The sequence below is a fragment of the Pyrus communis genome, chromosome 17, assembly GCF_041283825.1.
Source record: "Pyrus communis isolate YQ-2024b chromosome 17, ASM4128382v1, whole genome shotgun sequence".
Taxonomy (NCBI): domain Eukaryota; kingdom Viridiplantae; phylum Streptophyta; class Magnoliopsida; order Rosales; family Rosaceae; genus Pyrus; species Pyrus communis.
Window position 1 is genome coordinate 24625521 of NC_142581.1, and position 69451 is coordinate 24694971.

General features: G+C 37.3%; 8 protein-coding genes, 1 long non-coding RNA gene and 2 pseudogenes across 15 annotated transcripts in view; 8 read left to right on the forward strand and 3 right to left on the reverse strand.

The window, feature by feature from the left end:
- Positions 1 to 4239, forward strand: part of LOC137708309 (putative transcription factor GLK1) — a 4282-nt gene extending 43 nt beyond the window's left edge. The window contains exons 1-5 of one of the 5 annotated variants that reach the window (XM_068447359.2): positions 1 to 1108; positions 1607 to 1747; positions 2257 to 2700; positions 3404 to 3529; positions 3758 to 4239. The exon at positions 1 to 1108 is cut by the window's left edge and continues 43 nt beyond it. In XM_068447359.2, coding sequence (XP_068303460.2) covers positions 419 to 1108; positions 1607 to 1747; positions 2257 to 2700; positions 3404 to 3529; positions 3758 to 3907 — 1551 coding nt within the window. In that variant the 5' untranslated portion in view covers positions 1 to 418 and the 3' untranslated portion in view covers positions 3908 to 4239. Of the gene's footprint in view, positions 1109 to 1606; positions 1748 to 2256; positions 2701 to 3147; positions 3331 to 3403; positions 3530 to 3757 lie in introns of those variants that run through there. The other 4 variants (XM_068447360.2, XM_088689547.1, XM_068447362.2 and 1 more) reach the window with 4 other exon arrangements.
- Positions 4240 to 13366: 9127 nt separating this feature from the next.
- LOC148689672 (uncharacterized) lies at positions 13367 to 14345 on the reverse strand (annotated as a pseudogene).
- A 2189-nt stretch (positions 14346 to 16534) lies between these two features.
- LOC137749493 (26S proteasome non-ATPase regulatory subunit 2 homolog A) lies at positions 16535 to 25902 on the forward strand. Its single transcript, XM_068489592.2, has 25 exons — positions 16535 to 16769; positions 17069 to 17169; positions 18079 to 18199; positions 18306 to 18365; positions 18530 to 18597; positions 18789 to 18831; positions 19249 to 19314; positions 20024 to 20062; positions 20160 to 20242; positions 21177 to 21291; positions 21538 to 21612; positions 22036 to 22194; positions 22381 to 22488; positions 22581 to 22685; positions 22781 to 22921; positions 22996 to 23100; positions 23350 to 23571; positions 23788 to 23901; positions 24130 to 24345; positions 24583 to 24642; positions 24727 to 24840; positions 24935 to 25020; positions 25121 to 25229; positions 25323 to 25501; positions 25590 to 25902. Exons 1-25 carry the CDS (start codon positions 16650 to 16652, stop codon positions 25663 to 25665), a joined length of 2685 nt encoding a protein of 894 aa, XP_068345693.2. The 5' UTR covers positions 16535 to 16649; the 3' UTR covers positions 25666 to 25902.
- A 1005-nt stretch (positions 25903 to 26907) lies between these two features.
- LOC137708153 (nuclear cap-binding protein subunit 2) lies at positions 26908 to 31751 on the reverse strand. The gene is made up of 9 exons (XM_068447161.2): positions 31537 to 31751; positions 31166 to 31250; positions 30771 to 30994; positions 29915 to 30053; positions 29804 to 29837; positions 28665 to 28775; positions 27782 to 27835; positions 27554 to 27660; positions 26908 to 27282 (listed from the first exon to the last, which is right to left on the reverse strand). The coding sequence occupies exons 2-9, from the start codon at positions 31181 to 31183 to the stop codon at positions 27211 to 27213; spliced, it is 759 nt and encodes a 252-aa protein (XP_068303262.2). The 5' UTR covers positions 31184 to 31250; positions 31537 to 31751; the 3' UTR covers positions 26908 to 27210.
- Positions 31752 to 33617: 1866 nt separating this feature from the next.
- On the forward strand, positions 33618 to 37263 carry LOC137707526 (pentatricopeptide repeat-containing protein At2g13420, mitochondrial). The gene is made up of 2 exons (XM_068446410.2): positions 33618 to 33891; positions 34743 to 37263. The coding sequence occupies exon 2, from the start codon at positions 34845 to 34847 to the stop codon at positions 36420 to 36422; it is 1578 nt and encodes a 525-aa protein (XP_068302511.2). The 5' UTR covers positions 33618 to 33891; positions 34743 to 34844; the 3' UTR covers positions 36423 to 37263.
- A 466-nt stretch (positions 37264 to 37729) lies between these two features.
- Positions 37730 to 39661, forward strand: LOC137707527 (DNA-directed RNA polymerases II, IV and V subunit 6A). The gene is made up of 5 exons (XM_068446411.2): positions 37730 to 37912; positions 38208 to 38383; positions 38474 to 38525; positions 39209 to 39276; positions 39373 to 39661. Exons 1-5 carry the CDS (start codon positions 37844 to 37846, stop codon positions 39440 to 39442), a joined length of 435 nt encoding a protein of 144 aa, XP_068302512.1. The 5' UTR covers positions 37730 to 37843; the 3' UTR covers positions 39443 to 39661.
- Positions 39662 to 41442: 1781 nt separating this feature from the next.
- On the forward strand, positions 41443 to 44732 carry LOC137708238 (tyrosine aminotransferase). The gene is made up of 7 exons (XM_068447273.2): positions 41443 to 41837; positions 42579 to 42918; positions 43161 to 43379; positions 43514 to 43573; positions 43766 to 43921; positions 44020 to 44113; positions 44329 to 44732. The coding sequence occupies exons 1-7, from the start codon at positions 41554 to 41556 to the stop codon at positions 44445 to 44447; spliced, it is 1272 nt and encodes a 423-aa protein (XP_068303374.2). The 5' UTR covers positions 41443 to 41553; the 3' UTR covers positions 44448 to 44732.
- Positions 44733 to 46935: 2203 nt separating this feature from the next.
- Positions 46936 to 53000, reverse strand: LOC137707865 (putative aminotransferase TAT2). The gene is made up of 7 exons (XM_068446796.2): positions 52448 to 53000; positions 49294 to 49633; positions 48775 to 48993; positions 48422 to 48481; positions 47784 to 47939; positions 47587 to 47680; positions 46936 to 47179 (listed from the first exon to the last, which is right to left on the reverse strand). The coding sequence occupies exons 1-7, from the start codon at positions 52738 to 52740 to the stop codon at positions 47061 to 47063; spliced, it is 1281 nt and encodes a 426-aa protein (XP_068302897.2). The 5' UTR covers positions 52741 to 53000; the 3' UTR covers positions 46936 to 47060.
- A 2258-nt stretch (positions 53001 to 55258) lies between these two features.
- Positions 55259 to 57752, forward strand: LOC137709493 (reticulon-like protein B18; annotated as a pseudogene). The gene is made up of 5 exons (XR_015958195.1): positions 55259 to 56000; positions 56095 to 56245; positions 56348 to 56422; positions 56514 to 57181; positions 57474 to 57752. The product of XR_015958195.1 is annotated as a reticulon-like protein B18 (transcript).
- Positions 57753 to 64808: 7056 nt separating this feature from the next.
- Positions 64809 to 67067, forward strand: LOC148689673 (uncharacterized). Its single transcript, XR_015958826.1, has 2 exons — positions 64809 to 64945; positions 65245 to 67067. It is a non-coding gene; the product is annotated as an uncharacterized LOC148689673 (long non-coding RNA).
- A 1425-nt stretch (positions 67068 to 68492) lies between these two features.
- The window catches only part of LOC137708323 (phospholipid-transporting ATPase 2), a 17846-nt gene continuing 16887 nt past the window's right edge, over positions 68493 to 69451 (forward strand). Inside the window, exons 1-3 of one of the 2 annotated variants that reach the window (XM_088688429.1) lie at positions 68583 to 68786; positions 68938 to 69134; positions 69437 to 69451. The exon at positions 69437 to 69451 is cut by the window's right edge and continues 206 nt beyond it. The gene's annotated coding sequence lies outside the window, so the exon portion shown is untranslated. Of the gene's footprint in view, positions 68787 to 68937; positions 69135 to 69436 lie in introns of both variants that reach the window. The other variant, XM_068447380.2, reaches the window with a different exon arrangement.

The window sequence follows — 69451 nt, forward strand, 5'->3', positions numbered from 1 at the left end:
AACAAATACGTGAAAACAAATTTGAGAGAGAGAGAGAGAGAGAGAGAGAGAGAGAGAGAAAGAGATAGAGATCTCAACACAAATTGTGGTCGATATCCATCCGACCTGTATAGACTCCCACTATCAACAGCAAAAAGCAACAAAAACCCTTGAAGGATCCAACCTCATTATACAACTTTTCTGCCCTCCTCTCATCTCCTCTCCCATCCTCCATTCTTTATACAGTACCTACCGGACGGGAAAAGAGCATAGCTACTCCGATGGAGCAGTACTTACTGGCTAGCTGCTAACCCTAGAGGGCGAGCCGTACGCTTGAAATTATTTTTCAGCAGACTAGCTAATTTATTAGCTACTGGTGCTGTAAATTTTGATATATATATTTTTTTGCATCTGGAAATTAACCAGAAATAATTTCTTGATGCTTCTTTTATCACCTTTGACGGAGGGTCGTCATCATCATCAGCTCAAAGATGAAAAACAGTTAGGTGATGATGGTGACGTGGAGAGTAGTTTTGCTTTTAATGGCGGAAATAACACGGTGCTTGATTTCCCAGAGTTTTCGGGAGGAATGGGAATGGGGAATCTGCTGGATAGCATCGACTTCGATGACCTCTTCATTGGCATCCATGACGGAGACGTCTTGCCGGATTTGGAGATGGACTCGGAAATACTTGACTTTTCAGTTCCAGCACCCGCCGACGATATCAACACAAAAACAACACCACCACCACCATCCAAAGAGGAAGAGGAGGTTGCTGATGATTACTATAATACTACAAAGACTACGACGACGTCGTCCAAAGTGGAAGACCAGGAGGAGGAGGATTTGCATGGACATGGTGAGGTTGCTGCAGCCGCAGTTAGTATAACGAGTACTAATAATAATTCAGGGTTGAATCAGAATTACTCCAGCTCCAGTACTACTACTACTCCGGATAATCGAGGAGATCAAGAAATAGTGAGTAAAAGAGACGATATTAATCAAATTAGGGCAGCTTGTCGTCCCTCCTCCGGATCCACCCGAAGAAAATCAGCTGACCACAAATTAGCAACAAAGTCTTCACCCACAGCCCAATCCAAAAAGTCTCATGGGAAGCGAAAAGTTAAGGTACATACTAATATACAGCTTAGCTTTTATAATTATCAATTAAATTTCTAGGTTTGGCAGTACTAGTATTATACTTTAGTTGGATGAAATATATATATATATATATATGAGAAGCTCGTGCTGTGTAATACGTATAGATAACAACTCTCTCTCTCTCTCTCTCTCTCTCTCTCTCTGGGTCATGTGATATTCACTAACTTCATCAACTGCAAAGAATTCACGGGAATCACGCAGGAGCGGATTGTAATGTGTTCATTTATTTTCAAGTTTGTGAATGGCAATGTTCTAAAAAAGTTAAAGAATGACAATAATTGAGGGTAGAGAGAAGAGAGAGAGTTGTTTTTTCTTTTGTATCTTTTCAATTATTTGGTAACTTTTAAAAAGGTTTTTGCTATTACATGAACTGCACAGGAGGGCTATTACAGTGTAGGGCTATTACATGAACTGCATTGTGGGATCTGAAATTGAAAAGAGTTTTGGTTATTGAATTGTATGTAGGTGGATTGGACACCAGAACTGCACAGGAGGTTCGTGCAAGCAGTAGAGCAACTAGGGGTGGATAAGGCAGTCCCTTCTAGGATTCTAGAGCTTATGGGAGTAGATTGCCTCACTCGCCACAATATTGCTAGCCACCTTCAAGTACAATACTTTCCCTTTAATTATATTTTCCCCACCTATAATTCTATACTACTCTATTCCATCTCTAGCTAATCTCGTTAATTAGCCTTTACATATAACTGTAGATGGTGCTTAATCGTAATGGTGGAAGGCAATCATGCCTATGCACCATGGTGCATATTTGATTCACACTCATCCCTCTCCCCCTAACAACCAACAATTTATCCACTGATGCTATTGTTTATAAAAATAAACGAAGAACATGAAACTAGCTGTATATAGCTTATTCATTTGTCAGCCTGCATTTTAATTTTTTTGGTTGTATTTTTGGTCTCTTATTTAGTTTAGAGAAAAGGATAATTTCCTTCAAGATTGATATTCCAACGAGCGGTATAAAATAGGGTTTTTCTCTAAAGAGAAACAAATCTATTTGGGAATTACAAAGATGTTTGTTTCTTTCACGATTTTGGAATTCGTTTTAGTTACATTTCCAATACATTTAATTTTATAAATTATCATTTAATGTGCAGAAATATCGGTCGCATAGGAAACATTTGCTAGCCCGTGAGGCAGAGGCAGCTAGCTGGACCCAGAGACGGCAAATGTATGGGGCAGCAGCTGCTGCCGGAGGAGGAGCAGGACCAAAGAGTAGAAGGGACGTCATGATGATGAATAACCCTAATTGGCTTAATGCACCCACCATTGGTTTCCCTTCGATAACTAGTACTACACCTCCTCCCATGCACCACGCTCAGCACCACCGCCAGTTGATCAGACCCTTACATGTGTGGGGTCACCCCACCATGGACCAATCCATGATGCACATGTGGCCGCCAAAGCATCATCTTCCCCACCATTTCCCACCTCCAGTACTACCACCTCCACCACCAGCTCCTGCACATGCATGGCCTCCTGGTCCGCCACCTCCTCCAGACGCTTCGTACTGGCACCACCCTCACTCTCACCACCAGCGTGTAAGTTCTCTATGCATTAATCTCTCAATCTCTCTCTCTCTCTCTCTCTCTCTAAACAAATTGGTTTAGTTCTCTATCTCTAGGTCATTTCTTTTTTCAGTTTTTTGCGTCTTTTGTTTATATTTGTTAAAAATAAAGTCTAATTGGTAATTGTATTCAGTTTTCCAAAAACTGAAAGTTGAAAATTAAATGGCAAATTTTGAAACCTTATTACAAAAGTTGCTTTTAGTTTTCAAGAACTAAAAATAGTTGTTAAACAAGTTGATTTTCTTAGTTAGAGTAGCGTGCTTCATCTTCTACACTCACGTTTGAATATATTTCGTAGTTTAGATAAATTTCTATATATCCTATTGTTTTGTACATATAAAAATAAAAAAAGACTTTAACTCAATCAACATTGGGTTCTAAAAAATGAGCACTAAAATGTATTATGACTTGATGGTCTAGGCTCCGGACGCACCAACTCCAGGAGCACATGTTTTCCAAGGCAGCAGTTGGTTGCTCCGACGTTAACTAATCATTCCTTACAGTTTTGGAGTTAGTAGTTTTTGTTGGTACAAATACAATACAGTGAATAAACTTTTTGGAACATTAAGTACGTACCATAGAATAGGTGATACGTTGGATGGCATCTTTTGTGAATGCATGTGATTGTACTTTGTACATTGGCTGAATTACTTTTGTTTGAATTTGTATGATGCAGCAGAGATTTCACACCCCACCTGTCCCGGGCATTCCACCACATGCCATGTACAAAGTTGAACCTGCAGGCATTGCTGCCCCCACTCCACCACAATCTGGCCCTCACCTTCTTCTCGATTTTCATCCAGTAAGTCAGTCAGTCACTCAATTCATAGAATTATTTCTTGGAGAAATATTTCTCGTATGCGTACTCATTGGTGACCATGAATCCTTGGTCACCGGGTGATTAAGAAAACGAGACTCTTATTTATTATTTGCAAATGTAAATTCAAAATCGTTAATGTCGCAAGGTAGTAACTTTAGTTTAGAACTAATTAAGGATGATAATTTAATCTCTTTTGATTATATGTGACAGTCAAAAGAAAGCATAGATGCAGCTATTGGAGATGTTTTATCGAAACCGTGGCTCCCTCTTCCTCTTGGCCTAAGACCTCCCACTACCGATACTGTCATGGTGGAGCTACAACGACAGGGAGTTCAGAAATTTCCACCCTCCTGTGCTTGAACCTGACCAGATTGATACCACATTTTATAATGTTGTATCAATCTTGATGGTGTTTGTCCAAGACAACAGAGGTAGAAAACCCCAAATTTGACGACAAGTCCTTTCATACATAATATTGTGCGCATCGACCTGCTCTGCGAGTTTTTTTTCTCTTTCTTTTCTTTTTGGCCTGTCATTTTTCCAGGTCTTCTTCCTAAGCTAATTGAGTATGAACTGCTTCTTCATTATATGTGTACAAGACACCTTATATTAGCATATATCTGTCGGAATAAAGCGAATGATTTTTGGAGTGGTTGCTCTGAGTAAATAAATTACCAGCTTTTAATGCTAAACACTGTTAATTTGCTTTACTTTCCACAATTATATGGTCACGTTTGGTATGATGAAAGAACAAAATGGTAGAATATCAATGCTTTAAAACTAATACATAAAGCTCTTTCAGCCTAAGAACAAAATGGTATAATTTGAAAGTTGATCTCAATTTCTTACTTGAGTTATCCAATCTAATTCAACCTAAGTATTAAATTAATCTGGCCTATAAAAGGCAATCTAAAAACATTTCAAATTGAAAGTTAAACGGTTCTGCAATTTGCAGCAGGCTTGAGCCTTGCGCAAATGTGGCTTCCATTCCTTGCATTTGATTGTGGGTGCTCCGTACGTTTGCAGTATTTATTCATATCAGTAGCTTTTTCTTTATAAATAACCTAGGGATATATTCCAAGTGGTTAAATGTAACTCAATAAACTCTTCACTATGATAAACACACATTGAATTTTTCTCCCGCCTTACCCAAGATGCCACAGCACCTTGGAATATCTCAAAAAACCAACACAGATTATGCTCCTCAACAAACCAATCCTTTGTTAACAATATCCAAACTATAGGTAGCACGGCACTCGGAAATGCTGTCAACAAGATGAATCGCGCTCTCCATAGGGGAAAATTATTGCAGTCAAGTTTGACCGTGAGGAAGTTGTAAACATCAGAGATGGGGGGTTGAAGTGGGAGTGTCAGCAGCGGAAGTAGACATGATGAGAAGAAAAGTTGTCATTAGAGTTTAGATGGATGATATACCATATAAGAATCTGGGTTTGGTATAATATTGCTCGATCACGATGATTAGAGTTGTGTATGTAGTGATGTATTTGTTCTCGACCACTTGACAGTGTCCTTAACAATTGAACAACAATGATCCAAATGAAATGTTGGCCTCCCTCATAGTAAAAGACTTTTGCAAGTTGAAGACTTGAAGTATTTCTAGCATCTTTTTCTAATGGAATTCCATAGACCCTTGAGGCTGTTAGGATTTCGTTTTATGTTGCAAATAACCTGCAAATAATGTTGTTGTGCCCTAACCCAAAAAAGCACTAGTTAGCTTATTGTCACTTTCAATAATTGGATCTTACCTAACAGTTAGGTACGCATGACATATCACTAAATCTTTAAGAATGTAAGTTTGACATCTTAATTGGATGAGAATCCTTACATCTTAGCCGTTCATTGTAAATCATGAAGTCAATTTTCGTTAGGTATTATTTGTGTTTAATTTTAAATAAAAAATTTAAAATTATTTCTGACTACATGAGGTATGATGAACGGTTAGATGAGGATCCTACAATTTAAATCCGGATTCGACCCAAATCCATCTTTACGAGCAAGTGTTTTCAGCCAGTACAATGAGATTCGAAGATACCTTCAGGAGCACTGCAGTAATTAAGCCTTCAATAAACAGCCTAAACCTATACTTAGCTTAAATCATTCGTTGGCCCTTGTTTTTATTTATTTATTTATTATTATTATTATTTTTTTTTTAGGTGAACACAGAAATTTCATTAACCCCAAGGGACGCATAAAGCATGGCAATCTTGCCCAAAAAAAAAAAAAAGGCAATAGAACAAATATCACCAAAGAGAAGGGTTCCACAAATAACATGATCACGTCATAATTCTAATTTGTATAACGGTTGGTTTAATTACTCCACATACTCGTACTTTCTATATACCTCCACACTTTCCACGTTCAACCTACAGTAACTTTGTGTTCCCTATACCTTGTTATAATGTCAAATAATGGTTCTTTTGTTTAACTCTATTAGAATTTCCATTCATTTTTTGTCCCTTTAAACCCTTTATTTTCGATAGAAGGTCTACAAGAGTTAGCTAAGAGGACCATTGCTCCATATTATAACAAGTTCAAGGAGACATATATTCACAAATTTTTAGTTCAGGAATCAAAAGCTCTAATGAGCTGAATTCAGGAATCATTGGTCAATTGTGCTAAAATTCAGGAACACTTGCTTTGCTCTGTTGTGGTCTATTTTATCTGACAAGGTGAAAAAGGGTCGGCGGCAAGGATAAGATAGAGAAAGAGAGAGAGAGAGAGAGAGAGAGAGAGAGAGAGATGTGTTTGTACAATTGTCTTGGAATGTGTGTTGTTATCCCTCCTACATTGTGCCTTTATTTATAGTAGTAAAAAGAGAAAAGATATTCCTTCATCCCCAAGGGATACAAGATATAATAGGAAATGATAACTAGAATCAAATATAATTTAGGATTTACACAATCACACTTAAACTAGGAATGTGTACAACACTCCCCCTTAAGTGTGTAAATACTCAAGGTAGATTTAGCATAGTTGAGGAAGTCGACTCGTCGGCACTAATTCTAAGGAACAATGCTTATTCTTAATAAGGTAGGAACTTGCATAAATAAGTAAGTTTCACTAAAACACCCTAAGACTATGGCAAAAACCCGAGGAGGGACAAAATCCATAGTCTAAGGAAAAAGCGTGAGAAATGCAAAGTCAATAGAAACGTTCATGGGATATCATCAGGGATATGACCAGCCCAAGGTGGGTGCCTCATTAAAACCTAGTTAGGTAGCGAAAACCCAATAGAAAAAATGCTCCTAATCGTAAGGAAAAAAGTACATTAAGATCAATCAAATATCTACAAGATACTCCCCCTGAGTTTGGCATAATTCCAAAGAGAAATAGCAAAGTTACAACTCAAAAAGTTTATGCATACCAATTCCATAAACAAGCTTCTAAAACATCATCTTCGATAGTGATTTGGTGAAGAGGTTGGCCAGATTGTCTTGTGAACGGATTTACGTGACTTCAATCTTCTGATGCTCTTGTTGTTAATGTGAAAAGAAGAACTTCGGCGCAATGTGCTTGGTGTTGTCTCCTTTGATGTAACCCTTTTTGAGCCGCTCGATGCATGCTGTGTTGTCTTCAAAGATTGTCGTCGGGACATTAACGGTTGGATAAAGATCGCAGAAGCTTCGAATATGGCCTACTACTGCTCTCAATCAAAAGCATTCCCGAGTTGCTTCATGTAAGGTGAGAATTTCAGCATGGTTAGACGAAGTGGCAACTAATGTCTGTTTAGTTGACCTCCAAGAGATTACGGTGCCTCAAACGATAAAGACATAACCCGTTTGAGAATGCTCCTTGTGCAGATCAGACAAGTATCTTGCGTCGGCGTAACCAACAAGGTAAGAATTAGCTCAAGGAGCATAGAATGCAGCACCATTCGAGGATTGTAGAGATAGAACAAGCCCAAATCTGTAGTACCCTTAAGATAACGAAAGATGTTTTTTACACCAATCCAGTGTTTATATGTAAGTGCATTACTGTATCTTGCCAAAAGATTAACAGCTAAAGAGATGTCGGGTTTAGTGCATTAAGCTAAGTATAATAAAGCGCCTATCGCACTTAGATGAGGAACTTCAGGCTCCAAAATCTCTTCATCATCCTCCTTATGACGGAAGAGATCTTATTTTGCATCTAGCAATTGAACGACCATATGAATACTTGAAGGCTTCGCTTTATCCTCATTAAAATGGCGCAACACCTTCTAGGTGTAGTTCGATGGATGTACTAGGATTCCATCCGAACAATACTCTATCTCGAGACTGAGATAGTATTGAGTCTTACCTAGATCTTTCATCTCAAATTCTAACTTCAGGTGCGCCGTAATTCTCGCGAGCCCTTCAAGAGTTCCGATAAAGTTCATGTCATCGACATATACTGCAACAATCGTAAATTCGGAATGTGACTTCTTAATGAACACACAAGGGCATAGTTCATTGTTCACATATCCCTGACTAGTCAAATACTCACTCAAACGATTATATTACATTTTTCTAGATTGTTTCAAACTGTAGAGTGAATGCTTCAGCCTAATTGAGAGTGTGTTCTGGGGTTTAGAAATATTTGAACCAGCCAATGTAACTCCTTTGGAAACTTTCGTATAAATTTCCATATCAAGATCATCATAGAGATACGCGGTTACGTTCATCAGCTGCATATCCAGTTTTTTAGAAACTACCAAACTGATGAGGTAGCGAAAAGTAATCACATCCATAACAGATGAGTAAGTTTCGTCACAGTCAATCTCGGGGCATTGTGAAAAACTTTGTGCAACAAGACGAGCTTTGTAACGCACAATTTCGTTCTTCTCATTACACTTCCAAACGAAAACCCACTTGTAACCAACGGGCTTCACATATGGATGAGTAGGAACTATAGGTCCAAACACCTTATGTTTCGCAAGCAAATCGAGTCTGACTTGGATTGTTTGTTTCTAGTTTGACCAATCAGTTATACGTCAACATTCATCAACGGAACGCGCTTCAATGTCATCGCTCAACATGATCTTAGTAGCTACTGCATATGCTAATGTATCGTCGACAATCATCTTATTTCTACGCCACACATTATCCAAGCTAGCATAATAGACCGAAATCTCATGATTCTTGGGAGGAATATTCGTCTCTTCAAGGACGCTTCCATAATCTAGAATTTCCTCATGAGTTGGATATAATAAGTAAGCGATAATTGGATTCATAGTAGGCTTTTCGGGACCTTGTGTTGTGGGTTTCCTTTTCCAAGGGTGTGAATCCTTTGAACCAAAAGGTCTGCCACGCTTTTGTGTAGGGCAGATGATTGGCTAGCCACTAATGTACATGGATCACTAGAATTGGCGTCCCGGGCCTCTAGGAGGGAAGTTCGTCATACATTTGGTACATCCATCTTTGCAGGCGTATTTGCAGTCGTCTTTGCAGTTGGAATATGTGATCTTGTCACGCGCGCTAGATCGATAAAAGCATCTGGCATGCTTTAAGTTATGCTATGGAGATCTAATATGCGCTATATTTTAGTTTCAGACTGAGTGGTGCGGGGATCTAAATGAGATAAAGTAGGAGTCGTCCACGATAATTGCGTCGTTGTTCAGGAAATTTAACATTTTTATCTCCCCCTAATGACGGGAAGACTGTCTTATAGAAGTGACAATCCATAAAATGAGCGGTAAACAGATTGCCTATCAAAGGTTCTAAGTAACAAATAATCGAAGGAGAATCATATCCGACATAGATTCCCATCATTCGCTAAGGCCTCATTTTTTGTACGTAAGGGCGGTGAAATCGACACATATACCACACAACCAAAAATGCGCAAATGCGATAAGTCGAGTTTGTATCTGATAACCAACTGAAGCGCATTAAATGGTTGTGTCGCAACAGGCCTCACGCAGACCAACTTTGCTACGTGAGATATTGCATGCCCCCAAGCAGCGATCAGGAGCTTGGTACGTATGACCAACGATCAAGCAATCATTTGTAAGCGCTTAATGAAAGACTCTGCCAGGCCGTTCTGGGTGTGAACATGGGGTACATGATGTTCAACTTCAACCCTAACTGACATGCAATAGTCATCAAAATATTTAGATGTGAATTCTCTAGCATTATCTGATCAAATAAATTTGATCGGATAATCAAGGTGGTGAGCCCTGAGCTTGATAACCAAAGCCAACAGTTTAGAAAATGCAGCGTTCCTTGTGGACAACAAGCACACCTGTGACCAACATATGGAAACGTCAACCAAAACCATAAAGTATCTAAATGGTCAACAGAGAGGGTGAATTGGTCCACAAATGTCCCCCTAAATCCGTTGTAGAAAAATGGGATGATTCGAACAAATCTTGTCATAAAACTTAGTAATAAGTTTTCCCATTGAACATGTTTGACATGCGATTCCTTGGATCGAACTTAAGCTTTGGGTTAATGGATGCCTATGTGATGATTTGAGGATACGGCGCATCGCTATTCGTCTAAGATGTCCCAAACGATCATGCCAAAGTGTAATTTCGTGCATGGCCCCACCTGTCATGCTCCGATCCCGACGTACGTCCAAGATCGACACATGACGTCACCCAAATACTCATATATCTTACATACCCTGTCTTAGGAATATGGCAATCACAATTCGAAAATCAAATTCAAATTGCAAAGAAATTTTTCGTTTACCTTATGTCTGCATCTAACCTCCTCGTTAGACTGCCTACGTACCCTCAAAAGGGATCAAGCCATTCGTAGTTTACTTATCACAAAATCAGACGTTTATTCCACTAAGTTCAAGCAAAAAAGCATAGTATTCCTCAATCATTCAATATAACTTGACAACATGTAATTCCTGGACTCAGCAACATAACCAATCCCCATGAAAACATGATATTTCTCCTATCCAACATATAAATCATTATGTCTCATCATGATATCGCAATTCATAATGCACATCAGATTTAAGAGCCGACTAAACACAAAACCATCCTCTAGCCACATTAATTAATTAATTTGATCAAAGTAAAACAATCATTCTCATATCTTCTAAATTCATACCTTATGAAATCATAATCGAATCATAGAAAATCCCGAAGGAGTCACTCAGATGTCCAACATCTTTTCTAACTCAATTCATAAGACTCTTGAAACCATTGACACAAATATATGTATATGTATATATATAACTAAGGCTAGAGTGACACAGTTAGGCCAAGCTTACTTCTCTAAACAATGGGATTTTAGGCCACTCCACGAAATTCAACAACCTCGGGTTCTGGACCACTCAACAGAACCAAACCAAATATGATCGCCCAAAAATGTACCATGTACAACTAATCATCATCACCTTTAGAATGCGTATGGTCCCCCATCGCGGATATACCAAGCAGGACCATAAGCATAAAACTCATTGTGCAGGCAGTGATCACCCATCGCGGATATACCAAGCATGATCACGTCTGAATACATATGGTCCCCCCATCATGGATATACCAAGCAAGACCATCCATGTACCACAACTACGTGGTGCAATCTCATCAATACACATTAAACATAATTATACGCATATATGCTATCGATTCCACATATCAACCAACATCAAGTCAGATGGAGCACAACACAAGGAATTCCCTTAATTACTATTTCTACTAAAATTCAATAAAGTACCTAACTCATCTCCTGACTTCCATCTCCATCTCATGCTAGGTAATAGTGCCAAGTTCAAATAGATATCCAGTTGGCAAGCATATCCAAATAATTATCAAACAATAATTAGCTCCCATAATCGTCATAACATTCATCATAATTATCATTCACATTATTAAAAAGTTAATTAAACACATATATATTACAAACATCATCAATACACAAGCCAAATCATAGTTAATTAGTATAGGTTTACGACTAAATATATAAAATTCACATTTCAGTAGAAATCATAACATAATATCAATTCATATTCACAAATGATACCAATATAAGAAATCAAGGTAATAACCATATCACATATGTTAAAGTTTGGTGACGATCCAACGGTCGGATCGTCGATTCACACTTTTACCAATTAACGTATCATAGAGAATTTAGGTTCCAACCATCAACCTATGTCATACAATTACCAAAACTAAGCTTAAGGCATCTAATTTAGCCTAAGAATGACATCAACGGCCTTTTAGCCATTCGTCGCCGTGTGTGGTTGTCGGCCGCTCCGACTCGCCGGAAAAAATCCAACTATTTCCAAAAATTACCAAAATTTACAGAAATGAAGATCTCAATGAGTAGAGTAAACTCTATACGTGCAACCAATGTCAATTTGGCTAGAAAACACCCTAAAATGACCACGAACCGCTGGAACCCTAAGATGGGTGCTCTTCAATTTGAGTTCCTCGAGGTTCCAACGCCTCTACAATTGCTTGGGTCTTGTTCCTAGGTCCAAGGGGAGTTGATTAAGGGTGGTGGTGAGTGGTGAAACTCGCTGGAATGGCGGAATTGCCGTGAAAACCCTCTGGGCACCCACACGGTTTATACGGTTTTTGGGCTTAAAATTCCTTCGAATTTGTGTGGAGATGGTAGATAGGGGGAAATGGAATAAGTTGCAAGTGGAGAAAGGGTGAGAATGGCCTGAAAAAATGGTGGATATTGGCCGGAATTCGGTCAGGTTGAAGTCGAGTTTGTGGATGCATGAGTTGACGAAATAAAAAGGGGAAAATCCCTCTTTTCTTTTCTTCTTTTTTTGATTGGCTACTGCCTAACCATTTCCTCCCAAAAATATGATTCCTCCCTTCCCTCCTTTAACTAATTGGCCCCTTAATCCAAGTATCTGATTGGCCTCTTACCCACAAAGTGGGAGTTGAAATAACTTAAAACTAGTTTAGTAAAACAACTTCAAATGTCTGTAACTATACCGTTATAACTCGGACTCGTAAACGGCTTTCGCCTATGCGCTCGTGGCTTCGAGCCCTATTCGAAAACGTTACTTGTGACCTCGAAAGGTCGAGTAAATAATAATTTCCAAACTTCACTCTTCGTAACTAGTTTAATTGAAATCTAATTTCAAATAAATCAATATAAATTCTCGAAAAATAATATAAAATCTCAATAATACAAATACGTAGATTATAACAGTGAAATCCGGGAACGAGATTTCATACTAGTAGTAGGGCTGGCCATATAGTGGCATTCTATGAGGCGTATGGTCGTAGTATACAAATCACTCGGGATACGCTCCATCTTCTCTAGAATATGCCTCTGGCCATATTCGTAGGAAGTTATGCACAAAAATTCAACTTCCTTTTCTAGGTGGATTTCAACGTGGTAATTGTTATCTCTAATATCCTTGAAATTTAACAATGTTCTTTCGGAACGTTGGGAATAGAGTGCCTCTGAAATGGTCAAGATTGTACCATTGGACAACATTATACGTGCTTTACCGTATCCTTCTATCAGGTTGGATGAGCCTGAGAGGGTTGTCAGAGGTGTATTCTTAGGTATGAAGTTAGTGAAATAGATGCGTTCACGCAAAACTATATGTGTGGTTGCACTATCTCCCTAACAACTAACTTTCCCACTAGTCATATCTAGAATGAAAAATTAATTTGAAACGGTTACATGCATAAAAGTTTTAAAAACAAATATCAATTCAAAATAATTTCATTTATTCAAGGATGGTAATTGATTAAAACTTAATATCCAAAAAACAAATCACCAACAAATAATCCAAACATAAAAGAAAATTGTTCAAAAATCAACAAAAAACAAATAGGGGTTCGGCCACTAGGTGGAATTCGGCTCCATTGTCTTATTTCAACTAAAAAATAAGTCTATGTCTAAGATTCTAATCTTCCATAGGGGTGGTATGCTCTTGAAAGTCAAAAACCTCCATCTTTGTAGTCTCCGGCTCATTTACTTGCACAAAGTTTGATTCAAACTTCTTACGACGAAAATGATATTCATCTACAACCTTCTTGGGAGCTCGGCAAACATGGGACCAATGGTCCTTTAAACCACAGCGATAACACATATCTGCTCTATGGTTTCAGGTGCTTTGCCCTTATTCTTGAAGTTCGGGGTCTTGGGAGCAAGGTTTGGGCGCTTCGGGGCTTTGTTTCCTCCCTTAGATGGGCCTCGACTCCGTTGACCTTGGTGGGATAGCTTATGGCCGTCCCTACCACGCCTCTTTTGGTGTTTTGGGCATTGGTTAGTGCTATAATGTGCTTCAGGCACAACAGTCGCCCTAGTAGGTCAAGCTTGATGATTCTTCATCAATAACTGGTTTTGCTTTTCAGCGAGAAGTAAAACAGAGATCAAATCCGAGAACTTAGTGAACTTATGAGCTCTATATTGTTGCTGCAAGACAATATTAGAGGTGGAGAAGGTCGAATAAGTCTTCTCCTGGAGATCCTCTTTGGTCAAAGTTTCGTTGCAAAACTTAAGAAGTAATTGGATTCGACAAACTTCAGAATTATATTCATTCACAAACTTAAAGTCTTGGAAGTGTAAATACTGCCCGTCGTGTCTTGCTTTAGGCAAGAATATGTCATTTTGGTGATCAAAACGATCAGCCAAAGTGACCCATAGTGCACGTGGATCTCCTCAGCAAGATACTCAGTTTGCAGAGCGTCATGGACATGTCTTCGGATGAAGATTATAGCAGTGGCTTTTTCAGCTTCGCCAATAGGGTTGTCCGTCTCTTCTTCAAGAGCGGGACATAAGTTCTTGGCAGTGAGGTGGAGCTTCACATCTTAGACCCACTTAAGGTAGTTCCTTCCAGAGACATCCAAATCGGTGAAGTCGAGTTTGTTCAAATTTGACATGTTCCTATCACAAAATAGATGGACAAGGTGTGGTTAGTGTAATGGAGAAAAATCAATCCATTCACATAGGAGTAGAACATACAAGTTCTAATAGATATGTATTGGTTTAATTTTGCATGAAAAACTTAGGGTTTTCATGGGTGATGTTTTTAAGTGAAAACTTCAGGTTTTCAAACAAGACATGTTTGTAAGAAACTTCAGGTTTCAAAATAATTATGAATTTCAGGTTCATATATTCCTGTATGCAAACACAAATATATACATAGAAAAATGCAACAAGAATATGTAAGAATAGAACTTTAGGTCTATAATTATAAAGGAAAACTAACAAAAAGTCCAAAAAAACTTCTCTTTTAATGAAAAGTCCTTTTTAAAGGTATAGTGAATAATACCAGAGAAAGGTATGAATGTGGTTTTTCGTTAAAAGTGAACAATACCATGAGTGTTTTGTTAAACCTCCCTAATTATAATTAAATTTAATTATTTGGACTTAAGGCCAAATTAAAGTGTGGGTGAAAAAAATATAAAACCTAAATTATTTAAAAATATTAAATAATCAAAGCTCGAGGCCTAAAAATATAAGCCATAGCCCATGAGTGGCTTAAGTAGTTATAGTCCGTGTAACCTAGGCCCAAAATTGGGCTAGGGTATCTCAGGTGGGGTTGTAGGCCCACGGGGAGAGGAGAAAAAAGGGGTTTTGGGCGCCGGGGGGGGGGGGGGGGGGGGGCAGAAGACATGCCCTAAAAAAACACGGGCCGTTAAAAGCTAACTCCTAAAAAAAAATGTCCAAAAAAATTTTCATTTTTTTTCCTCACGGGCTGGGGGAAAACATGCATTGGGCCAACACATGGAACCCAAAGGGTTTTTGGGTCATTGCAAGTGAACCAAAAAAAAAAGGCCGAAAAATGGAGCCCAATAGCGCTCGGGTTGGGTCTAAAGACACCCCAGCCGTAGCTGGGTGCGTTCGTCGGGGAAGAAGGCCGGCGCTACCGATTCAGGCGGGCATGCTTTGGGACACCGGTGCTTAAGGCGAGTCTATAGGTCGTGTGAGATCTCAAAGGTGAACAGAGATTTGAAAAAAAAAAATCTCAACATTCGTTGTAAAACCCTAGAAATTCGAAGCGGGTTTATAGAAAAATTCCGATGAATCTCGGTCCAATTCTGGTGTGGGATGACTTCTGGTTGTCGTCGACATGAACAAAACGTTCATGGTGGTGGCTGCAGGCCATCCCGTGGTCAATATGGAAAAGGACACCGTCAATGGTGTCGGGTTTTATAGGTTTGCACCTGGAACTCTCGGCTTTGGCACGGTTCAGCCACAAGCTGCAGGCTTGGGCGAGTGCTCGAGGTCATGGGTTCGAAGAACCTAGGCCGTGGTTTCTGATGTTTTTTTTTTAAAATTTTTTTCAATTCATATATAATTTAATTCAAATCATATTCAATTCAATTATATGCATATGGAAAACAATAATATGTTAATTGAATTCAATTTGGTGCATATACATGTATTTGATGCAATTTAAGGCAAATATCAAATTCACATAATTCAACAATTATGATTATGATGCGTATACAATTTATGTAGAATCTAAAATTTGAAAAACATAAAGTTGGGTCATGCATTATGGTGAATGCTCATGCTAATAGGGTTGCAAAAATATCGAGATAAAAACCATTGTTTTGAAAGAACCTGATTGCGTGATGATATGGATGAACTGGTTTGATGCAGAAAAATTCTTCAACGTCATATTCCTAAGCGCAGCGGTAAGAGCGTGCTGATAACCTGTTATGATCTACTTTATTTGACAAGGTTAAAAAGGGCTGGCGGCAAAGAGAAGAGAGAGAGAGATGTGTTTGTAGAATTGTAGGGGAATGTGTGTTGTTATTCCTCCTACATTGTGCCTTTATTTATAATAGTAAAATGAGAAAAAATATTCCTTCATCCCCAAGGAATACAAGATACAATAGGAAAAGATAACTAGAATAAAATCTAATCTAAGATTTACATAATCACACTTAAACTAGGAATGTTTACAACATTCTCCAATTATATCTTGTTTGATCATGGTCCTATGTTTTAAAATTCTTTTAACTGCAATGATCAAAGTCAAATTTAAAGAATTTGTTAAAAAAAAAAGGTTAAAATACCAGGCCCAATACAGCAGCCCAATAACACGGTACAGTACAGGCCATTTTTCATTTGGTATAAAACAGCTGCAGGGAGAGTGAATGGAGAAAGCAAAAGAAGTGTGAGGTTTTCTTGTTCAAGAGGAAAGCAGAAAGAGGAGAAGCCGAACTTCGACCATGGCACCTCAAGATCCAAACGCCCCGAGTGGCAGCGGCTCCGGCAAGCGCAGTGAGGATTCCGTTAAAGTCCCCGCAACGGATCTCAAGAAGAAAGATGATAAGAAGGATGAGGATTTGGTAAGCAATTCCAGGGGTTAGGGTTTCGTTCACTGCCTGTTTGGTTCTCCAGAAAATTTATCAAGCTGAAGTTCCTGCACCTTATTCATGTCTATTTGTATCAAAAGCTAGAACTGTGGAATATAAAAATCGAGTTTTTTTTTTTTACTGAATCAAGGTCGTGTTTTAATTTCTTTATTCTTAATTAGTTCATGAGTTGCGATGCGTTCGACTGTTGAATTGATTAACAATGATGTTTACGGTTTAGTATTCTATGAAAATTTGCTTCTTTAACTGAGCTGCATTGGATTCTCGTGCAGTCTGAGGAGGATTTGGAGTTGAAGAACCAATTAGAGTTGTACGTCGAGAGGGTTCAGGATACTGATCCTGGTGTGCAGAAAAATGCTCTGGAGAGTATGAGGTAGACCCTTTTTGTCCCCTTAAAAGTCAGTAATTGATAATCAAGCAACATGGTTTGTAGTGTAATTAGCTTATAAAATACCCTTCCCTGTCTATGGCACTATGGGTAATCGGATCCTATGTCGCCTATTTTCTACCTCTCCTGTAATCACTGTCTGTGTGAACTATATTCTATACTTTATTTCAAGTTTCAATTTTTATTGAGCTGTTTTTAAGGGAATAGAAAAATGTGTAGAAATAGAATATTTATGAAATTCTAAGTGAAAGTTACTTGATATTCTCAAAAGGGAGCTGAGTATAAATGTAATATTTTCGTCTACAGTGAACTGAATTTCTTGATGCTTTATCTGCTATCTTTTAAGTTATGGCTACAGGGCCACTGAATGAAAGAAATGCGTCTTTGAGCCCTTTATATTTATGATTATTTGTTTTTATGGTAAAGAAACAAAGCTAAAGAGGGGTTGGCTTTGGGGTATTTCATTTTTCTTCCTCGTGAATCTGCAAAGAGGAATTTGTAGTCAGCAGTATATATTGCACTATAAAGATCCAAAAGGTTTTTTGGTGGGAAATTGTTTTGTCGCTCGAATACTGTTGAATCTAGACTCTCTAGAAAACGTAAATTTATGAAAATCAGAGTGGTTTTCTAACTCTGACCAACACCATTATGGCTGTGATGTGTGTATGATTATTATGTTATAAATGCAATTTACACCTGATATTATAAATGCAATTTACACTTGATAGTCATCTGCAATCTTTGGTCAGTGTAGAAAGTGATTGATTTGTTATGTTCATTTTTTTACTATTACATAGAAGTTACCATGCTTCATACCCGGATTGGAACCAGTAATCTTTTCTTATATAGTTTTATCTCATATGGTGTGGCCTCACACAAAATTTCATCTCATAGGCAGGAAATCCGTACCTCAACTAGCTCCATGACTTCAGTTCCAAAACCATTAAAGTATCTACGCCCACATTATGGAACTCTAAAAGCTTACTATGAAACAATGGCAGAATCAGAGTTGAAGGTATACTCATCTATTTCTCATAGAATATGTATAGTTCATGTATTTGTACCCCGCCAACTTTAATAGTTCACTGTAGTTTAATCAATCTACCTTCTCTTACTCGCAGAAATACCTAGCAGATATATTGTCCGTTTTGGCACTTACCATGTCAGCTGAGGGAGAACGGGTATGCTAGATTATTTTAAAATTTCTGTTCAATTATTCTCCTTGTTGGTTGGTTTAGGTTATTGTATTTATACTAGTATCCTTGTTCATTATAGTTCTGGTTCACCTTCTTTGTGATATTCAAAACTTTTGTATTCATCTTGTGTATATGCCCACCACTTACAGGAAAGCTTGAAGTACAGATTGTTGGGTTCAGAGGGTGATATTGGTTCATGGGGACACGAATATGTCAGGTCAGACTAATCTACTTTAGAACTTTCCACTTGGGAAATTTTATGGTATTATAGTATCACAATTCCCAACCTATTTAGGCTTTTTTGGGGTTTTAAAGGTCCTTAGGAGTAATGTTTGAATGTGTATTCAGAAGTGGCATATATAAAGATAAATTTGCTCACTAATGATTGACTTTCTTGTTTCTAATCAGGAACTTAGCTGGCGAAATTGCTCAGGAGTTTGCTAAGCGACAGGTTTGATATCTATTCTGTGCATATGAAATAGTAAAAATTTTATTTGGAAAGTTATGTTAGGTTGTTCGGAGCATATTTTTTACATTGTTCTTAATCATTTCTTTATTGTTTACTTGTGAAATTGAGATTAGCACACGCTTGATTAATGTAGCTAGGGTCCAGGGATATGGTCATTTGTTTCTGTTGATGTATACGACATGCTGTGGTGTTGGATTGTGTTCAATACCAGTATCCCATGTGGATATTAGCTTCTTAGCCATATCTTATTTTACTTATCTATTCTTGGTATCCTTAAATTTGTTTCTGGGGTGATTTGTCAATAAATAAGCGAGACGAGACTTTTAATGTTTCATGTCATTGTTTATGGTCTCCTTATAAAAATTTATTCTAAATTTTACTTTGTTATACTTGTAACAGAGTGAAGAGGCCTCAATTGAAGAACTAATGGAACTAGTGCAGCAAATTGTTGCTTTTCACATGAAGGTAAGATATTGGGCAGCCCTCTGGGCTTCAGTTTCAAATGATTTTAAGAATTACTCTCTTTCTCACATACTGTGGGATATGTTAGCAGTTGTAAAGTGATTTTGGTTGAGGTTTTCCTACTTGTAATCAGATCCTCTTGAGAGATTTTCTTGTTCTGTTCTTGGTGGATTTCTTATCCACTTCTGTGTATTTCACTTTTCTTTTTTAATAAACTGTTATAGTTTCTTCTCAAAAAACATGAAGGTAAGATTCGTAACATGTTTACGCCTTGAATTTTTTTTCCTTCTAACTAGAGTAGACGATCAAGTTACACAAATACGAGATAATTTAAAAATGCCTCGCTGAAGTTGGGTTGGATGTAAAGCCAAATCAGGCTCCGGTTCATTTGTGTTCTAAGTAGAGTTCTACCTTGTATTATCTTTCCCATTGCAAACAAAAGCTTGGAAATGTATATAAAAACGTTCCAACAAGTACTTAAATGCAGCAATATTTAGTCATTCAGCTTGAAGCCTTCAAGTGGATTATAATACATTGTTCACAAAATTTCAAAAGTTGAACTGCTCTTGTTGATGCACTTCAAGCCATTTAATTCAATTGAATGGGTAAATTTCCATCTGGAAGATAGAAAATCCAAATTTGTAAACAGTAGACAATTTTCAATTGGGAAACTGTTTTGGTTTTGCTTCTAATTATTTGTTCTGCATTGCAGCACAATGCTGAACCTGAAGCTGTCGACCTTTTAATGGAGGTAAAATTTATTAATTAATTCTTCAATATTCTTTTGCCTGTGAAGCTTTTTTGTTCTATCCCTTTCTTCTTGGGCCTGATAGTTTGACCAATGCCAGGTTGAAGACCTTGATCTGTTAATTGAGCATGTTGATAAAACAAATTTTAAGAGGACCTGTCTCTACCTCACCAGTTCAGCAAGGTAAGCAGATGAAGTAAAGAAATTCTATTTGCATGTGACATTCTTTTGGGGTAAAAAGTGGCATAGTTTCTCACTACTCAGAAGTCCGATTTAAGTTGATAGCTGAATTTTTCTTTAAACAAGCTCATAGCATCAGATGTGGAGGAAATATACGGTGTTGTTCCTATATATGCACCTACTACATATGACCATACCTGCCTAAGGACTTAGTTTTTCCAAATTCTTTGATTTTGCTTCTTTGGGGGATGATGTTAGAGCATCTACAAGACTTTTCAATACCAAGTGGACCTGCTTTCCAATTTGGATTGCATTCTAGTTAGTTTAGCGTTTTAGTTATTTTCTTCTTTCTTGTCTGAAATTTATTTTGTATTTAGTTTGGCAGATCGTATTTATTAGGCTTTTTAAGTGTTCGGATCATTTTTGAAGCATTTCACAGGGGTAGGGTTGAATTGTTAGTTAAGCAAACAAGGACTAGGATGCTAGGCTTACTAACCCTAGTATAAATCTCTTTTAGGAGGCTCAGTATGCATTTTACCCAGTTTACCTCAGAAAATTAGATTTAGAGTTTATCTATGCCCTAGAACTGACCTATCGACTTTTGAAATTTGATTCTATTGCTTTTCTCTATTGTTTCAACTTTCCTGTTATTAATTGCCAAAAATTCCATTTCTAGTGGTGCATTACCATAGAACATTTTAAAGGTTTCAGTTGCGGAATTTGGCTGTTAAAAAATAACATGCCATGTTTTTTATCCTTATAGTCACAGAATATTGTGCACCAGATGCTTTTATATACTCGTGAGACTCTTCATTTCATATTTTTGTATATCATATATTAAGTCGCCGCCAGGTGCCATTGTATTATTTGATCTTTTATTCTCCTTGACTCTTCTCCCCAGTTGCTGAGTTTTTTCTGCTTATTTTACGTTTTGCAGATACCTTCCTGGACCAGATGATGTTCTAGTTCTGGATATTGCATACACAATATATATGAAATTTGAAGAATATCCAAATGCACTTCAGATTGCACTGTTCCTTGATAACATGCAGGTTTGTGCTATGCAATAGTTTTGATATTTCTTGAAACATGTATTTATATAGTATTGTTTGAAACATGTATTCATAAATTATAGTTGAGTATGCAACTGTTCATTTTCTTTTGTGTCAGAGAGAGGATTATTTCTCTGTGAAATGAGAACTTTGCAGAATGTATATGTTGCATATGTCATTACCTGTATCTGGTCTTTACATATTTCTAATGAATTGGTACTAACAATCATGATTGTATGTATGCAGAATATAAAGAACGTCTTTACATCATGTGATGATCTGCTTCGTAAAAAGCAATTTTGCTACATCCTTGCTCGACATGTAAGTGTTGAATTTTCGTTATTTTTCATTTCCCTCTTTACATGAAGGAATGCATGCTTATGTTCCTTGTTAAACTATGTTCTAATCTATGTTCTGAGAGTTATTTATATTCTCTTCTCATGATACACTCATGGTGCGATTTTAGCTTGATTCCTTGACAGGGAGAGTGAACTGTGATGGGTTTGTTCTGGGTGGGGTAGTGTATCCTCTTGTTCCTTGTTCTTTCTCTCTCTTTGGCTTGTTATTATAAGATAAGTGGGTGCATGTAGTTAGGTGTCATTGCTTAAGCGATATGAATTAGCCTTGGAAGTATTTTGTGCATTTTTCCTGAAAGGTAACATTGGACAGTAATGTCGTATGGTATATTTTTTATGCTTGTTTACTTAAATATAATATTTTTAATCGCATTTATATTTCATGCAGGGTATTAGTTTTGAGCTTGATGATGAGATGGTTGCGGAGGATGATGACAGGGAAGTATTGCAGGAGATTATCAACAATACCAAGCTAAGTGAAGGTTATCTTACTCTTGCTCGTGATATTGAGGTCATGGAGGCCAAAACTCCAGAGGATATCTACAAGGTTTGAACTTGTGATTATTTGTAATGCTTGATCTACACTGATATGCATGTCTATAATGTTTGTGGGATGTGTAGTGAGAGAAAATAAATGCAGTATAATTATATTTTGTTCATTGCAATTGTGTAATTTATATCATCCTTCTTATCCCTTTTCTGATAATTATATTGTATTGGAATTTTCATTTAGGCACACTTACTTGATGGCCGTGCAAGTGCTGGTGCTAGTGTTGATTCAGCAAGACAGAACTTGGCTGCAACATTTGTTAACGCTTTTGTAAATGCTGGATTTGGTCAGGTAAAATTTTTTACACTTGATGTATCTGTTAAAAAGTTGACGATTTTTGGAGTTGATTGACATGCAGTCTTTGGTACTTCTTTTTGGTGCAGGATAAGTTGATGACAGTCCCATCAGATGCCTCAAGTGGAGGCTCTTCAGGAAACTGGCTTTTCAAGAATAAAGAGCATGGGAAGACCAGTGCTGCAGCAAGTCTGGTATGCATGACTATATTACCTTGCTCATTCTTGCTCATTTTATCATCTTAGTTTTAACTTCATTTTACAATATTCTTTGTTATTCTTCTTGACAGGGTATGATTTTATTGTGGGATGTTGACTCTGGACTCGCCCAAATTGACAAGTACTTCCACAGCAACGATACCCATGTTATTGCTGGTGCATTATTAGGGGTTGGGATTGTTAATTGCGGTATCAAGAATGATTGTGATCCTGTGCGTACCTCTATCTTTTCATCTACGGAATATAACATTTGAAATGTATCTCTGAATCTTAATTCCTTTTACAGGCGCTGGCACTTCTCGGCGAGTACATTGATAGAGAGGATCCATCTATCCGGATTGGTGCTATAATGGGCCTTGGGATTGCATATGCTGGTTCTCAGAATGAGCAGGTAAAGTTTCTTGGCTTTTTCTTGTTGATATATCTGGCAGGCCACAGAAAATTTTCCATTTACAATGGGCCTACTCTATGTATCATTCTTGGCTCAAGAATCACATGAGAAGAGTCGGTCAAACCTTCTTTAATCACTACTGCCCTTGGATGTGCTGATGCAGGAGTTTGTTAGTTTGGTTAGAGTCTGGATTGATCTGTTGTTATACGTTAATTTCCATTTAAAGCTAACTTATCCTTCTTTTTTCAGATACGTGGTAAGCTGACTCCTATACTTAATGATGCAAAAGCCCCCCTTGACGTGGTTGCATTTACTGCAATCTCATTGGGGTTGGTATACGTTGGTTCCTGCAATGAAGAGGTTGCTCAGGCAATCATATTTGCACTAATGGATCGAAGTGACTCCGAGTTGGGGGAGCCCCTTGCTCGGTTGATTCCCCTCAGCCTTGGACTTCTGTTCCTTGGAAAGCAGGTAAAATCCTGCTGAACTTTCTGGAATTCATAGTTTATTCTTTCTACTTTTTACAAAATCATGTGCTTTTCTTTCCTGCATGATTTTTGTTTCGTTTGATGTTTGTTGTGCAGTTTAAGCTTGTTTGTTAATGTCATTGTGCCCAAAGAGGCTCATTACAATGTTGAACTCAATAGTTCACAATTCTAATGGTTTTTGGAAATTACTTTCTCACAGGAAAGTGTGGAGGCCACTGCCGAAGTTTCAAAGACATTTAATGAAAAAATAAGGAAGCATTGTGATATGACTTTGCTTTCTTGTGCTTATGCAGGAACAGGCAATGTTCTTAAGGTAATATTTTAGGGAACTATTATTTGCACTCCAAAAACCTAATTGTGCACTCCTTATAAGAGTATTTTTCTTATTAAATAAAGAAAGTTTGGAGTGCACAGTTAGAATTTTGGAGTGTCAATAACACCTCCTATATTTTAACGCTACTAAAATATCATTTGAATTCTGCCACGTTTATGAAGTTGGGAACTCTTTTCTGATTAAGTTGGAAACTCTTTTCTCATGCAGGTCCAAAACCTTCTCGGCCATTGTTCACAACATCTTGAGAAGAATGAAACTCACCAGGGACCCGCAGTTCTTGGAATTGCTATGATATCAATGGCTGAAGAATTGGGAGTTGAAATGGCGATTCGTTCATTAGAGCATCTTTTACAGTACGGAGAACAAAATATCCGTCGGGCAGTTCCGTTGGCACTTGGTCTTCTTTGCATATCAAATCCAAAGGTATTAATCTGGTTACGTCCATTGTGACAGTTAAAATCCCTATAAAAGTAAAACTTTTACTTCCAATGATAGCTCAGCTGCCCTTGAAATCTAGACCATTCATGTTATGAGAGTTGGAATAGACATGGAACAGTGATTTTTGAAATACTTATCTTGACTAGTGATTTTATGTTGGGAAGTTAAGCTACTTGGGTTATATTTGCCTTTCTTACTGTTCTATTTGGGTGTTTCTGCCAGGTCAATGTTATGGACACATTAAGCAGGCTTAGCCACGATACAGATTCAGAAGTAGCAATGGTAACATATTACAGCATTCAATATCTCCATTGTTGGCATATTTTTCATAGTAAGTGTGTCTAATATTCCATTTGGATTCTTCAGGCTGCAGTGATTTCCTTAGGTTTGCTAGGTGCGGGAACCAACAACGCTAGAATAGCTGGCATGCTTCGCAATCTTTCAAGTTATTACTACAAAGATGCCAGCCTTCTTTTCTGCGTAATACATCTTGAGTCCTATCTTTATGTTCATTCATTTTCCTTTTGAGTTTTCCAGCCTGCAGTTAATATATATCTTCGGCTACCGTCTGCAGGTGCGAATTGCTCAAGGTCTTGTTCATTTAGGAAAGGGTTTGTTAACTCTGAATCCATACCATTCTGATCGCTTCTTGCTATCACCGTGAGTAACCTTGTTTGCAAATACACCCTTGTCATTACTACTGACAGAATGGCTCTCGGTGGCTTAGTCTAACATGTATAAATTATCCTTCTACTTACAGAACGGCACTCGCTGGAATCATTACCGTGCTGCATGCATGTCTTGATATGAAAGCCATCATTCTGGCTAAATATCATTACATTCTCTACTTTATTACTTTGGCAATGCAGGTTGGTGTTTGAACACTTTCTTCTTTATACGTTGCTTTCCCCGGTAATTAGATTTGGTCTTTCTCACTATCGGTAATTGTTTTCTTGTGCTAGCCGAGAATGTTGTTGACTGTGGACGAGAATCTCAAACCACTGTCAGTCCCTGTTCGAGTGGGACAAGCTGTTGATGTGGTTGGCCAGGCTGGTCGTCCCAAAACAATCACGGGTTTCCAGACCCACTCAACACCGGTTCTTCTTGCTGCGGGTGATAGAGCGGAGCTGGCTACCGAAAAGTATGAATTTTTCCCTGTAGTGCTTGTGTTTCACTGACTTGCTGTTTTACCGCTATGACACGCGCTAACAATTGTTCATTTCTTACAGGTATATCCCCCTGTCTCCCATCTTGGAAGGGTTCGTTATTCTGAAAGAGAATCCAGACTACAGAGAAGATAACTAGTTAGTCCGGTTCGCCCAACAAATGTCTCGAGAGTGTAATCTTTTGATGAATGCCATATTTTTCTTGGAAGCATGTTTTTAGCAACTGCATTCAGTGACTGTTGATTGTGTAACATGACTCTGTATTACTGTAGTTTTATTTACTCATATACCCTTCGCTGTATCTGGTGAACTCTTCAAATTTGTGAAATCTCCCTTTGGAAACGATTGATAATCGTGAAGAATTTCACTTTGTTTACTTAGTTTTGGACAAAACATGTTAGTGTGAGGTTGAGCTCAACCGAAGAAAGTTTTGGAACCCAAACACGAGCTACGTTTACTCATTTCGCATTGGGTTTGGTTTGGGTCATTTTTTGGCAACCTAATGAAACCATCCAAGTTGTACATAAATGAGTTAGAGTTGGGTTGACCTTCCAGAGCGGTTATAAGTGACGGACTGTAAATTTTGTTGGAGTTTATCTATGTAGGTTCGAATCCTGCTTCTCCCACTTGTTTGTTAAGAAAAATGGCTCAAGTCAATGTTCGACTACCAGGCTCCACCGGCCACGGCATTGAAGTCCCAATCAGTGGGGGGACCGGGTCATGGGACGGATGCAAAGCTAGACTTTTAAGTTAGAAGACCAAGATTTCATATAAGGAAAACTCGGACGTGGTGGATGAACATCCAGCTTGCACTCTTAATAAGAGGAGGCCATAGCCTCATTTCTCAATGGAAAAACCAGACTAAGATTTGAGCATTAGTTTTGTACAAGTTAATTTCTCTCTTAGCGAAAGTGATTGATTGATGTCCTTGAACATAGAAAGAACATTGTTGAACATTGTCGAACGTAGATAAAGGTTCAGGGCCAAAATGGTAGAGGAAGACCAAGAAGGACTTTGGAAGACTCTAAGGAAAAACTGAGTACTTGAATCTAATGGAAGACGTGACACAAAACCGAGCGCAATAACATTCTAAGATTCATATAGCCGACCCCACTTAGTAAGAAAAGACTGTTGTTCTTCTTGTGTTCACTCTCCGACACACTCCACATCCCAGGATGGATACCCATTCGACGACATACTTTACGTGTTCGCTCGCAACCAAAACCCGCTGATCTACGATTGACTACCTTCTCTGGTAAACTTTCCTCAAAACGGAAGGATCTATCAAGAAAGATCCTTCCGTTTGAGGCTAGATATCGAAAACTAGCAACAGCAGCCAAAGTTACAGGTACATGGAATAATAATCATTTGAGGCTAGATATCGAAACATGCTGTAGCTTTTCGGAATGACTAGTGAAATGTTCAAGTAGAATGCTCATTCTCAATCTCCTTATCTCGAGCGCAAGCAAATCCATGCAAATACTAACATATATGTAGTTGATTACTCTCCTGTGCAGGACTAAGTGCAAAAACTAGGCCTTCAAGAAATGAAATCTACAAAAGATGATCATGTCTTCAAGTTGTCTGGGGCAGAATTAAGTCAACATTCCGATTTGGACACCGTTGAATTCTATCTGCCGTAAAGTGTCAGTCCACTGATCAATCCCCCGGCTGTGGAATCTGATTAAGCTTGCCGCTTCTGCTCATCTTCATCGTCATCAGAGTCACCACTCTCACGAAACCGTGGATTTTTCTCCTGTTGCAGCAAATAAAAAATATATAAATTAAAACGCCCGTCTTTCCTTCTTTATACTTGTTGGTTTCAATAGTGAATGTACAATTGCCCCCGCGTTGCCATTTTAATGAAAGAGAGGAAACAGGAACATCAATGAACATGTGAACTGGAACTCTTTCGGTCATAGAGACGATATTTCATTGCATGGCAAACAGGTTGGCAATTGCAAATACCATATAAATTAAATTAAGAGGATTCAAAACGAATTGGGACATAAGTCGTTAGAAATTACTGGTCTAGATTCCAGATCAGAGCTCTTCTGCGATTCATAATCCGAGTTTCTCTTTGAGTTGTCATATGATTGGCGGTCATCATCTCGGTACCGCTTCCGAGGATAATCTGCTTTGGCAAATAAGTATCAAATTAAATCAGCTGTTCAAAAAAGTTGTCAACAAAAACGGCAGAAACGACTGTACAAATCGAGTACACCAATCATAGAAATATTTTTAATAATTGATACCTCTGCGAGGACGATGAGTACCCCCGTGATTCGGGCCTCCACCATGTCTACCATCTGAACGATTTAAAATTCAAAAGCGTTAAAAGAGGAACTCTATCATGTTTATCAATACACTAGACTAAACTCTACTTTACACCACGATAGCCAACAGTTATGTATCTCAACAGGCTCGCTACTAAAAGTCTGTTGTCCCTTCAGATAATTGCATTCAATCCTGATGCAGTTTTGCATGAATCTACAGGTTCTATTTGCGGTCGTGACACACAGATCAGTAGTTCTTCCACCCACCCCACCCAAATTCCACCTCACTTATGTTTTGCAATATGAATCCAATGTCTATATTTTCCAGCACTAAGTTTTTCTTCGAAACATACTTTTTGCTGGCTATTCAAAATTTCCAAATACGAGACACCAAAATGCTAGAGAAATGAGACATATTTCAATAATTAACTGACTTTTCGATCATGTGTGCACTAGTGAATAGGTAATAATTGAGTGAAATTTGGTATCATTAAAATGGCAATTCCCAGACTATTCTAATCAGTAGCAGTTGGAGACAACCTGTGTGCGTTGCCTATTCCTATAGCTCACAACACAATGAAAAGTTGTTTGACCTATCAAGACATTTCAGCTTATAAAGCTAAGAAATTTCCCGTTAGGTTAGGTCCACTCTCCATCTGCAGAATGCTTGGCTGCACCATTTCAGGTTAGGTTCTTTGCTAAGGATGCAGTTATCAGTACACAGTGCACCTGCAATCAACCTACTCTAAATCCCTAATGTAACTATATAAGCAAAGACAACCGCTCCAGAAAAAGATCCAAATCTCTTGAACTATACATAAAGTTTAAAGCTAGAAATAGATCAAATAGTTAAGTAACTTACACTGAGGTGGCATGGTTTGAGGAAAAGAGCCCAATGATCCAGTTCCATAATCAACAAGTGTTCTTTGAGCTTCCAACTCTTGTTGAACTAACTTACCATATCCACCTCTACGTATAACATATTAAGGAAACAAAAGATAAATGTTTTTTTCATCTCGTATTCAATAATGCAGATTAAATATCCATCACCTGCTTTAATTTTTGAAAATGCTGTACTTTTTAAATAGAAAATTCTTCACAACCAGAAAGTGAACAGAAACACCACAAGTCAAATGCAAAATGGGTGCTCATAGCAACTCAGATACATATGAACCAGAATGATTTCAAATTTAAAAGCATAAATTAATTCTAAGCACATCAAAAGAAAAGAAAAAGAGAAGTGGTTTACTTGGACTGAATGTCAGATAAAATTTAAGCCGCAAAGACCTACACAATTTATATCTTCTTTCTGCAACTCTAACAAAGTGGGATCAATAGATTAAACGGTTACTTGGGTGGCAAATAACAAAATGTAGATAACCTTTTCAAAAAAATAAAAATAAGAAAATAGCTACTAGAGAATACATAAGGAAAAAAGGTATAAACTTAATGTCTATCCGCAAAAGAATTTGCGAAACCAAACAGTAATTACAGTAGATATTGCTGACCTAGAACAGGAGATGGTTTGACCGAGTTAAATAGTTCTAATTTGGAAAAGTTAAGACGACATGAGTCCGTAAATTTACGGCAGCACAGTAGTGCCATAAAGTACCCACTGATGAACTAATATCCATCACATTCATAATCTAAAATTAAGTAGGTACAGGTTCACAGGAAAGCACAACCTACAAGAATTTATCCACCCAGTAAATAGTCTCGAAGTAGAATATACAGCCCTGCACAGTTTTAAGCATATACAATGTGCTCTACCTACCACTCCTACCAATTCTCAAGTTTGTGAAACAGAAACCATGATAGAAAAAGAACTTGAATAGAAATTGAATGCAAAGGGAACCGCGTACATAAGTTTAGCATGGACAATCGACCTAGATTTGCAAGAAAAATAAAAGCTTGGCACCCCAGAGGAACAAGCAACACTATAATTTATAAAGCATACTAAAGAAAGCTTTTCCAGACATTCCAAACTAATCAAAAGGATATCAGGATCATAATCAGTACGATACTCATCGCGCACCTGCAAAACAGAGAAGATAAAATCAAAACAATCAGAATGGTACATTTTTCCCATGACAAGAAAGCAGAGTAATCAACCTGTCCACCACTTCGCCCACGACCCCATTGCCTTCCCTCTTGAAATCCCCAATCAAAATCCACACGAATAGGGCGATCATCAAGAATAGTCCCGCTAATATACTTTACAGCATCCTCAGTATCCTCTCGAGAATAGTATCTGTTAATAAATGCAAATGGATTAAGCATCTAACACTCAGAAAGGGGGAAAAAGTGCCTTTTACTAATTCTCAACTTACAGGACCAAGTTACATGGTACACATATCTTGACAAAGGCCGCTAAGAAATGATAAACTTCTGAAGCATAATAGAATCAATTTAAAGCATAACATATGAAGAGCTTCTCAGTTGTCATGGTAAAACAAAAGATCCAATTTGGGGCAGGTACAATGTGCACTTCGACAAAATATAATGTTTGACACTTGCTAGCCATAGTTTTAGCAACAACAAGAATGGGGGCGGGAGTACTGCCTCCCGTCACCGCAACCTAAGGTAAATGACGCCAATCAGTTAATTCAAAATTGACTCTTAATAACCCCTAAACTTTTTCCTTGCAAGACATATATGTTAGTATTTGCATAACAGAATCAATTTAAAGCATAACATATGAAGAGCTTCTCAGTTCTCATGATAAAACAAAAGATCCAATTTGGGGCAGGTACAATGTGCACTTCGACAAAATATAATGCTTGACACTTGCTAGCCATAGTTTAAGCAACAACAAGAACGGGGGCGGGAGTACCGCCTCTCTTCACCGCAACCTCAGGTAAATGACGCCAATCAGTTAATTCAAAATTGACTCTTAATAACCCCTAAACTTTTTCCTTGCAAGGCATTAACAATATGAAGAAGAAGAAAAAGAGGAATGAAGCCTTACAGGACAAAACAAAAACCACAAGGGGTTTTGGTATTCTTATCCAAGCCCATAATTATCTTCTTAATTTCTCCGGCGCGAGAGAAGAGCTCGTAAACTTGCTCTTCTGTCGTGTAGAAGGACATATTCCCAATGTAAACGGTTGTTGATGCCAAGAGTGCTTGTTCAAACTCCTCTTGTGACCCCGGAAACCTTCTATCCCGGTACTGCGATAGCTTTGATTGGTCCTAACGAAAAAACAAAAACAAGCCAAATGGTGAAAAAGGAGGTAAAGAAAGGAGCGAAACAGCGGGTTTATAACATCCAAGTCCAACCAGAAAGGATAAGCTGGTGTCTTCATCAGTTTTTTACATGATCAAAGCGCCAAATTTAAAGGAGCAATGCTGCAATTTATTTACCTTAAATAACGAAGCCATCGCGGGCTGCAACCGAGGGCAAATCAGGGAAGTAAATTTGAAGAACAATTGCAGAGGTTTATCAAATCTGTAAAATATAAAAATAGAATAAAAACTAATAAATTAGAAATAATCATAAAGTTTTAGGTCGGAGCAGACACAGAGACGGACAAAGTAGTCAAAACTAAAATTGGAGGTAGAAAGAAAGAAAGGAGAATATGAATTACAAAGCTCACTCCAATACAATGCAGACTCAGAAATTCAGAATTACAAAGCTCACTCCAAAATTGCATTAAATACTAGACACAGTAGTGGATTTAAGAACAATCCCAATTCCCAGGTGGAGAGAAAGAGAGAGGAGAGAGAGAGAGTACCCAGGAAGAGGAAGGGGGAGCTTTGGCCTCGCTAGCTCGGGAGAGTTGAGGAGTGAAGACGGAGAAGGACTGGAGGTGGAGGAGGATGAGGAGGAGGAGGAGGAGGACGACGACGACGACGACGACGACGAGGGGTGGCCCGGTTGGGTTTAACTTTACTCCTTTCAACTTTTGATTTAGAGCGTCGGGTGGATTCCCAAGTTCCGGACCGGGTCTGGGTCGGCAGCTTTTGCCTTGGTTCTTTAATTCTTATTTTATTTAATAAATAATATTATTTCTACTAATAGAGAGGGAATGAGTTTAGCATCAAAATAGGTTGGTAATAATATGATTATGTTGACTTTAAAAACTACCTAGCTTACGTGGCACGCATGCCGAGTAACTAATAAGCTAACTACGTCATTCGATTATGTACGGGGCGTGCCAACTTGTCAGCCGAGCTAATGTAGTAACTTATAACACCTCGCTGAAAAGGCTGATGAGATGACCACTACCAACAAGGACTCGAAAATCCTTGTTGATCGAGATTTGGATAAATAACCGGTCGGTCTCGAATGTGCTGTTTATCCAAACTAAAGATGTTGCCGGTTGCTTTCACAGTGTTGTTTATCCAAACTGAAGATGTGTTGACGAAAAAAGAAAATAAAAATCTTAAGGTGTTTGAGAGGTTTGCAGTTTGTGTGTTGAATTGAAGGACTTATAATGCCAATATGCTTCATTGCCTATTGCTTACCGTGAGTATCCCGCATGCAGAAGTAATATTCCTAAGAATATTAGATAATCCCTCTTGTGTAAGCACTCCCACTTTTTTGGGATGTGATAATGCATGAAATCCCATCGATTTGGATAAATATGATAATGCAACTCCAGTGGATATAATGCATGCAATTGCATTAAAACCAATCAACGCCTATTATTTGGAGGCAATCCAAACTAAAGGTCCAATCCAAGTGCCATGCATAATAATAGTGAATTATCATGCTATGACCTAATCCAAACAGATTTGATGTTATCCTGATGCCAGTCGTTACCACGACTCTTCACTTGCAGTTTCTCCTAATGTGGTATATCCCAAGTAGACCCGCATAAAGAGATTAAAGAGAGAAGTCCTCCTTCATTTCAACTTTTCCTCCACGCATGCATTAATCTTTCTGCCAATTAATATCCATTTGCCAACCCAAAAAACATGCATTAGGATAGAATCTCCATATTGCACAATTCTCTTGTAAATGGCATGTTTGGAATTATCCCCTTGCGATTAAAAACTTCAAAAGCTATCTAGACCATGTGCATGTAATTTGATATCAAACTTCGAAAATAAATCCCCACAACCAGTCAAGCCTTATCTTTGATCTTCTAATCCAATAGCATTTCAATCTTTTGAAATCCTTAATTATCTCTGCACTTTATAAATAATTTTCAATAATTCCTCAGATAGCATCATGATGATTAAAATCATAATAATATCTAGACAAATTATTAATCAATCATCTCAATCCTCTTTCAATCCAACGGTTCAAAATTTTACTCATTCTACATACTTGATTGCTCGGGATGATAGTGTAAAATCGGGTCCAAACATATTCAAATTTGCATTTTTTTGTTTCTTTTAAGCTTTTTAATTTTATTTTTAGCATCAAATTGAATAATCAAACGAAAACAACCCTTATAATTAAACAAAAACGTGTGAGAGACTAAAATAAATATGTGTCTATTATTTCACTAATTATATTTTGATTTTTCACTTTTTAAATTTCCGACATTACGTTAAAACACTAGAAATTATAATTTTTGTATTTCTAAATTATTACCATAGTAAGATTTAAAGATTTTTAAACCACGGAACTTGGTGAGATCGTTCAGATATTTCGTATATGTTTTAAGGTGAATTTCCTCTAAATCTATTAAACTTTCACTTCTCCATTTTCAGTTTTCATTTTTTATATTAAAAATAAGGAAAGTGTTATTGGCACTCCAAAAATCTCATTCTACACTCCGTGTATTTTTCTTTTCAAATATAGAAAGTTTGAAATGTAGTATAAGATTTTTGGAGTTCCAATAACAATTCCCAAAAATAATTTCTGGACAAAATTTTCCAAAATTGTTATCAAACGAACTATCCCAAAACGATGTCGTCCGCTACCAAAAAGAAAGAAAAATGGAAAAATTGATGGGCTCTTCCTCCCCTTCCACGTCAAGTGAACTAACCATGGCGGTGCTCCTCAGTCTCTCTGTTTATTTAGAGCTTCGACGGCGGGGGTCGTGGTCGTCATTCTGGGCTTGCTTCCACTGCACTTGCAGAAGCTGACCCAAAGAATTTGAAGAGAACTCGTCACGGTGGAGTAAATTGCAGAGGTAACAGGGAACAAACGACGCCGTTTTGTTGAGTTTGGCTTATCAGTATTTTGGTCTCTTTTTTTCTTGTTAGCTTTGGAATTGATCTATAGTTCTTGCTTAGGTAATTCATGACTTAATTTTAGGTTGGGGATTTTCAGTTTGGGGGTTAGGTTTTAGGGTTAGGGACTTAGGAATTGGGGTTTAATTTGTTTAGGGTGAAATCAAAGTATTGCATTAGGACCTTGCAGAATCTCTTCTCAAAAGAACCGGGAATCTGATTATTTCTAATCCATCCCTTCAATACAAACACTTGTTGTTATGTTCTACCAGTTGCGGCGGCACCAGTTAATTGGGTGGTAATGATTTTTAGGTAGGTTTGTTTGGCAGATGTGGGACACGAGAATGTTAGACCATCATCCCGGTGGTATTATCCGAAGAATCGAACTTTGGTTTGGTGAAAAGCAAACAAATTGCAATGCAGAGAGAGAGAGAGAGAGAGTAATGAGAGAACCTCGTGAAATAAACAGAAACATAAAAGATGGAAAAAATGAACTCAAGACATAATGTTTCTCGAGGTTATTTTTATTTAGGACAATAGGCATCACGTTTGGTTGTTTTTGTTTAGTGCTGTGGCATCTTGAAATTTTGGTGAGTATAGATCACCTTGGTAGCTGAGCATTTAAGTTATGCATTTTATCTTTTACAATCGAAAACGTATGCTATGTCCAACAGTTTAGCATTTTTCATAGGAACTATGTCATGGAGATGGAGCCTCATAAATCATACGTGTTCTTGTATGATTATCGGTATTTTCTTACTGGAAGTGGGAGAAAAATTAATTCGTTGATTTGTTTCTTTTACATTGGCAGGTGTTGCATTTGTAAAAAGTGTACTCAGTTTGCTCAGCTGGTTGATAATTTATTCATAACCCAACTGGTATGAAGGTAGATTTATCGTTGTAAGGACCAAGGATGATTTTTGCGGCCCAAAGTCGCGTCTGCTCATCCTTGCCTTGTTTCCAGTTATTCTCCTCTCTTGTTCGTTTCCCTTCAGTTCAAATCCATCGCTCCTGCTCTTCATTCCTCACCCTTAATGACCCAAATGGCGACACAAAGGACGCTAATGATGCTGAATTGATATCGAAAATCCTTGTCCACCACCATAATCCCTTCCACGCCATGGAGTCCTCTCTCCAACTCCATGGTATTACTCTCTCCTCCCAACTTGTCCACCACACCCTCCTCCGCCTCACCAATAATTCCAAAATTGCTCTTGCCTTCTTCCAGTATGCCAAGTCCCTTCCCAACCCTCCTCTCACCACAGCCTCCTTCAACCTGCTCATCGACATCCTTGCCAAGGTCCGTCAGTATGACGTCGCTTGGCAGCTCATCGTTGAAATGGACAACTTCAACCTCACTCCCACCACTGCCACATTTCTTACCCTCATTCGCCGCTTGATCTCCTCTGGCCTCACCCGCCAAGCCGTTCGGGCCTTTGACGACATCGAGACCTTTGTCCAAACCAAGCCCAGTTGCCAAGATTTTTGCTTTTTGCTTGATACCCTTTGCAAATACGGTCATGTTAAGGTTGCAACTGAAGTTTTTAACAAAAGGAAGCACGAATTTGTCCCTGATGTCAAAATGTACACTGTTTTGATCTATGGGTGGTGTAAGATTGGTCGTTTCGATATGGCAGAGAGATTCTTGAGTGATATGATTGAGCGCGGTATTGAGCCCAATGTCGTTACATATAATGTCTTCTTGAATGGTATTTGTAGGCGTGCGAGTTTGCACCCTCAGGAAAGGTTTGAGAAGACGATAAGGAACGCAGAGAAGGTGTTTGAGGAAATGCGGAAGAGAGGGATAGAGCCCGATGTCACTAGTTTTTCGATTGTGCTTCATGTTTATAGCCGTGCTCATAAGCCCGAGTTGTCGCTTGATAAGCTCAAACTGATGAGGGAGAGAGGGATATTCCCCACAGTGGAAACTTACACTTCGGTTGTAAAGTGTCTTTGCTCGTGCGGGAGACTTGAGGATGCAGAGGAGCTGCTTGGTGAAATGGTGAGAAGTGGGGTTAGTCCATGTGCAGCTACGTATAATTGTTTCTTCAAAGAGTACAGGGGGAGAAAGAACGGGGAAGGTGCTCTGAAGTTGTACAGGAAAATGAAGGAGGATGGTTTGTGTGTGCCCAGTATGCACACCTATAACATATTGGTGGGAATGCTTTTGGAATTGAATCGAATGGAGATTGTGAAAGAAATATGGAATGATATGAAAGAGAGTGGAGTGGGACCGGATTTGGATTCGTATACCATGTTGATTCATGGGTTATGTGCAAAACAGAAGTGGAGGGAGGCTTGTCAGTTCTTTGTAGAGATGATAGAGAAGGGTCTTCTTCCTCAGAAGATTACTTTTGAGACACTCTACAAAGGGTTGATACAATCTGATATGTTGAGAACTTGGCGAAGATTGAAGAAGAAACTCGATGAAGAGTCTATTTCGTTTGGGTCAGAGTTCCAAAAGTATCACCTTAAGCCATTTAGGAGATGATATTCCATCTGCAGGCAACTGTAGGATGCATGCTGTGAGCAATTGCATTTTGTTTTCAAGAGATATTGCTGTGCCTTTGGCAGAGTCACATTCAACCTCAATCGTTTCGTGCCCTTCATTCCAAGCATTGATTAATTCTCTATAATGATGCGGTAAATGAGATGCTTGCAGTTTCTTGTATTTCTACATGGCCTTACAGATTAACTTTCTGGGATCTGCGCAACCCTGTCTGAACCGATCCTGGCAGAGTTTCTTGGCTCGACTACCTCTCAAGATGTGTGGCGGGCTCTCAAGAAAAATGTTCATCCGCAGATTATCACTCGGGCACTCCATCTCAAACTTCAACTTCAAACCATCGACAGGGGCATCTCTAGCATCTGTGATTACCTTGACGATATCAAAACACTTGCATATGCCCTCGCTGCCATTCAGAATCATGTCACGGATTCTGAGCTTGTTCGCTTCACTCTCGCTGATTTGGGTGATGGCTATGAATCTTTTACGAGGTTCATCCCTACATGATCAGTCCTTCCAACGTTTGATCTACTTCACGCACTCTTACTGAACCAAGAATATCAACTTTATCAGCTTCGCTCTCAGGCTCAAACTGCGCCTCCAGGAAATTGCGGTCTTGGATTTCTTCGTTGTGGACCTTGTGGTTGTTCCTGTCCATTTTAGTGCATGCTGAAGAAGGATAGATAACAATGTACTCATACAAACAGAGCTTCTCATTTGAATAAAATGATGAGTTCTTTTGTATGTGAAAAGTTCCTTAACACCGTTTTATTGTTTACTTGATTCCTTTTCATACTTAATCGAAAAAAATGCATCTTAATCCTAATTCGTCCTTTATTTTGTTTTTCTAAACCCTAAAGCCCTAATCCGCCCTAATAACGGTGATCATAATTGGAATTGCCTAATTCGACCTCACAACGGTGATCATAATCGAAAATAACGATGTGAGCATTTCTGCTCGTCAATCGAGGCTCAATCTTATCAACGGCGACGGAATGATTGATGGACGACATTCATAACCAGAACCATTCATTCTCTTTATTATCATCTAAAGATCATACATGCAAAAAATTATTCAATTTAAGATCGTTTAGTCATCCATATGTATAAAACGAACCAAACTTTTGAGTAATATGTGATATCCTCGTAATAAACCATTCATTTTTGTGTGGTTCATATGAATTGTTAAAAAATTTCACGGCGAACCGTCCATTAAATGTTATATTTTTACATCTATCGTCGTTGACCATATAGGTATTTTATTGACGTACTTAAAATTCTGATATAATAAGGTCAAAGTCCCTTCCTCCACTTTTGAAAGACGCCTCCAGCTGCTTCTGCTGCTTCTCCTGCTGCTGCTGCTGCTTCTTCTTTCTCCGGCGGCACATCGAAATCACCAAGTAACCATGGCGGACGAAGATTACAACGATATGGACATCGGGTACGAGGATGAGCCAGTAGAGCCAGAGATTGAGGTAACGATCTTACTTTAATTTTGTCTCTTGCTTCTTTCAATTATATGATGATTGCTGTTAATATCTCTGATTAACAAATTGACTGGATTCATAGTTTGTATTTTATTGAAAAAATTAAAGAAATAAATTTGAAGTTGCGATATAGTAATGCAGTCTAGTGGTATTTAGGGTTTAGGGTCCTAGGTTTTAGTTTTGAATCTTTTGGGTTGTGAATTCGATACCAATTTATTTCCCACTTTTATTGTAAATATGTTGCATAAAAAATAAATTTGAAGAACAATTGGGTAATGGACAGGAAGGCGCAGAGGAGGTAGAGGATGCGGAGAATGCTAACGATGATCTTCCAGGCGATGCCATTGAAGTTGATGACAAAGAAGAAGAAGCACCGGTGGAACGACCGCGCAGAACATCCAAATTTATGACCAAATATGAACGTGCTAGAATATTGGGTACTCGTGCTGTGCAGATCAGGTATATTTCTATTCAGTTTCAATTTTGAATCTTTGTTGTTGATTGATTTGAATTGGAAATTGATTGAGATTGTATGGTTTGGATGAGCAGCATGAATGCCCCTGTGATGGTTGAGTTGCAGGGCGAGACTGACCCACTTGAGGTAACATTTTCCTGCACCTATATTTATGCTCGAATATTGGAATCGATCAATGCCTAGAAAGTAGAACTGTTACCATGTTAACCTGCTGCTTCACTTTGACGCCCACAAAACAAGTGCTTGTGTATTGGATAGAAGTGTTACCATGTTAACCTGCTCTATTACTTGCACAGAACAAGTGCTTGCATATTGGATTTTTGTTCTGCCATTGTTTTCTTCCACGTTCCTTTAAAACAACTCGTTTTTATAAATTAAGAGTTAAAATCAAAGAACGGCCAAACCTTACAGAATCTTATTGTACTATGTGCCATTGTGTGACTGCTGGAAAATGGCCAGAAATGGTGTGTTGTGACTTGTGACTATGTGCATGTTATCTTGATATAGCATCTAATTGCAGTTTACTTTGATGTTGAGTTTTTCTCTTTCTACTTTTGGCTTTCTTTGCTTCTATAGAAAGCTGATCGCCCGTCTTTCTGGATAATATTAGGATACCATCCTCTGTATATCATGTTGAGAATGATTTTCCATAGAACATAAGAAAACATATTAGTTTCTTGAAGCGGCAAAAGAAATTATGTTATCTAATCTGACTTGTGGGAGCTCCAATTGTTTAGTACTGTAATGATACAATACATAGGGTTCCCTTACACTACACTGGTATGACCTCGTATGTTATGATGGTGTAGATTGCTATGAAGGAGCTTCGTGAGCGGAAGGTGCCCTTCACCATTCGCCGCTACCTGCCTGATGGAAGGTGCGGTTTTGATTTTAGTTTATCTTCATTTTAAGCATTGTATTTTTGCTTTCGCATGTGTTTTAGAAACGTTTTAATCGGGTCTGAAATTTTCAGTTACGAAGATTGGGGAGTAGATGAGTTGATTGTGGAAGACTCGTGGAAGAGGCAGGTGGGAGGTGAATGATCATCATCGATGCATGAAAAATGGTCCGATGTTGGTATTTTATCAATAAATTTCCCGTGAAGATCTGCTTCTGTTGACTTGTAACATTTGTAACATTTTACCTATAAACTTACATGCTACGAGACCTTTTCTATCTGTCATTTGTAAATGTTTTGATGTACCGTTGAGGACATAGAAATTTAAGTATGTTTTAAGGAAGTCGAGGACATTCTTCTTTTAGAGATTATCCATGCCAAATCGGCTGAATCGACATCCCGTATCATGAATTAGTAACTACATCAAATCTTCCAAAAATCCCAATTGTTTCGAATTTTTTTTTTTTTATTGGAATGGAATTTTTACGGAATCCCCATGAATAGGATCAAACCTTATCCTATGGTCCGTTCATGAGGTTCCTCTTTCTTATTCTTAAAAAAGCCCCCGAGAGGGTTTAGTTGATCCATGATTTATATTTTGTCTTTCGTTTCCTTTTCATTTCGGAACCACTCTCATTTACGTTAAAATTAACACAGAAATTTGACATGATTTGAGCAAAGTGAAACAAAGGATAGTAGGACTGGACTTGGCAAGATGTCGCGGTTTTGGGTCGGAGCTTATCGAGTCGGCTTGATAATGTTTGGATCCGTTAATTAACCTGGGACAACTAATACCAATTTATCTTCACTCTGTAATTGCTTGTTCTAATCTTTAGGTTTCTTAATTATTGCTTCTTCCTCTCGCTAGTTTTCATTCGTCCAACGCAAACAAATACGACAGTGCAGAATGGGTACATTGCTCCAATGACAAAAAAAAAAAAAAAAAAAAATGATCTGGATTGAAATTACTCAATCTAACAAGTTAGAATAAACCCCTATGGCCACCATAAACACAAAAATAAAGACGCCACTAATGTGAATCTGCCACAAAATAACAATGGACACAATAGATTTTTACAGGCGACCATACCGGTCATTGCTAAAGAAATAGACCACATAAAGTCATTCTAGAGGTGCGAGATCACATCAAGTCTAAGAGAGGGACACCATGCATTTCTTAATCACTCTAATGGATGTCAATTGCAATTGCTCCCGGTTGTTGTTCAATCCCCTTCAAAACAAGAATTTTTTATCATTATTATTTGATCAATCATTTTTATGTAGTTAAGGTGAAGAACTAACTAAATCAAGGATTTTGTGTGTTTTCGAGTATAGGATATTTCAGGCTTTTTAACTCTTAGATCTTAATTTTTGTATTATTAATTAAAAATGTAACAGTTAAAAACACAAAATATTTGGTATTCCCAATTTTCATAAAAAATTTCAAACCAAAATCATTTTTCTTTATTATCAATCAAATCACTTTTCGAAAATTTAAAATTCTATTTTATCGTCAATTCAATCACCATTAATTTTTTTTCATTTTCTTATTGATGAATACATCCAACATGTGCTGTAAGTGGCTTGATCGGATAGGAACAGAAAAATGGACTCAAACGTAGTATGTTTTGTACCTTTGTACCAAGGAGGAATCGCACCATTTGAATGTGTCAAAGGACGCATTAATTATTGAATTCATGTGGCAAGTGCTGGAACGATCGTAGTCAGAATAATTTTAAGAAGTTTTGATCAAAAAAAAAAAAAAAACAATTTTGAGAAGATCGATTTTTTTTTTGATTTTTTTATAAGTAACGTTAGTGAGATAAAATTTACAATTAAATGATATATGATCAATAAGAATGAGCACGTTTATCAACCCTTAAATTATAATTCAATCATCTTCTTCCATATTATATATCTACAAATTTAATCTAGCTAGCATTTCTCTTTTTTATACAACGATAATTTTTGCAGTATAAGATAGTTAAATTGAACAAGTTTTATTTACAAATAAATTAGACCATACTACAATTGACGACGGAAATAGAATAGTTAAAAACATACATCGGCAATTGGTTCTTTAACACAGTGGTAGTCCTTGTATAACGGCGTAGATTCAAATCTCGTCGATAACTAATCTAACGTCTAACCTAATAAAATATATTCTTTAACAAAAAAAAAAAAAAAGAGAAAAAAAAGAAGACATTGAGTATATACCTCAACTTCACAAACCCCCACCAACAATTAACGGTCGAAATGGTGGAGAAAGAGTCGAAGAAGAAGTGGAATTTTGAGGGGAATTTCCATGGAGAGCAAAAAACGGCATCACCACCAGTCACAGTTCGAGGAATCCTGTACATGATAATGCGAAGTCTCAACAAAGATGACGATAGGCCAATCATTCCTCTTGGTCACGGTGACCCCTCTGCCTTCCCATGCTTCCGAACTAGTGCTGCAGCTGAAGACGCCGTCGTTGACGCCCTTCGCTCCGCCCGCTATAACTCTTACTCTCCCACCGTTGGTATTCTACCGGCAAGAAGGTATATACACAAGTCAACTTTGATAACAATTTATTGCTACCCAATTTTTATTTTTTTATTTTTATTAAATTCTAATTCTATGAAGCCTTGTTGTGTCTAGATTAGGCCTGTCAAACTGTTCGTGTTTGCCGTTTTTGTGTTATATCGATATGTCAATATGTCGTGTTGGATTAAGCTCGTCATCTTAAGGATTCTTAATAGATTACCCGATATTGACGATTTGTTAACAAGTTGTATTGTTTTTTGTGGGGTCATACAAGAAATTGTCATACCTAATTCCTAGATCTGTCAAACGAATATTGGGGGTCTCATCGACACTGTTGGCTTAGGCGCTTGGCGGTTGACTACTGTCTTGATTAATCATTGGGTGTTTCAAAATTAATCAAATTTAATCAAATTTAGGCGCTTGTCGGGTTAACAGTTTGAACTTTTTGAGTCCAATAGTTGTTTAATCCTTGTAATTTAATCAAATTTAGTCGCAACATATTTTGTGTTTGAAACCTCAAATCTTAACTTGATTCCCACATGAAGGTTCAAGCCGCACCTGAGGGAGAGTGATACCTTGATATGTATTGTTGATCTCTCTGATTTGGCCTAATTACAAGCCGTTACATAATTTATACGTATTACGTTCTGTCACGTATACATGATGTGTTTATTTATACACTTGTTCAAGTAACATTTCAAATTAATTAGTACTTACTCTCGTTACTAAATTGATGCCGGAAATGCAACGTTCAGGGCAATTGCTGGTTACCTCTCCCATGATCTGCCGTACAACCTATCACCGGACGATGTATATCTTACAGTTGGATGTTCAAATGCGATTGAAGTCATCATAGAAGCTCTTGCACGTCCGGGTGCCAACATTTTGTTTCCGAGGCCAGGCTTCCCTTACTATGATGTTCGGGCGGCCTGTTCCAATCTTGAAGTCCGTCATTATGATCTCCTTCCGGACAAGGGCTGGGAGGTTGATCTCGAAGCTGTTGAAGCACTTTCGGATGAAAATACTGTTGCCATGGTGATCATCAATCCTGGCAATCCTTGTGGAAATGTATACTCACCTCAACACTTGGAGAAGGTTGGTTAACTGCTCTAACACGAACTACTACTTGTTCGGTTTTTCTTGCTAATCTAAGGATTCTAGTCCTAATGTGTGTATGGATCAAGGTAATTCATGCGTGTTATGTTTCGTATACCACATCTCTAGTTATAAGGTTCAGGCTCCCGACAAATACACCAGTGAGACGGTTCATAATGTGGTTTGAAATAAAGATTTTAACTAAAAGATAATTACTAGTTTTGATTTTGGTGGAGTTCTAGATTGCGGAGAAGGCGAGGAAGCTTGGGATTCTGGTAATTGCTGATGAAGTTTATGAGCAGATTACTTTTGGAAGTACCAAGTTTGTGCCAATGGCGGCATTTGCAGCTACTGTGCCTGTTATTACACTTGGTTCTATATCGAAGAGATGGATCGTACCTGGTTGGCGACTTGGTTGGCTTGTCACCTGTGATCCCGCTGCCACTCTTAAAAATTCTGGGGTCTCTCTCTCTCTCTCTCTCTCTCTCTCTGTATATATACGTGTGTGTGTGTGTGTGTGTGTATATATCATAATGTTGGAGTATATATGGCGTAATTAATCAAATCTCTGTTTTTTCTTTGTTCTTGTCCTCAGCTAATTGAGCGCATAACGGAGTGTCTTGAAGTTACAACTGATCCTGCAACCTTCATTCAGGTTTTGTAATCAAGTTGCTTTTTTGCTTGCTTATTTACAGTTTATGAGCCGAATAACCAAAGCTCAAGATGGGATCATTTTTCTAACAAGCGTAGTATCTTGTTAAACCGAGCTCAAACTGTATTGTGCCGGTTTAAGGCGGTAGAGAAACCCTTGGAGACCACTATAAAACGTGAGTTATTATGCATGCAGGCAGCAATTCCTCAAATTCTAGAGAAGACCAAAGAGGAGTTCTATTCAAACATAATTGCGATTTTAAGACGTTGCGCGGACATATGTTTCGATAGACTTCAGGAAATCCCCTGCATTACTTGCCCAAGCAAACCAGAGGGTTCCATGTTTCTAATGGTAAGGGCATTACACATATATGTGCGCGGGAGAGTGAGCGCTTACGCGTGTGTTTTTATGCCTGTGATTCGTAAAAGATGTGAAATTTTGTGATGCAGGTGAAGCTAAACCTCGAATTATTGGATGACATTGGTGATGATATGGAGTTTTGCATTAAACTTGCCGAAGAGGAATCTGTTGTCGTTTTACCTGGTAAGAATCAAAACTCACTAGCATGCATCAAAATCGAACACCGGATTTCAATCTCTCTTACCTGCAACAACACACCAAATCGAAGAATGTCAAAACACATCATTTCAGCACTTGATCAAACAGTCAGATCAACTACAAGGACTCAAATTTGAATCATATATTGAAGATTGCACATAAACTTCGCTATAATTCCTCGCGGTTAACATTATTTGCAGGGGTGGCTGTGGGAATGAAGAACTGGTTGCGCGTAACCTTCGCTTGTGATCATTCATGTCTCGAAGATGGCCTTGGCCGGATGAAAGCCTTCTACCAACGGCATGCCAAGAAACATTAGTTAACTTGTTGATGGTGGTGATCAACAACTTCTCGTTGGATCCCATGCTCCGTTCGAAACTTCAAATGCTGGCTCTACCTTGAATAAATGAAGATCGATAGTTCCAAAAATTAATCTATTAGCCAGTCGTGTAATACGTATAAACAAAATAAAATCGAGGGTGGTCGGAGATCAGTAACTTCGCGTTCGATCTGCCTCTCTCATTGCTCCATTCATCTCTGGAAGATTCAAAAACATGTACTATTGATAAATTATGCAACTTAAATCTAAATTATTTGTACGGCATATTCAGTGAATTCAGAGAATTTATCATATAAAGCCAAAACTTACTCTTCGATTTCAAAAATGTTTAGTTTTTATAAAAACTATCAATTATAATAAAAAAAATGTACTTGAATAGACTTAAATGCAGGTTTTCGTAATTTTCTTTCCCACCAAAGCCGAACCAGTTGCCGACAATTTTTCCAGTGATAAGCCAAAAAATTCAGTTGCTCTGCATGCGGTATGGGTGGGTATTGGATCAAATGGAGCTTTATTTCTTTGCTAGGATAAAAAAAAAAAAATATGATCAGAATTAATAGGTTCATATACACCGGTAACAATTTTTACCCAATGAATCCAGATCCATTCATCGGTCTGCAAAAGTTGCATACTTTGTTGTTGGTGAATGAATCAGCACAATTTAATACTTTTGTCTCAAGAGGGTTTAGACTTTAAGGTTTATATTGTTTTTTTATTTTACTGGGTATTTGAGTCTTTTCGAGTGCATATTTGGGTAAATTAGAAATTATTTATAAAAATTGATATTTATGAAACTGAGTATCAAATTTTGGCTATTTATGATAAATACTCATGAATTTAAAAAACTATGGCTCATTCACTTGTAAGTGAAATGCCTTAGGTTTGATTCTCCTCAAAGACGAATTTGAACAAAATTATTGTTAACCCATTGTGAAATTAAGCTCACCCTCTCCCTCTCCCTCTCAGTGTAGATAATATCATTTGTTAAAAAAAAAAAAAAAAAAAAAAAAAAGGGTAAGGCTCATTCGGTACTATTTATGTAAAAAACACTTTTACATGACTAGTTTGGAGTTATTTTTTTTCACCCTCTCCCTCTCCCTCTTAGTGTAGATAATATCATTTGTTAAAAAAAAAAAAAAAAAAAAAAAAAAGGGTAAGGCTCATTCGGTACTATTTATGTAAAAAACACTTTTACATGACTAGTTTGGAGTTATTTTTTTTCAAGCTGCTTAATAATAGCATATGAGTGTTTAGTATATTGTTAAAAGGTGCTTTTAGCATTAAAAAAATGGTGATAAGATGTCAAAAAGAAAGTCTCATTAACGGTGTTGTTCACCTGCCTTCAATAAATAAATAAAAAGAATTAGAAGAATGTGTAGAGCTACTTCTGCTTTCTGTTTTGAACCCATAATTTTTGTTCAGTTACCGAACACAATTAAGACCCTAACCTTTTTATGAAGATGCTTTAAAAAAAAAAAAAAAATGAGCAACCCCAAATCAGCCTTAGAAGGACTTCCATAGTAAAAGCACTTCTATTAGAAGCGCATTGAATTTTTTAATAAAAAATCAAGTGTTTCTTCTAGAAAACACTTTTCAAGTGATATTTTTAACGAGCATTTCTACTTTTTTCTACCAAACATGATCTGAAGCGTTTTTAGTTATGAAGCACTTTCAAACATGTATAAGTATATAATGAATGAATATTGAATAAAATAATATGTTACAGAGAAAATAATCACAAATCACAAACAGAAGAACAATCATTTCTAAATTCACATTTTGATTCAGGTCCCTAATCAACCTAATTGTTATAATTAAACCTTATTTGTTTAAATAGTTTGATCAAGGATCCTAGCATCATTTAAGAGATTTAACTTATGCATTTATGCATTCAATATCCCACAAATTATGAAATTTAAACAAATCCAAACAATATTGTTACAAATATAACAATTACTTAAAAATCAATAAAAGAGTAAGTTGTTCTTCACATGGTTCTAGCGAAAAACAAAAAAACCACATATTATTAATATAGTGCAAGTAATAATATTGATATATTTTAAAACATAAAATAAACGCATATAATTAGCATGGGTACGCTCATAAAAAAAAAATATTGGTACAAATTAAAGTAAAAATTTGGGTACATATTCAAATTCAAAACTATGGGTACAAATTAAATTGAAAATATGGGTACATATTAAAATTCAAAATTATGGGTACAAATTAAAACTAAAAAAAATGTTGGCATAAATTAAAAAATGGATACAAACTATAAATAGAAATATATGAAAAAAAATACTAAAAAGATTATATTTGAAAATGATTAAAAAACATTTTTAAATTGACATATAATGACTTGTAAATAATTTAATATTCAAATAATGACACGAAGAAAAATCAAGAGACCTCAATAAAAAATAAAAAAGAAATAAGATTTTAATTAATGAGAAGAAGAAACGAGAGATGAGAACTTAATTTATCCTTTATTTTATTTATAAAACGTAACATTTGGAGATTGTATGTGAAAGTTGCCGATTAGCATCTGAGCACCATACACTTAATTTGACAGTGAATATAAAAGAAGACATGTTAGATCTTCTTGGCATGTCTTTTGTGGAAGGCTTTTATCCTCTTAAATCCATCTTCAAGTACTGAAAGCTCCACAGCAAAAGTAATGCGGACCCAATCTTTCCGTCCAACCGTGACCCCTGAAAACCATGGGTTTTGATTCATGACTAATATTAATTTCATTCATCATGGACTTACATGCCTCCTGTGGTATAAGAGGATTAGATTGGAATAGATAAGTTATTAAGGTATGCCAACTTGAAGGTAAGAGATGGATTAGAACGGAGAAGTTTTTTTTTTCATTTGAATCCTCTTCTAATTCTTTCGAAATGTAAAATCATTCTCTTTTACCTTCAACATACCTTGAATTTAAAGGATTATCCGTTCCAATCAAACCCTTTAAACCAAACGAGGCCACAATTATATTGATTATAAAATGATTATTTTCTAGAGAAATTGTTAATTGCAAATTAAAACATGAATATACAATTTATTATATTGTTAGATTGCAAATATTATGGTGTGTAAGTTCTTCAATTATTTTTACCTGGAAGAACAATCACCGACTCCTCTTCGGCCAACTTAAGACAAAACTGTATATCATCATCAATGTCTTCAAGTGCTGATAGATTTAGCTTTACCTGTTAATTACGATTAAGAATAATTACCACTGATTTTAGCTCATGTATGTTTGGATTAACAAGTTTAATCTCGCAAAAAACAAAGGCTTTAGATAATCCTTACCAATACAACCATAGATCCTTGTGGTTTGTTTGGGCAAGTAAGGCATGGAATTTCCTTCACCATTTCATATAAAAGATCTGCGGCTTCTCTCAAAAGGCCAATTATGTTTGAGAAAAACACATCTTTTGTTCTCTCAAACATTTGAGGTATAGCTCCCTGAAAATGATAATCAATAGTTAATAATAATATTACACTTAATATGAACGATGATTTTCCAATGCAATCATGTTGAAAGATAATAATTTGCTTTGACAGTGTAATATGAGGTCCACAACGTAAACACCAGCCTTGTTACAGTAAAAAAATGTCATTAGGCATAAGTTTGGACCGTATACTTTGACGATAGTAGTACCTTACTTTTCTTGTAACTCAAATGTTGAATGTTAATGCCATGTCATAATCGTAAAGTATGAAGATAGACAGTTTAAAAGTTAATAACAATGATGAGTGATTCTATGACATCCACTAATAATTTTATTAAAACAAAGAGGTCAAATACATTTTTATGGGTACGTAACCTAAAATTTCCCAAAATTATCTAAAGAAAAAGTTTGAAGCTATGTAAGTATTTATGCGAACATGCATGCATACATACGGATGTATTATGTATAAATGTATGCATGCATGTATACAGGTACCTGAATGAATGTTGCTGGGTCAGTAGTGATGTCGAGATAGTTGTTAAGTGTGTCCACAATCTGCAATTGAAAACATCAATACCACAGACCTATTTAGTTTAGAAATATGACAAATAACAACAGTTTCTTATCACGGATTCCGTTTTACTGTAACAAAAACTATCCCTTATATATTTCATTGTTTTCCCCTTTTCGCTATGGTAAAACGAGATCCACGCTGAAAACGAGCTCGTATATATATACTTATATATGCGTCAATGAAGCTACTTTACTGCTCACAGAAATAACAGCATAAGAAAAATATAGGTGAAAGCAAAAATATATACACACAGACAAAACACCAGTTTGAGTACCCCAGTTTTTTCAAAGATGCCATTGGGATCATTTTTGACAATCCAGCCAAGTTTCCAACCAGGAACAATCCATGTCTTTGATATAGAGCCAAGCGTAATAACTGGTACGATGGAACTAAACCTTCCCATAGGTACAAAAGGGTTGCTGCCGAAAGCTAGATGCCCATAAACTTCATCCGAAATTACGAAGATGCCAAGTTTGTTTGCTGTTTCTGCAATCTATTAATTTTGACAAGCACAAAGTTCATTAGAGCTTAGTACAAATTCGTTTCGATTAAACACTCCATCGAAAAGAAGACGTCAATCTGAGCCCTACAACTCATGCTAATTGGCCAAATGATCGATAAGTAGTTTAAATATGTCGTCAAACAAATGCTTATGTTGTTCAATTGTGACATTCCAATCAAGTCGATCAATGGTCTATATTCACATTCAAGCAACATATATAAAACAGTATGACAAGACAACATTTTCCATAGATTAAAATTGATCTAGCAAGTTATTTATGTGCACATATACCTTTTTCAAATGCTGAGAAGTGAGGACATTTCCACAGGGATTGCTAGGATTGATGATAACCATAGCGGCAGTGTTGTGATCTGCAAGAGATTCAACAGAATCAAGATCCACCTCCCAGCCCTTTTCAGGAAGAAGATCGAAATGGCGTACTTCGAGGTGGTCAAACGCTGCGCGAGCTTCGTACTGAGGGTAACCAGGCCTTGGAAGAAGAATGTTGGCACCAGGACGTGCAAGGACAGATACTATGATTTCAATGGCTTGGGTACAACCAGCAGTGAGATATACATCATTCGCCGATAACTTGTTTGGTTGGTCGCGGGAGAGATATTCTGCAATAGCCCTTTTGAGCCAGAAATACAAATATACGTACACGATAAATTTCATTAGATTTTTCATTCAACAAGAAGATTCAAAAAGAACCACTACATACTGATATAGTTACATGTTCGCGATACTAAAAATATTTTCAACACTACTAATATTATTGAAATTAATAAGGAATCGTTTAATAACATTTCAATTTTGTATTTTAATTTTCATTTTTCGTAACATTGAGAAGAAGTATATGTGAAAAAACGAGGAATAGTGAGAGATGAAGGGAAGTTGTGAGAGAGAAGTGGGAGAAATGAGTAAGATTATATGAAAACATTAATTTCAAATTGCAACATTGTTTGTCCATGTAGCCGTCTCCAGATTTCGTTCATTCTTGTACTTTTGATTTTGTTTGCGATGTTTAGGGTTATTTTGATAAATGCTTTGATTTTGGAACCAATCATTTGTAAAACTGCAAGTTGATTCTAGAAAAGTATTTATGCTTATTGTAGGAAGTACTTCAAATACTTTTAGAACAAAAATCATATTCTTTAAAAACGATCTTAATCATTTAAAAGCACCTCCAAAACGAGCTCTTTTTCAAATTCCAAATTTCCACCCCTCCAAAATTCAAAATGTTCAGCTCCACTGAATGACCCGCGATCCTGACCTTACACCATTAGGTATTCGGCCAATAATAAGGCCATATGTTGAAAAATTAACATAAATCATTATTTTATTAGAACGAAGCACGACACCATTAGGTATTGATACAAGTCACGAAACTTTGGAGTTGCAATGATGAAAACAGATTCTTTTCGGACTTTTTTTTTTTTGTGAGGATTTAAAAATTTGTGAATTGTGTTCGTTGATCATGCATTATGTATAAATTTTCGTCAAGTACTGTTTGTATTCAATTTTGAATAAAAAAAATTTAAAATAATATTACGATGTATAATGACCTAACACAATTCATAAATTTTTGAAATTCTCACTAAAAGCATCGAAAGAGAATCCGGATTCCTCTTCTCCACCTTTGTCGTGCACATGGTACAATTTAAAATGTACAACAAATCAAAATTATATTTGACTGTGTCAAGACATATAAATTGTACTGTTCGATGTATTTTGTTGCAATATGTGGGGTCACCACTCACGAGTGGCTGTCCCTGTCTGATTCCTATGTAATATGATATTATATATGTGAACTCCGGAGTGTGACAAAACATGCAAGTGGCCCATTGTTTGTTTTATTTATGATATTAATATTATTATGTTGATATCTAATTCTTACTTTTGATCATAATATATTGACACTGCCTTTAAATTTTTTGACCAAAAATATAATTTATACGTGAGTTCAGTATATTAATATCACACTTATATTTTTAAGTTCAGTGTACAAGACCTAAGGCTTATCAAAATAAAACTATTATATATAAGGAAAACTAACGAAAAATTCAAAAAAACTTCCTTTATATATATTAGATGTAGATTTTTCCCTTTACCTTTTATTTTTCCTTCTCCGCTCACGGTTTTTTTTTTTCTTTTTCCTTTCTCTATAAAAATAAAATAAAATAAAATCTTGACCGTTCAAACAGGAGATAAAGAAGGAAAAAAAAAAAGGGAAGAGAATCCTTATATATATTAGCAATTAGCACCAAATCACCAACCACTTGTACATATGAAACTGGGGTCTCCTAAACAAGCCAAATAGCAAACAGAACCCCATTTTTTATTATTTATTTATGTATTTTTCTGGGGACGTTTTAGATGCGGTCCTTAATTACCAATGTTCTTTGACTGAAATCTTGGTGGTTTTTAGTTTTTGATCGAAGTCTCTGATATTATAATGTAATAATGTATTTAATAATGTATTTATATGTAGGTTATTATATTTTTAAAATAAAAATGAAATTTGTAGTTATTTATATTAATGAGATTTTAAATAAAACCCATATTTTATGGGATTAAAAATATTAAAGATGAATTATACTCTCCAATATATTGTGTGTGTATACATATATATATATATATACACACACACATGTGTACATTCATCAAAACTAAACAAAAAATTATTATACCAAAGCATGGGTATATTTTTCAAAAGCACAAAAAAAAAAAATATATATATATATATATATATATATATATTAGCCGCCTTAATAACATTATTAAATTCCTTATATTAAACTTGACATAAATACATTCTCAAATCAACGAAATAGAATGTACCCATATAAGTTTGAAAATAGATCAGAGAAAAGATTGAATGAAATTTTATATAAAAAATGGGTACATTTTAAATTAAAAAAAGGTACATTTTTAACAAATTGGTAAATTTAAGAATGGATACATATAAGATAAAAAAATTGCAATTTTTTTATAAAAATTTAATGGGTTCAAATTTATTCTAATTTTATTTTTTTATTTGGGAAATGTTTGAATTGAAAATTAATTAGGAGTTTAATAAGGGTGTGAGTATTAAAACTCTAAAACAATTACTAATTAAAAAATAATAATTATTTAACTTAAATGTAATTGATTAATATATTAATGTTAGAAACTTTGATTAAAATTTGAAAACTGATAAAATCTTAGCCAATGAACATTAGAAACTAATTTTTCTATTTTTCTAATGCAGATATTTTTTTCTGATTTTCTGTGTTTACAAGTAAAGTTTGTAAACAAGGAAATGGTGCCATTGAATTTCTTAATATTGGCTAGAAATACATGCAAATATGAGAAAGGAAAAATAAAAGCAAAACGAACGGAAGAAAATGAAGCAGCAAATTAAACTTCCAGTAAGACTAAACTAAACAAGTGCATACAAACATACCTTCTTGCCGGAATAACGCCGCCGGTAGGACAGTAAGAGTTGAACTTGAAGGAATGGAGGGCATCTGCGACGGCGTCAACAGCCACCGGAGTGGTCCAAAACGATCGGAATTCAGTAGGGTCCCCGCGGCCAAGCATAATGGTGGGCCGTTGATCATCACCAGCTGGGTTCTTGAGATTTTTCATTAACATCGTGAGAGCTCCTCGGACGGAGATCGACGCCGTGTTCAGTTCTTCGTTCCCTCGGAACTGCCATTTCTTCTGCCAGCCATTCTCCACACCCTCCATCTCCATGCCCTAGCTAACTTTTATGTTGGTGGCTGTTGGGCTTATAACTCTCTAAGTGAAGGATGATAACACTCTACAACTCTCCACTATATAATTCTCCATCTCCATTACTATCCTTTAGAGAAAGTCTTAGGTCTAGCATCCGGACATGCGTGTCCGTGCGAATGTTAGACCCAAAATCCTCTCATGGCCCACCACCACTTCTTTCGAAAACACATCACTACCTCATGTAATGACCACATCTAGGTCCTTCACACAAGAATTTCTCGACCTAAAAATTTAACACGTGTATAAAATAACCATGGTTAATCTTCCAACGTAACAATTCCCTTTGTAGTAGTTTCCAAAAAAAAAAAAAAAAAAAAAAGTCCCTTCGTAGTGGTAAATAACAAGTCTCTTGTGGTGGAGATTTTTTTTCAAGTGTCTGGTATCCAAACGGATACTCCCCGTGTCATAAAATAAGTGGAGGAACATGAAAAAATAAATCTTTTTTTTCCACTTGTATTAATGCATGTGAAGTATTGTTTGAATACTTGGTACTTAAAAAAATCTCATTGTGGTGACCTAGTTCGAGCTATGCTTAATTTTCAGTACCATCACTTCTCTTTTGCTGATTCCTCATTCCAATTGTTCCCCCGAAAAGGCATTCTATAATTTTTTTTGTGTTAATCTTAGTTTATTACCCTAAAGTTTATTGATTTTCAACATTTTGATACATCAAATTTTTTTTCGTCCTAGTTTGGTATCTAAAGTCGTAATTCTGGGACATTTTCATACATATGTTAAGTTTTCCGTTAAAAACTCTGTTAACTGATGATGTGGCATCCAAGTGGACAATGACTGGACGTCATGTGTAAATATGGGCCCACAAAAAAAATTAAAAAATTAAAAAAAATTAAAAAACAAGGCAAAAAAGAGAAGATAATTTCATCTCCACACTCGCTCCTACCTAGCCACACTGTCCGCCTCCTCCTTCCTGTCTCACTCCCCCAAACCCACCTTCCAATTCCCCTTCAACCCCTAATTAAAATCCTACCCTCACCCACCGCGCCACCCACAAACACCCCTTTGCCACTGTCAAAGCCCCAGAAAAGATCGAAAAGCTCCACCTCAAGAGGATGATCGTCTCCGATGAAAACCTCGAGCTTCTTTTCAAGTCATTCCCCAATTTCAAGTCTCTACCTCTATCCACACACTTCTCACCCTCTCTTTCTTCTCTGTGCGGATGGACCTAATTGTATGAATCAAATTCGAAAATTTTGGATTTTGATTTTGATTTAGGGTTTTGGAGAATTAGAGCTAACAAATATATTGGGAGAATGTTTGTGTTAGGAGTAGATGAATGGAGGAGAAGAGGCAAGGGTGGGGGGGAGTCGACGAGGAAATGTGGGTTCGGCTGATTGGATGCTCGCGACGGTGATGTGACGAGGGGGAACGGGTGTGTCGCAATTCACAGTTGCAGATGGCGGGTCGAAAGAAGATGAAAGAATCTACACCTTATCTTAACACTAGGATGAGGGATTTTGGCAGAATAGGAGAGGAAGCTGAAATTAGATAGGATTTTTGGGGGGCATTTTGGACGGCCTGGGCAGCCAAGACCGTGCGAGGAAGACGATGGAATTTTTTTATATTTTTTAATTTTTTAAATATTTATGTGGGCCTATATTGACATGTGGCGTTCAATTATTATCCACGTGGAAGCCACGTCATCAATTAACAGAGTTTCTGGTGAAAAACTTAACGGATGTGTGAAAGTGTCCCAGCATTATGACTTTAGGTACTAGATTGGAATGAAAAAAACTTGATGTATCAAATATTGAAAATCAATAAACTTCATGGTAGTAAACTGAGATTAACCTAATTTTTTATTTCCCTAACTTTATTCATGTTGCCGATTTGAAGGACTTCGGTGTGATCTAATCATATGTTTTTGGCCAACTTAGTCTAATGATGAAGGGTCATTGGAAATTGAAACTTCACCAAATTCACCTTTTGTTCTATAGGTTCTTTAGTGGCGGCGGGGCTTCGATTCGTGGTAACAATTATGTTTTAGGGTTTTGGTTGTCTTGGGTGTGCAGGCTTGGATGTAGGTTATACTAGATACTGGTGTTATGGATTTTTTTAGTTGTTAGTTTAGTTTTTGAGTTGTTTTTACAATTATATTGAAATTCATGTCTAATACAAATTTTTTATGCACTATTTAAATTAATTTTATGTATATCGTTGTTTCATAAAAAACAAAACAATCTTCCTTATTAATTTGAATCTTTATGAGAGATAATACAATAAAATCATTAGAACCGAGATGGAGAAAGCTTGATTCGAATCACATTACATAAATTTTTTAATACATTTCATTTATAGAGGATTATTACATAAAATAATTCACTTAAACTGCAAAATGTGAACTAATAATATAACGTAACATAGTACCAATACAAAAAAGTGGCAAACAAATGACACATTCATTTCTTCCCATTGAAGTTCACGGCCCCACCATCCCCACTGTTAAAATTCAAATGTCCCTAACGGCTACATTATAGAGCTCAATCACCCCATTGCCATTTTCAAGAACCAAGAAGCAACCCAAACTCAAAACCCCGAAAAATCGAAAATCTTTTCCATAATCTTTTAATTAAACCCAGAAATCTTGCACTTGGAATTAAACCCATAAATCCTTTGATCCCGAAACTGTTATCTTCCATTGAAACCCAATCTGATATGATGGATTCAATAGCTATATCGACATCAACAACAACACTGCTTTATCACCACCATTCCTGATCCGAGCTGCCATCTCATGCCAAGTCAACCTCACGCCTTGCTCACACCGAACATATCCCCCACCTCTCTCTCGGCCTCATTAAATCATCACCCAATAGGACTCAAGAGGACTCCATGCCCTTCCGCTTATTCCCGCAAATCTTCTGAATCGTTTCCTCTCCACGGGCTACTGTTTCTTTCGTCTCCACCTGTCCAAAAAATATCCAAGACCCGTCTCATGGGTCGTTTTGAAATGGCTGATGACCCTGCTGTCAAGGTTACAGGGCTGCACCGTAGGTGCGAAAGCAGAGGCTCGCAGATGAGACTACTGGGCTGTGACTCGCCGAGGAATACTCGGAGGTTGCGGAGGTGTTCATAGACTAAGACTCAGGAAGAGAAAGATTCAGGCTTGGTGGAGAAGATGGAGAAGCCGAGGAAAAGGCGGTCTAAAAAGGAAAAGCCCGTCTTGGTTCCATATTTGCCCTCCCCAAGTTCATCATCAAGTCCGTCCTAATTTGACATTGCTGTCTTCTCTTTTCATTTTTTTTGTCTTTTTAAATTCTTGGGTTCTTATGTTTTCGCTGTTTGGTTTTGCAGTCAATGATGAGTATTGAGGTAGCCTTGATCGAATTGGGCAGCTCATGAGTGATTTGATTATGTGGAGAAATGTTGCAAGGTCAAGCCTTTGGTTTGGTTTGGGGTCTCTCTTATTCCCTTCCTCTTGCTTTGCCAAAGGAATCAACTTTAGGTGGACTACTACAACTACTCTTATTCACTTTCCCCCCCCTTTTTCCTATGTTAATTTTAGCCTATGAAAATCATCTAATTTTAACCAATTTAATTATTTCAGCATTTTCTCAGCAATTTCCCACGTCGGACTTTTGTTTTTGGGTGCTTCATTTGTCTCGAATTCAATCTGCCAAAGGTACTAGTGGTTTCCCTTTCGGCTACTCTTTTCTTTGCTTTTGAGGGCTTCATTTGTTTGCAAAGCTTCTATTTCGGATTATGATTTGCAGAAATAATATCGAAAAGTAGCGTGATTTTATCCTCAAAGAAGATGACATTCTTGGTGTGGCTAAACATATACTTCTTGCTGTAAATCTTGCCTTATCAAAGATGAGAGTGCTTTTCTCAAGAGAGACATCCATGACCCTCAAGTTAATGAAAAACAAAACACTAAAGCAGTTTTTGGATTCGGAATTGCTTGCTTTGAGCAATTAGCAAAGTTCAATTTTTGGGTTTTATGTAACACCATTCTTTCTTCTGGGAGTAGAGTATGGGCATCTTATAACACTCTGGAGGCTCTGTGTGCTTGGTATGTCTGTTGTTGATTATTTTTCGTTGCTCTACTTGTTCCATGTTACCATAATCATGGTGCTAATTGTGTGAAATGATGGCTAGCTTTTTTTATCAGCTTCACAATCCCAAAACTATACTTATGCTACGCCAGTCAAATCAACCAAAAAGGTATCTATAATCCACCAGTCTACTTATCCACTTCAGTCTGTCTTTATAACTCATCCATCTAGCGTGTTAAATCGAGTGTAATTTCGGTGGGTAGTTGATTGTTTGAAATGGTGGGTGTTGGAAGCATGGGGGGCTTGCTCACACAAAAATGTTGTAGCACCATTAGCATCCATAGCTTTTTGGAATCTGTCTTTTGTCAAAACTCGTATTTTTACAGGTAATTTTATTGCACTGCATAATGTTTTCGTCTTTAGCAATCATCTTACTCTGATGCCAACGAAAAACATACCTCACTATCATATGTTTTGCTTTAATTTGTAACCTTTGTAATCTTATCATAGTTTGCTAATTAGTGATCAATAAGATGATCAAATTACAAGATACAAATGCCAAAGAAAACCATACCTCATTGTGATTGACAGTAACTGTTGATTCTTATGTGATATGTTGTTTATTACATTTGCAGCATTTGTATCTCTTGTAAGTCTTTGATACTATCACTAACATAGGGAGCAACCGCTGAAGATTGGGGAAGCAGAAGCGGAGCAGGAGCAGCACCATGCATTAGTGGTAGTAGTTCCTGAAGTGGTGGCAAAATTAGACACAGATGGAAAACAAGAACAGAAACATGCATTAGTAGTAACCGAAGTGGCAAACAATCAGTAGTTGTAGTTTCAGTGACAATGTGTTTGTACCTGATGTTTGTACCCATTTCCAACACTAATGTGTTTGTACCTGATGACAACAAATAGTAACCGATCATTAACAAGGTCTTTTTCATCTAAAAATACTAATCGTTTCAAATTCTTTTGTTTGGACTGCCCTTGTCATCAGCTCCAGTGATCGTTTAAAACCTGGAACATTAAGGGATTTTGTTTAGATATTCAATGTCATTGATGAAACGACGTTTTGTTCGATAAATTGAACCAGAGCGAGAACGTTTTAGTATTTGTAAATCATACAATACTACTTGAACTAGAGCTATATATTTCCCACATCGTCGAAGTTAGTGCGACACATATGTTACCTCAAGATCTCATAAAATGCAGATAACTCCACCGTGAGTCCTGCAGGTTCATCTTTTATCCTAGACACATGTGGTGATTCACAAAGTTACGACTCCTCTTCTTCATCGACCCAAGTTTTTAGCGAAAACCAAATAGTCGTAGAACAAAGTTGAAATCATGCAAGGTCTGTATGTCAATAAGTAGTCAAATTCTCCATAGTCTTTTGACATAAACTAAAAAAAGATAAAGGAAAGAAAATATTTCCATCTATTACTTAGAGCATTTCCAGTGGAGTTCCTAAATGGAATCCTTACCACTCTTTACCACCATGTATTTAAATTTAAGTACTTTGTGGCTTCCAGTGGGTCAAAGCTCTAGTCCCTATGGTAGAGGAATTGGCTGGAGTACTCAAAATTTTCCTCACAATTGAGGATTATATATAGGGACAACTTTGAGTGGGGATGGAGACCCACCCACGTGAAAGGTTGTGTGCTTCTTCCAAATATTGGGTTTGAGTGATGTTGTACTCATCCACTTGCTCCAGCAGCGCAAATGGATGCTAGTCGCCAGACAGCTACTGACGCAACTGCAGGTTGGGTCTTACACACTTTCTTTTTCTATTATAGATAAATGGTCTAGATTTAATTTAGAATTTTTTATTATATAGTCCTAAAATTTAGGATTTATACTATAAGGACTTTATCATTGGAGATAATATTCTTTTAAGGACTCAAAGATTCTCTTTGGTCCCTAAATAAGTCTTCAAAAGAGGTGTTGGGAGTCCTTAAATAGGGACTTCCATTGGAGATGCTCTTAGAAAAGAAATGCAGACTGGGTAGATGATTGATTTCAAAGCTAATTAGTTAAGTAAATGGGAAGAAATTAGCTGGTGGAAACTTAACTAAATCATTGCTAATCTTCCATCAATAACAACATTTCCATAAATCCATCGATGTTATTCTTAATCCTCTCTGATTTTCTTCCCACAAACTATATATATATATATATATGTATGTATGTATGTATGTATAATCCAATCCATATACTTCCAAAACTTTTATATGCAACACCTTCAATATACTAAATGATTGACATGAGCACTTGAGAAGGATCTTCATAGAATTAACTTAAAGCTCGTTGTATTACTTGGTAAGCCAATGAAGAAGATATTTATGGCTCAAGAATCAAATGGATCCAAATTCTACAAAACCAAGTTCGAAAAGATTGAGAAAAATCAGTTATTCACAACCACTGATGAAGGATTGCTCTCGAAGAGTTAAGGATGTAAATGTAGACGAAAAGGTACTAAACAAACCATAATTAAGGGCAATCCATATAAACTAGTGTGTTGAGAGTTTGGGGTATCTTTTCTACTCATCGTTGGAATTTATAGAGTTGATGCCAAATCAAACAGTGTATCCAGAACTATGAACAACAACAACAGTGTAATACAATACACTATTGTTGTTGTTCACATGGTACCAGAGCCACATGATGGTAACTGGTTGTTTGCTTGAATCCCTTGGTGAAGAAGATCAACTAGTGTTGTGCCAAAAGATGGAATCTTCAAGTCGGGTTACTGGGCTTGGCATAGAGTTGCTCAATCCATCATATTACAAGATCTGGAGATCGTGTATGGAGTCATATGTAGTTGGTGAAGATTTATGGGATGTTGTTGGAGGAGCGTACACAACCAAACCCAAAGACGGTGCATATGCCGATGACTTGAAATGGTGGGTAATGACTAATGTGAAAGCCGAGTTTGTGTTGAAGAAATCTGTTTCTCATGGGTTATTCGAACATATCATCAAGAGCAGGTCTGCCAATGACATTTAGGAGACTCTTGACATATTATTCAACAAAAAGGACATTTGGAGGCTACAGATGCTGGAGAATGAATTAGCAAATTCAAGTCACGGTGACCTTTCAATTTGTCAATTTTTCTTGAAGATTAAGAACTTATGTTCTGAAATTTCCTTTTTAGATCCGAATGAGCCCGTCTCTGAAGCTCGAATAAGGAGGCACATTATTCGTGGCTTAAAAAAGGAGTACACTCCTTAATTTCGTGACTTCAATTCAAGGATGAGATTGACTACCCACCTTGGAAGAGTTTGAGAATTTATTGCCATCTCAAGAGTCTCTAGCTCGCCAAATGGCTGGAGTGTCTATTTCGAACAACTCTGAAGATGCTCTTTTTACTCGAAAAAATGATTTAAGTTTGATAAAAGAGATTACAAGAAATTTGATGCTGCACCTAAATAGTCATTTAATCCATGAGATAAAAGGCCTCTCAAGTGTCATCGATGTGGAAAACTTGGTCACATTCAAAAATTCTGTAAAGTTAAAATGAGTGAAGGAAACGTGGCTGAAACAAATGGCAGCTCTCGTATTTCTAGTAATTTAGAAGATGAAGCAAAATGGGGGAAATGTTTTCTAGCAAAAACTTCAACCATTGATGCCATGACTATTAACTTTAAAGATGAATGGATTATGGATTCCGGTTGTGGCCATCATTTGACAGGTGATGAGTCAAAGTTTGTCCATATACAGCCGCACAAGGGAAATGAAGCAATGGTGATAGCCGACAAGACAATGCACCAAGTTGAAAAAAAAGGTATTGTGATCATCAATGATGGAGGTAATGATTCTATCACATTGAAAATTGTTTTCCATGTTCCGGGGATGAAGAAAAATTTATTTTTAGTTCATAATGTTGTGGATGTTGGTAATTTTGTCTTGTTTAGACCAAAATATGTGAAATTTCTCCGGAATATAGAAATTTTAAAAGCTGATGTTGTCCATACCGGTAGGAGGGTAAAAGATACATTTGTTTTATCTGCCTCTTCATCATATATTGATAAAGTTAGCTTCAATGAAAATGCTTCCTTATGGCAGGCCAGGCTGGGGCATGTTAATATGGAAAAATTGAAGGTGATGGTTTAGAAAAATCTTGTAAATGGGCTGCTTAATATTTCAATTTTTTCCAGAAAAAGTCATTTGTGAAGGATGTCAATTTGGCAAGGCTCATCGTCTTCCTTTTGCCAAATCTGATTCTAGAAGCAAAGCTCATTTAGAATACATTCATGGTGATGTTATGGGGCCAACTAGAACTCTTTCCTTCTCTGGCTTTCACTACATGCTAATTCTTGTTGATGATTTTTCAAGATTTACATGGGTATATTTCATAAAAGAGAAGTCAAAGGTTCTTTCCATGTTCCAGGAGTTCAAGGAGACTGTGAAGGGTGTTCTTGGTTTGAAAATTAAATGATTGCGTACAGATAATGGTGGGGAGTTTACTTCCGAAAGATTCTTCAAATTTTGTCGACAATTTGGCATAAGAAGGCAATTATCTTGTGTTGAAACTCCGCAGCAAAATGAAGTTGCTGAACGGAAGATTAGACACTTGACAGAGACATGTAGAAGCTGGTTACATGCTAAAAACTTGTCGAAAGCCTTGTGAACAAAAGGTATGATGTGTGTAATCCATGTGATTAACCGATTGCCCCTCAGTTCGAATAATATGAAAACTCTATATGAGTTGATGTTTGGTGATAAGCCTACTGTAAAACAATTGAAAGTGTTTGGCTCAATTTGTTATGTTCATGTGCCTGACTCTAGGAGAGGGAAGCTAGATTTGAAGGCGAAAAAATGCATTTTTGTGGGATATGATGAAAGAAAAAAAGGTTGGAGATGTATGGATCCTAAGACTCACAGTTGTGTTGTGTCAAAGGATGTGATCTTTGATGAAATTTCTTCTTTTTATGGCCAGAAAAATGAATTAGCCAGTGACAACACTCAAGAACCTATTGTAAATAAGTTGCCTTCGTTTTCCAATCCTTCTAGTGTTCATGATACCTCACATGTTGGCGAGCAAGATGAAATGGGGAGTGTTAGTCTGCAAAATGTTAAAATGATGGAGGATGTGGGATCTATATAGTAAGAAGTTGAACAAAATCAGAGGCCAAAAAGAACCATCATCAAACCGGCAAGGTTTCGAGATGAAAACTTTACAAGTACTTATTCTTGGTTTTTTGTAGGTCCAATTGATGAGGCAGAACCTTCTCATTATGAAGAAGCCAAAGACGTCAAAGAATGGAGGCTAGCCATGGATGAAGAAATGCATGCCCTTATGAAGAATGAGATATGAGACCTTGTGCCTTAACCTGAAAATGTGCATCTTATTACATGTAAGTGGGTTTATAGATTGAAGAGAAAAGCTGATGGAAGCATATATAGATTTAAGGCCAGGCTAGTTGCTCGTGGTTTCTCTGAAAACTATGGAGATGATTATGAAGAGACTTTCAGTCCTGTAGCAAAAATGACATCTGTTCGTGTGGTGATTTTGTTGGCAGCGTCTTAAGGATGGAAGTTATGGCAACTTGATGTTAAAAATGCGTTTTTATATGGAGATCTTGATAGAGATATTTATATGCAGCAACCAGCCGGATATGTATCCCAAACCAATCCAGGTTATGTGTGCAAACTGAAGAAACCCCTTTATGGGTTGAAACAAGCGCCACGTGCCTGGTATGGAAAAATAGATGAGTTCTTACAAGTGATGACAATGAGATTGCAAAGCTTCGAGCGGAACCTTCTACTCGATTTAATACGAAGAACTTAGGTGAGTTAAGTCATTTTCTTGGCTTAGAAGTGAAAAACATGGCAAATGGAATTTTTATGTCACAACAAGGATATGCTCAGAAGTTTGTTGAAAGGTTTCGGCTCAAGTTGTCCATGAAACGCTCTACTCCCCTTGACAAAGATAAGAAATTAAGGCGTAAGGAAGGGTCACTCATTCCAAATCCTAAAACCTATTGTGCTCTTGTTGGTAGTCTTCTTTACTTGACTATAACAAGGTCGGACATTGCATTTGCTGGTGGGATTGTCAGTAGATACTTGCAGGAGCCTCGAAAGCCTCATTTAGAAGCTGCGAAGGATATTCTAAAGTATGTGAACTCTACACTTGATTTTGGACTTCTTTACAAAATAGGTGATGGCTTCGTGATGAATGGTTACATAGATGTTGATTTTAGAGGAGACATGGATGACAGAAGATCCACATCAGGTTATGTTTTTTTTATGTGACTCTACAAGTGTTTCTTGGTGCAGTAAGAAACAAGACTTAGTTTCACTCTCTACTACAGAACCAGAGTATAAGGCTGCCTCACTCCCAGCTCAAGAGTGTGTTTGGCTACGGAGACTCATCAAGGATGTTTATCAACCTCATGATAAATCAACTACTCTTTTTTGTGATAATCAGAATGCTATCAAGCTTGCATCAAATCTTGTTTTCGATGCTAGGACCAAACATATTGAGATCGAGCATCATTTCATTCGTGAAAAAGTTCTTGATGGAACCGTTAAGAATAAACATGTGAGCAACAAGGAGAATGTTGCAGACCTCTTTACTAAAGCTCTCTCAAGGGGACCATTTGAAGCTCTTCATGTGAAGCTTGGACTCATTTCCAAAACATCACTTTAAGGGGGAATGTTAAACATTAAAGTTGTTGTTTTGGAGAAACTAATTAGCCATGCATTTTTTGTCTTTTGCTTGTATGTGCTGGTAGTGTCTAGAATTATCTTTTTGGGTATTATTTATTAGGTCTAGCTTTATTGTCTTCTTAAAGAGAGAAAATAGGAGTCTTTAGTAAGAAACGAAAGGACACTAGTTGTGCCTTTCCTTCTCCTTGTACCAAATCTTTTTGTGTGTGCAGAAAATAGAAGTTGGAGTTTTTTATTTATTCATCTTCTAGCTTGTTCTTCTTCACACCTTTGTGGGTTGATCTTGGGCTAGTGTATTGTATTGCACTATGTATGTGTGTAGACATATAACTAACCTTAATATTAATTAGTTAATAAGAACTTACTTGATTGCTCTTTGAAATTAATACATGTGGAGATAGTATTATTATATAGTATTATTAGTAATCAACTCGTTTTAGGGCTTCCTTACACCCTTATTTGCTACTCGACTCAATACCATACTACAGACAATTTGACCACTAAGGTTTGTACCACTTAAACCTAATAAGTGACGAACGCATGTAGTCTAGATTTATCTTTCGTTTTGCCAACGATCTTCTCATTAAGTCCTTCAGACATGTATCAACTTTTGAATTATTGTTAATTTGTGCCTTACACGCTTTAGATTTAGGCCATACAAGCTTTATTTTGGGTGCCATATCTTGAATATAGCTTTTATAAAGACTCCTAAACTTAAATTTATTCAAATATGATGTGTTTATAAAGCGTGTCAAGTTTATAACTTTCGTACAAGTTGGGCTACGTCCACACTGGTGTCGATTCCGTTTCACTATGTAAATGTGTGGATTACAATGGATAAGCAAGAGAGCTCTCTGTGTGTTGTCCTCTGTGTTTCCCTTTGTTATCTGTCCTCGTCCTCTAGTGAGTGCGAGGGAGCCCTTTTATAGAATAAGGGTTTCCTCCCCTCTTACATGAATCATGGGTTCAGTAATGAAGCCCAAATACTGAGGCCCAATATATGGTACAACATGAATCCCCCAGGTCTTCAGTCAAGAGAGTTTTTTGGCTGGAGACTTCAAATTCAATCCATGTGCGGGCCGAAATGACTAGATGTCGTCTAGAACTAGTGTTCAATATGAGACGGTGCTTAACATGAAACAATACTCAGCTAGAGGTAGCACACATTGCGAGGCTGCTTGGCTAGAGGCAATGCTCCCGCCGAGGCGGTTGCTTGGCTAGAGGTGGTGTTCGTTGCGAGATGGCTCGGCTTGTGGCGTTCTTCATTGCGAGTATGCACTCGACGTCAACGTAAGCTCATTATGAGTTAACTCTTGACATGACTCGGGTCCGCTTGTCGGGTTCGCATATTGGGTCTATGTGTCGAATCCGCGGATTGGGTCCACAAGTTGGGTCTTTGAGTCAGGGCCATACGTATGGTCTTTGAGTTGGGTCCACAAGTTGGGTCCGTGAGTCGGAGTTCGAGCTCAAGGGTGTCCAAGTTTAACGATGTCTAATCTCGTAAGTGCCCGAACGAATGGGTGTCTAAGCTTGCAGGTGTCCAAGCACATAGGTGTCTAAATGAGCGAGTGTCCGAGGAAGTAGGTGTCCAGTCAGACAAGAGATTACTGTTCAGACTAAATCTTTGTCACCATAAGAATGTGGCTCATCAATCTATAAGTTGGTAGGCTTCTTTAATCAGTAACAATGTTAATCAATAGAGCTAGTTGCTCAATAATTCTGTGCCATGAATCACCAAAGTTATGTCACCCTAACATTCAAATAATAAAAGGTATAATTTGGTCAGACTTGCCACGTGTTATGGGAAATAGTCATGCGAAAAACCATTAATAATAATGTAAAACATATTATAATAACATGTCATCCTGTTCATTGAAATAGTGCAGTTTATATAATAATAAAAATAAAATAATGATAGTAGTAATGATATGTATGTGATGTGACCTGCGACATAATCAGCGATGTAGTGGGTGTACATCTGATAAGTTGTCGTTGCAAGAATACAATAATATACTCAAAATGATGTAAGTGGGTGTACAGATTAAAGAGGGTTTTAGGTGAATGTGATCAGCCTACCCATGTGTCTAATGGATTAAAATAATAAAATGTATGCGCTGTGATATGTTTTTAGTTAACATAATATTAAAATAATAAACAATAAGCTGTAAAGGAAGATAAAGATGCTCTTATCTTCTTTGTGAGTTTTTCCAGACAGTGGAATAGGGACCTGACTTCTCTGATTGTACTATGCCATGAATGATTAAAGTTTCACCCTAACATTTAAATAATGAATATAATGGTTAGGAATGATTAAAGATACAATAATAAAATATTAAATAAACAATGATAATTTGGAGAAGATAGAGTCCTTATCTTCTTTGATGGATTTTTCCCAAACAGTGGAGATAGCAGCGGCACCACTCGGGTTAAGTGAGAATCTGATAGTCCAAGTCTACAGGTTCCGTTGGTGGTGGTGATTCCTCGCGAGCTGTGCGTTGTGAAGGCCACGGCTGCGCGTTGTAGCCTGGGTTTGAGCAGCTGTCGTCATTTCCACCATTCTTCTGACCATGGCCTCCCATTCAAATCTTTTTCAGTTTGATTCTAAGGGATATGAGCTCAGATTCGTTGAACTCTCTCTAGGATTCGAGAAATGATGGAATTTCTGATAGGGAGTGAGTCCCGATTTTGATTTCGATAGAGCCACCATTGTGGCGGCTCTGTGGGTTTCCAGCAATTAAATAAATAATTTGAGAAAAGATAAAGGTCTTATCTCCTTCGTGGGTATCTTCCAGGCAGTGGGTGATATACGGCAGTTTCAGAGAAATGCCTCCGGCCAATTTTCAGCTTCGGCGTCTCTCGGGTAGAGTAGTGATGACAGTTTGAGTCCCCCGATTCCACTGGTGGTGGCGGCAAGGTCGTGATATCGTCAGAACCGACGGTCGGAGATCTGTTGTTGAAGCTTTTGTAGGTCGCAGAAGTAGAAGCTCGAAAAAGAGGAAGGGTGCGAGTTGCAGAAGACCTTCGTGTGTGGCTGACTTGGGTGCCATTTGTGATCTACAAGCTTCTGAAGGTCTGGGCAGCAGGGCCTTACGGATAGCAGAATTTCTAGGATTGTTCCTGAAAATTGGGTTTTGCTGTGACTATGCAGAGGTAATGTTCTTGGGTTTGTGCAGATTTCACGATGGAGGTTGTGAGGGTTTCACGGTGGTGAGATGAAAAAAAGTATAGAGAACCTACATAGCTTTTCGTGTCGATTCTCACAGACGGCGCCAAATGTTAATGCACAAAATTGGCGAGGACCTTGGTACTGTCAAGTTTGTGACCTTCGCTAGATTGCTCTGGTCATTAGTATGGATATGTATGTAAATGAATAAAGACATGGAAGCAAACAACAGAAGATGTATGTGGTTCACCCAGATTGGTTACGTCCACGAATTAGAGGAGTTCTCATTAGTTGTGAAGGGTTTACACAAATACATAGGTTCAAGCTCTCTTTTAGTGAGTTCTAGTGAATAGTTTAGTACAAATGGCATTAGGTATTATTGTGGAAGAATGATCCCCTTTTATAGAAGAGAATTTCTAGCTTTGTTCTGACATTGACACGTGTCGTGTTGTGATTTGCCTCTGATATCGACACGTGTTGCGCTGTGATTGGCCTTTGATATTGACATGTGTCGCATTGTGATTGGCCTCCTGGTTGGTGGAAAAGTCTTGTGGGTTCTTGATGATATACTGTTCACCAGTGCTCAGTAATTTTGGGATTGGTCAAATATGGTACAAACATGATGAACCCTCAATTTAACCACTTATCCTAAATTTTCTGATTTTTTTTTTTTTAAAATCCCAATTTGAGCATAGAGATGGTGCAAAGAGAGATGACTATTCTTGCCCAGAAAGGAATCGCCTCGATATAAAGTTTACAATGACATTCATTTTTCGGGGAAGAAGATGATCACGGTGTGAAGAAATGTAAACCAAACAGATTTTGGTAGAGTGAATTACGAGGATGTAATGTTCTCGTGAAAATTTTGAATTAATTCAACTTTTTTTTTTTTTGGGTGAACTCGTCATAATAAGGTACGTACGCGTGTTAAATTAGGGATAATTGTAATCCACATGACACTTAGTTTAATCAAGCATTGTGCTGCTAGGTGAAGTGTGGAGTGTCGCACACTAAATGGCAAGAGTCCAGTAGCTGCATCACTAGCTTACGCTTTGATCTGAGTAGCATGGGACACGTGAAATCCCCTGTGATTCAGCAAGGACCACCTTGCAAGACTAAATACAAACTGGGGACCAATAGTTAAGTAATACTGTGAGGGAATGGTGAAAAGAACCCCAGTCGGGGAGTGAAAACATGAAACCATAAGCTCCCAAGCAGTGAGAGGAGCGCAAAACAACTTAAGCCCAAGACCTCATGGTTCTAATGGGCCTTAATTAAAACCCCACTTAAGCCCATTTAATCCTCAAACATTTACTCCTAATGGAATAAACAACCCGTAGACATAACCCAGGTTCGATTCTTGACAGTAGAAAAAAAAAACATTTTTCGTTTTGTGTTTTCTGCTGGCTATGACCAAAAAAAAAAAAAAAAAAAAAAAAAAGGAGTCCCAGCAGTAAAAGTAAAGGAAATACAGTGAGGGAGTCAGAGTGTGGAGTGTTGCACACTAAATGGCAAGAGTCCAGGAGCTGAAAGCATCACTAGCTTGAGCTTTGATCTAAGTAGCGTGGGACACGTGGAATCTCGTGTGATTCAGCAAGAACCACCTCGTAAGGCTGAATACAATTGGGTGACCGATAGTTAAGTAGTATTGTGAGAAAAGGGTGAAAAGAACCCCCATCAAGAATGATAGAACATAAAACCGTAGACTCCTAAGCAGTGGGAGCGCATGGGTCTGACAGTGTGCCTGTTGAAGAAAGTAAGCCCGGGGCCTCATGGTTCTAATGGGCCTTAATTAAAAAACCACTTAAGCCCATTTAATCCACAAGCATTTACTCCTACTGGAATAAACAACCCGCAGACGTAACCCGGGTTCGATTCCTGACAGCAGAAAAAACATACATTTTTCGTTTTGTGCTTTCTGCCGGCTTCGACCAAAAAATGAAAAAGTCCCAGCAGCAGAAGTAAAAGAAATACAGAGAGGGAGTCAGTGTGTGATCTGAAGACGAACAACTCTCTGTTGGATTTGAGTGCTCTAGCTTTCTGAATTCTGAATTCGCTAAGATTTTCTGGTCTTCAATGCCGATCTGTGTTGAATGGTAGTTGGGTAGAGATGCCTGCCCGACTCACAGTGGCTGAATAACTCGCCAGAGGTTCTCTCTCTAAATAATACTGATTTCTCTGTAATGTTTGATTCCTTAGTGTTTGTTGCTGGGTTATTGGATTGGATTGCCATCTTAATTTCTGTAATTTAGATTTTGCTTCATTTGGAATTTACAAACTCTGACAGGGTTTGGGTTTTAGGGATGTCTTCCGTTTCCTTTGTGTTCAATTTCGGTGAATTTCAAGCAAATTTATGGGTTTCCTTCGAAGTTTCGGAATTTTCCTTCTCTTCAACGGTTCTTTGATTCGATAGGTTCATTTCTTTGGTGATGTTTAGCCGATTTCCAGAAATTTCGGCGACTTGTGGGTGAAAATCTGGCTTCATCTCCCTTTTCCAGGTCGCCCGCCAAATACCATTATTTATTGTCTGTCCTTAAAATGCTGAACACTATTACAGGTTAGCAGCTTTTCATGAAGTTTGTAGGATGAAACATCGGCATTGTGCGATTTTCGGTTTTCTTGGAAACCAAGCTAATGGCTAGGCCGCTAGAAAATGTTACCACATTAGGTTGCCTAAAATCATGTCATATTGGGATACTTTGTTTTGTCTCTTTAGATTCCACCACGGTATTTGTTCCTTGTACAATATATTTGATATTCTAGTTCATTGTCTGATTTATTAATTTATATTTGCATTCAGTCGGTTGTGTCTTGT

Excerpts from the sequence above, each read along its gene's own strand:
- LOC137707526 (XM_068446410.2), top strand. The coding sequence starts at position 34,845 with ATGATTTTTGCGGCCCAAAGTCGCGTCTGCTCATCCTTGCCTTGTTTC.
- LOC137707865 (XM_068446796.2), bottom strand. The coding sequence starts at position 52,740 with ATGGAGATGGAGGGTGTGGAGAATGGCTGGCAGAAGAAATGGCAGTTC. Across the intron at positions 49,634-52,447 it reads GGCGTTATTCCGGCAAGAAG|GGCTATTGCAGAATATCTCT; the intron begins GTATGTTTGTAT and ends CTGGCTCAAAAG. Across the intron at positions 48,482-48,774 it reads GCATCTTTGAAAAAACTGGG|ATTGTGGACACACTTAACAA; the intron begins GTACTCAAACTG and ends TTTCAATTGCAG.
- LOC137707527 (XM_068446411.2), top strand. The coding sequence starts at position 37,844 with ATGGCGGACGAAGATTACAACGATATGGACATCGGGTACGAGGATGAG. Across the intron at positions 38,384-38,473 it reads ACTCGTGCTGTGCAGATCAG|CATGAATGCCCCTGTGATGG; the intron begins GTATATTTCTAT and ends TTGGATGAGCAG. Across the intron at positions 39,277-39,372 it reads CGCTACCTGCCTGATGGAAG|TTACGAAGATTGGGGAGTAG; the intron begins GTGCGGTTTTGA and ends TGAAATTTTCAG.
- LOC137708153 (XM_068447161.2), bottom strand. Across the intron at positions 29,838-29,914 it reads GTGGGCGAAGTGGTGGACAG|GTGCGCGATGAGTATCGTAC; the intron begins GTTGATTACTCT and ends TCTGTTTTGCAG. Across the intron at positions 27,661-27,781 it reads TACTCATCGTCCTCGCAGAG|ATTATCCTCGGAAGCGGTAC; the intron begins GTATCAATTATT and ends TTGCCAAAGCAG.
- LOC137708238 (XM_068447273.2), top strand. The coding sequence starts at position 41,554 with ATGGTGGAGAAAGAGTCGAAGAAGAAGTGGAATTTTGAGGGGAATTTC. Across the intron at positions 41,838-42,578 it reads GGTATTCTACCGGCAAGAAG|GGCAATTGCTGGTTACCTCT; the intron begins GTATATACACAA and ends TGCAACGTTCAG. Across the intron at positions 43,380-43,513 it reads CCACTCTTAAAAATTCTGGG|CTAATTGAGCGCATAACGGA; the intron begins GTCTCTCTCTCT and ends TCTTGTCCTCAG.
- LOC137749493 (XM_068489592.2), top strand. The coding sequence starts at position 16,650 with ATGGCACCTCAAGATCCAAACGCCCCGAGTGGCAGCGGCTCCGGCAAG. Across the intron at positions 20,063-20,159 it reads CTGTCGACCTTTTAATGGAG|GTTGAAGACCTTGATCTGTT; the intron begins GTAAAATTTATT and ends GACCAATGCCAG. Across the intron at positions 23,101-23,349 it reads CTGGTTCTCAGAATGAGCAG|ATACGTGGTAAGCTGACTCC; the intron begins GTAAAGTTTCTT and ends TTCTTTTTTCAG.